Source organism: Suncus etruscus, chromosome 13, assembly GCF_024139225.1.
Source record: "Suncus etruscus isolate mSunEtr1 chromosome 13, mSunEtr1.pri.cur, whole genome shotgun sequence".
NCBI classification, from domain to species: Eukaryota; Metazoa; Chordata; class Mammalia; order Eulipotyphla; family Soricidae; genus Suncus; species Suncus etruscus.
This window is the reverse complement of record NC_064860.1, coordinates 98,988,301-99,057,294: the sequence shown is the minus strand read 5'-3', so window position 1 is coordinate 99,057,294 and position 68,994 is coordinate 98,988,301. Positions and strand designations below refer to the sequence as shown.

At 55.3% G+C, this 68,994-nt stretch overlaps 2 protein-coding genes across 8 annotated transcripts in view; both read right to left on the bottom strand.

The window, feature by feature from the left end:
* COL6A1 (collagen type VI alpha 1 chain) overlaps window positions 1-5,363 on the bottom strand; it is a 10,525-nt gene extending 5,162 nt beyond the window's left edge. The window contains exons 1-20 of the mRNA XM_049785491.1: window positions 5,282-5,363; window positions 4,916-5,045; window positions 4,172-4,372; window positions 3,748-3,907; window positions 3,468-3,596; window positions 3,352-3,372; window positions 3,195-3,215; window positions 2,685-2,729; window positions 2,484-2,537; window positions 2,206-2,250; window positions 2,108-2,134; window positions 1,847-1,873; window positions 1,711-1,755; window positions 1,574-1,627; window positions 1,400-1,462; window positions 973-1,035; window positions 805-858; window positions 692-727; window positions 556-618; window positions 247-309 (exon numbers count right to left, since the gene is read on the bottom strand). Of these exons, the coding sequence (XP_049641448.1) occupies window positions 247-309; window positions 556-618; window positions 692-727; window positions 805-858; window positions 973-1,035; window positions 1,400-1,462; window positions 1,574-1,627; window positions 1,711-1,755; window positions 1,847-1,873; window positions 2,108-2,134; window positions 2,206-2,250; window positions 2,484-2,537; window positions 2,685-2,729; window positions 3,195-3,215; window positions 3,352-3,372; window positions 3,468-3,596; window positions 3,748-3,907; window positions 4,172-4,372; window positions 4,916-5,045; window positions 5,282-5,363 (1,383 nt within the window). The remainder of the gene's footprint in view (window positions 1-246; window positions 310-555; window positions 619-691; window positions 728-804; window positions 859-972; window positions 1,036-1,399; window positions 1,463-1,573; window positions 1,628-1,710; window positions 1,756-1,846; window positions 1,874-2,107; window positions 2,135-2,205; window positions 2,251-2,483; window positions 2,538-2,684; window positions 2,730-3,194; window positions 3,216-3,351; window positions 3,373-3,467; window positions 3,597-3,747; window positions 3,908-4,171; window positions 4,373-4,915; window positions 5,046-5,281) is intronic.
* Window positions 5,364-10,748: 5,385 nt separating this feature from the next.
* PCBP3 (poly(rC) binding protein 3) lies at window positions 10,749-41,162 on the bottom strand. 7 transcript variants are annotated; one of them, XM_049785471.1, is made up of 16 exons: window positions 41,053-41,162; window positions 38,233-38,317; window positions 29,416-29,534; window positions 28,904-29,058; window positions 27,899-27,922; window positions 27,612-27,644; window positions 27,019-27,135; window positions 26,632-26,763; window positions 25,954-26,082; window positions 23,560-23,703; window positions 21,020-21,061; window positions 14,980-15,058; window positions 14,528-14,587; window positions 12,523-12,575; window positions 11,524-11,693; window positions 10,749-11,283 (listed from the first exon to the last, which is right to left on the bottom strand). In XM_049785471.1, exons 1-16 carry the CDS (start codon window positions 41,060-41,062, stop codon window positions 11,247-11,249), a joined length of 1,389 nt encoding a protein of 462 aa, XP_049641428.1. In that variant the 5' UTR covers window positions 41,063-41,162; the 3' UTR covers window positions 10,749-11,246. The 7 variants fall into 7 exon arrangements, with proteins under 7 accessions (XP_049641428.1, XP_049641429.1, XP_049641430.1 ...); XM_049785472.1 differs by having other exon boundaries at window positions 14,980-15,055; XM_049785473.1 differs by having other exon boundaries at window positions 23,629-23,703.
* Between the last annotated feature and the right edge of the window lie 27,832 nt (window positions 41,163-68,994).

Genomic DNA, 68,994 nt, shown 5'->3' with positions numbered 1-68,994 from the left:
CCACACCAGGGCTCACAAGGAATCTGTGGCTGGTCGGGCCCTGGGGAGAGGAGGGTGAAGGAGGCCTGAGGCCTCCTGGGGGCTCCAGAGCAGGATGTGGCCTGTGACCTCTCCCAGCCACCCTGGACCCATCTGTTCTGAGCTGGACTTGACCCCTCCACACAGACACACAGACACACACACACACACACACACACACACACACACACACACACCAGTCCAATCCCCATCATGGCTGGGCCTTACCGGGTCTCCGGGGACACCCACAGGGCCTTCTCTGCCCTGGTCCCCTGGGGGTCCAGCTTCACCCTGAGGAGAGGCAGAAGGGAATTGATTCGGGGGGGGGGGGGGCGGGTTAGTACTCAGGCCCAGGACCTGTGGACACCCAGGTCTACACTCCTGGCCCCCGGCCATGGCGTTCTAGAACAGGGTAAGAAGTCTTCGGAGTCCCAGACACCACCAAGTGCCCAGGCACAGGGAACTCCTCTCTGGGCCTAGCACGGCCCCCATGACCCACCCCAGGTGACCCCGAACCCTGCTGCTGGGGTGACTCACCGGGTCTCCTCTGGGGCCCCGAACGCCAGGAGTGCCCTGGGGGCCTGGTTCCCCAGGGCCACCCTGTGGGGAAAAGAGGGTGAGGCCGACGTCAGGGGATCCCGCCAGCCTGCCCACACCGACTCACACCACTCACCCTGTCTCCAGGGGCTCCATCTGGGCCTGGGTTGCCCTGGGGGAAGGAAGAGATGGGTGAATCTGGGGGAGTCTGTGGTGGAACGGGGCAGGGGTCCACAGGCAGTGGCTTACCTCGTCTCCAGCCTCGCCCTTCTCTCCAGGGGGCCCTGGCTGGCCAGGCTGACCCTGGGAAGAGCAGGATGTGAGTGGCAGGCAGGGCCCCCAAAGGCCCTGACTCCTGCTCACCCTGTCCCCATCCGTGGAGGCACCTTGATGCCCAGACCCTGGTTCCCTACTCACCTCATCCCCAGGGGCACCCATGCTCCCCGGCCTTCCAGGTGCCCCATCGGCTCCAGGTTCACCCTGCAAAGCCCAAAGGACCAGAGATGGGTCGGAGTCAGCGGCAGGAAACCCAGGGTTCTTGGGACCCCAGCTCAGCATGGCCCCACCCATGCTGGGCACCAGCCCCCACCTGGGGTGCAGACCCGCCACCGGGCTGTTAGCAAGGCCCACCCCACCACCCTCGGGGTCGGGCCTGGTCTGGCACCCTCTGGCCCGCAGGGGTGACCTGTGGTCCCCTGTGGCCCACTGTGAAGCAGACCCCAAAGTCACAACCCCATGGTCCTTCATGTCCCCTTGTTTCCCCAATGTTTTCCCTCGCCCCATTTCCCACTGGTCCTGCACCTGCCCACTGTGTCCCACACGGACCTTATGACCTCGCACTGACCTTGTGACCTTTCTGTCCGAAGGCACCGGCATCGCCCTTGGGCCCTTGGGGGCCTTGAAGACCCTAGGAGGAGCAGAGGTCAGTGGGGGTCCACCCTGCTTGGCATGTGCCCGGCAGAGGTTGCTGGGGCCACACCCACTCAGCACCCCCAGGTGGAGGTCAGAGGTAACTTACATCGAATCCGGGGGAGCCTTTGCAGCCAGGCAGGCCAGGGTAGCCCGTCTCTCCCTGCAGGGCAGAAGGGAATCCAGGTCCAGATTTGGGGCCTCTGATCCACCCTTACAGGTGCCCCTGCTATGCCAGGGACTTACCTTCATGCCATCCAAGCCATCCACGCCACGCTTGCCCTTCTCGCCCTGTGGCACATGGCAGGAGGTCAGAGGTTAGAGGTCAGGGTTAGAGGTAGGGGTCACAGGTCAGCCACTCCCAGGCACTCACTACACTCACCTTGTAGCCCTTGGGTCCCCGGGAGCCCTGTGGACAGGCGAAAGGAGAATTACTGGATGCCTGTCATTGCAGCCCCCGAAATCCCACCTGCTCCCAGCACCCTCCAGTCCTGTGACAAGGTCAAGGCCAGGCTCAGCCTCCGGCGATTCCGGTGGTCGGGGTCTGAGGAGCTGGGCTGCCCTGCAGTGGCCGTTGAGCAGTCGTGGGCACACTGGGGCACATTCCCACGGCAGATGCAGATGCTGGTGGTTTCTCGCTCACCTTCTCCCCGCGGGTGCCCTTCTCTCCCTACGGACAGAGGCAGGTGTCAGGTCCAGCTGTGACCCGGGCAGGAAGGACGCAGGGACATGGACACGTACCTTCATCCCCTGGTAGCCGACGGGTCCGAGGTCTCCGGGCCGCCCCTGGAACAGAGCAGGAGTTAGGCTGGTCAATCACGGCCTAGCTGGCTGGGCCTGGGTGGAAGGTGCTAGACGGAGAGGCTCAGGTTAGTGGCCTCCAGGATCTCAATGCTGACAGGGCTTTGTCCTCTGAGGCCAGGTGTGTGACTTCACAAGGGGCAGCGGCACAGCCAGGATCTTTGAAGTTCTCGATTCTCTGGACCCCCTTCCCCAACCCGTCAGGCACCCCTACTCACGGGGTCTCCGGCTTCTCCTTTCTCTCCAGGGAGCCCTGGCTTTCCTCGCTCGCCCTGGAACAGGAGGTGGGGTCAGGGTGGTGAGAGGCCTCGAAGCCCCTGGAGGCAGTGGGCAGGAGCTCAGCTCTAGGCAGCCTCTGCTGCAACTCCAGGCCCTGGGGCTGCCCCTGAAAAAACACCTTCTTGTTGAGTCAAACTCACCTCATAGCCGGGGTCACCCTGTGGCCCGAGGGGTCCTCTGGCAGGCTGCAAGAGAGGGGACAGTCAGTCAGCAGAGGAGTGGGGTGTTAGGTTATACCTTATTTTACCTCAAAGAAAGAGCATCCCTGGTTCCTTTGTGTGTTTGTTTACAACTTGGATTTATCCCAAAACAGAGATGGTCTTCCTTGTAAGCCTGGGTGGGACTGGCTCAGGATAGCCTGAGCTATCTGCCCTGACTCTGTCCTTAATGTCCCATCTGGAAGTGGTCTCTTGCCAATAAAAAATGGCAGTTCTGGCAGGCAGCTTGGTGGAGATACGAGGTAGAAGACTGCCAGACTATATGTGTTTCACCCTCATCTTAGTTTGGATTATTTCATGTACGACCCTGGTTCTTCTGGGAATCATTCACCTGGGGTTGGAGATATGGCATGGGGTTGGGGGGGTGATTTTGCAGTGGGGTTTAGGGGGGCAGTCAGTGGGCAGGGAAGAGTGGCCCGGGTGGGCTCTTACCTGGCACTCGTAGGAGCAACACTGTGGAGGAGAGAGGACAGGCCATGAGCAAAGGCAGCACCCACAGCCCCCCTGAGGGACTTGGGGAGACAAGCTGGGGAAGAGGGTGCAGGGGGAAGGGTGCAGGGAGGCAGGTGCACAGTAGACCAAGTCTCACCACTTGCTCCACGTTGTCTTTCTGGAAAGGAGGAAAAGGGGATTAGCCATGGTGGGGCCGGAGAGCCTGGGGGGTGTCTGGGGGTCTGGGGTGACCCAGGGGCCAAGGGCACTCACAATCATGTCGGTGATGGTGCTGATGGTCTGGCTGATGACCTCCTCGGCATCACGGCTCTGGCTCCAGTCGGCTGCGGTGAAGTTGCGCCGGTAGGTGTGGTCGCTGGCGATGATGCTGAGCCGGGGCTCCTGGGAGGGAGGGAGGGAGGGAGGGAGGGGCCGTGAGCAGGGCAGGTAGTGGGTCTCCCAAGTGGTGGGTGTCCCCAGGATATTGGGTCTCCCAGGTGCTGGGTCCCCCCGGTGTTGGGTCTCCCCAGGCAGTGGGTCTCCCAGGGCCTACCAGGTGATCTGGTGTGATGGCCACGGAGAAGACCTTGACACCCAAGTGCTTGGCCTCATTCACCGCATCCTCCAGGCCCCCACACGGCTCCTTGTAGCCCTCCAGCGGGTGCCCATCCGTCACCACGATCAGGTACTTGTTCTCCTTCAGGTGGGAGCCCCTGGACACACAGCGCTGGGCTTGACCCACAGTGCTCCTGGCCCTGGCCCTTGGCCACAACTCCAGGCTCTGGATGTCTTCACGCCTGTCTCTGTCCCCATGTCTCTACCTCTGTTCTCTGACCCAGTGTCTATGTCTGTCTCTGTGTCTCTGTCCCCATGTCTCTCCATGTCTGTGTCTCTGTGTCTGACATAGGGACTCCACTGCCAACAGGCAGCACCCATCTTCCTGGAGCAAACAGTGAGCCCCAGGGCTCAGTACTCACCCGACCAGCAGCTCCTCCAGCCCCTTCTTGATGGCACAGTCTGTGTAGGTGCCTTTGCCAAAGTACTTGATGGCGTCCACGCTGCTCTTGAGCTGGTCACGGCTGTGCGGCATGGGGCTGAGGGCCTGGACCAACTCCACCTCATCACTGTAGTGCAGGGCCCCCGCATTCCACACCAGATTACGGTCGCACCGGTAGTATCTGCAGCCACAGTGCAAGGGGGTGAGGCCCCCGGCCAGCCCATAGCCCACACCCTGGGGAGGCATCATGTGCACCAAAGGATGGGACACAGGGTGGAGTAGTCCTGTCTCTAGGTACCTGGGGGTACACTGTGGGATCTGATCCAGGGAGTCAGGGCAGAGGGAGGGGAACGGAAGAATGGACAGGGTGAGGGAAGAGGAGGAGAGCTGAAGTACTTCAGCCACTACTGTCCCCCGAGCCCCCTGGCCTGGTCCCCAACATTGCTGCAGTCCGTGGAGTGACAAACATCCCTGGGCTGGAGCTAACTGGACGGGGAAACTGAGGCACAGAGTTTGTGCCAAGGGGCTGCTGGCTGTGGCCACACCCATCCAGGTGAGACCACAAAGGAACTCAGGCCAGCGGGCACATCATCACCTGGGATGCAGGGATGAGGTGTGGACACCCTGCCCTCCCAAGGGCCGTGGGACTGGGGGACCCATGGCCTCAGGCCAGCTCCAGGACCGTGAGGTTTGGGGGACCCTGAGTGCTCCCCACCAGCCCCACCTGTCCCTCAGGTTGTCCACGAAGCGCTTGGTGAAGTCCTTGACCTTGTCCACGAGGGCCCCGTAGGGTTTCAGTCTCAAGGCCACACTCTCGGACGTGTCCAGCACGAAGAACAGGTCCACGGGGCAGTCTGCAGAGGGCCAGTGTCACGGTCCCTTCGAACTCAGATGCAGGGTCCCAGGTGGGGCCCACACAGCCAAACCAGGGGTGTGGCGTGCGAAGGGTCCCAGCACGCAGCATCCCCAAAGTGCTCGCAGGAGAAGCACGAGCAGCAGAGCCAGCACCCTGCGTCCCCCGGCACTCCTCCGCCGAAAACAGAGGAGCTGAGAGACGGCAGGGCAGGGGTCCCCCGGGACCTGTACTTACCCTGGAAGGCCACGGTCTTGGGCCTGTCCTGCGCCGAGGCCCAGCCGGCCAGCAGCAGCAGCAGCGTGTGGACTGGCCCCATGTCGGCTGGCCGAGTCCCGTCTCGTCTGCTCAGAGAAGCTGAGCGGGCCGGCAGCAGGAGGAGGAGCAGCAGGAGAAGGAGGAGCGGGCAGGGGGTGGAGCAGCCTGGACAGGCTCCCCACTCCACCCCACCCCAGGGAGGCTCAGCTGCGTCCTGGGCCTTGGCTTCGGGGGTCTGAGTTCCCAGCAGGGATGGGGCTCCGGTAGACGCACCCCCTTCTCACCAGGCACGTGAGTTCACGTGCAGGGCACTTGTGTGCGCACAGACCTGCATCTGAACATGAGGTCCCCCTCCCTGAGGCCACCCACCCCTGCCCCAGAAGGTTCCAGAAGGTGTGCCAGTCTGTGGTGAGGTGGGTCCCAAAAACATACCATGAACCCCTCTGGAGCCCCACAGGGCCCAGCTCTGACCCCTATTGCCCTTCAGGCTGACCCTTGGAGACAGAAGGGCCTTGTCAGGGCCCAGTTGACACAGCTGGTCGGGGTCCAGGTGGGCATGGCGAGCCTGGGGCCCTTGTCTGTGTCAGAGCCCACCCTGCGCCAGCTCCAGAAGCTGCTTCTATGGCCCCACGGAGCAGCACTGATGGAGCGTCCAGCGGTGGGGCTGGCGAGTTTGGGGGGTGGGGCTGCCAGAAGCCCTGGGTCAGCTCTGCCCACTCTCCTACCCATGACCAGCCCTGCACCCTCTGGACCAGGGGTCTCAAACTCGTGGCCTGCAGGCCACAAACGGCCCTCCGTACAACATTTTGTGGCCTTAGAGGAATCTTTTTTTGTTTTGTTTTAGTTGTTTGGGTCACACCCCCCAATATTCAAGGCTTACTAATGACTTTGCACTCAAGGATCACCCCGACTTTGGCTCCTGCGGCCCCCAGGTCAATTGAGTTTGAAAGTCTGGACCAAGGAGGGTGCTGCAGGGGCCCCGGGCCTGGGAGTTGCTGCCCGTGGGGCCTCGGAGCCTGGGTGGGACCCCCTGGCAGGGAAGGGCCCTGAGCTGACAGCCTGACTCAGGGCAGTGCTGGTTCAGGAGCAGCACATGTGTGTGTGTGAGTCTGTGTGTGTGAGTCTGTCTGTGAGTGTGCATGTGTCGTGTGTCTGTGTGATATGTCTGTGTGTACACATGTGTGATTCTCTCTTGTGTGTCTGTGTGTTTACGGGGAAATGTTTCTGCAGTTATGTCTGTGGATTGTGTCTCTGGGAAATGTGTCTGCTTATAAGAATGTGCCTGGGGAATGGGATTGTTTACAAGCGTATCTTTGTGCCTTGTGCGTCTCCAGGTGTCTGTGTGTGGCGTGTGTGAGCATATGTGGAATGTGTCTGTGATACGTCTGTACGAGTGTGCCTATATGATTTGGGTCTGTGTGCACGTGCCCGTGTGATTGTGCATCTGTGTTTGTATCCGGGTGAGACTGTGCACATGTCCATGGGCCCACATGCTACGTCTGCGTTACTGTGTCTGTATGTGGTTCGCGTGTCTATTTTGTGCCTGTGGTTCGTGTCTTTTTTATTGTGTCTGTGTGTGTAGTTCATGTCTGCGTTGTTGTGTCTGTTATTGTGTCTGTGCATGGTTTCTGTCTATTTGGTGTCTGTGTGGTCCGCGTGTCTATTTTGTGTCTGCGGTTTGTGTGCTATTGTGTCTGTGTTGTGTCTTTGTGTGGTTTGTGTGTCTTACTGTGTCTGTGTGAATCTGCATGACTGTGTGTGATTTGTGTGCTGGTGACGGTGCGTGTGCACAGGAGACCCTGCACCACCCAGAGGGGCTGAGCCCATCGCCCGAGAGGCTGGAGAATGAACGCACAAGGTTCTGTGTGGCGGCCCTGCGAGAAGGTTCTGCAAACACCTTCGTGTGAACCAGCCTTTGGTGGAGCTGCAGCCCCCTTGGCAGACCCTGCCCAGCCCCGCCTTTGGGGCCTTGGGGGTGTGGGTGTGGGGACCCTCCCCTGGACCCAGTCCTGGTGGACAGATGGGGAAACCGAGGCTGCAGGCAGCTCCTGCCCCCACAGCTCAGACTTGGCTCTGAGCTAGGAAACGCTGGCCGAGGAGGGGGAGGCCGTCAGCAGGCGGGCGGGTCCCCTCGCCCAGAGGAAAGTGGGGGTGACTCCATTCCAGAAATTTCCCGCCCAGCTCTCTGAGGCTGAGGGGGCCCGGCTGGTGCAGACTGTGGGGGCTGCGGGGTTTGTGGGTGACTGTGGCGTTTCCGTTCTGGAAAGCAGCCGGCCTGGGCGTGGGGGCTGGAGCGTCTCCATTTGGACACACCAAAGGCCCGGGCCCTCCCCTGTCCAACAAAACCCTTTTTGATTTCTTTTTAATGCCTCCAGGATGGAGGAATTTTCCTCCCAACTTAGAACATGATTCATCAGCAGAAGTTTCCAGGCCGCTCGGGCTTCCCTGGGGCCTGTGGATGGAGTGGAAGCCAGGGAGGGGCGACGGCCCCAAGTCTCCCGGCTCTGACCTGCTGGCCTGGGGTCCTCTCCTCTCCTGCCTGGGTCCACTTGGTCCCTCCAACACATGGGGCTTGGCGGGGAGATGAGACTGGAGGGGCATCCCGGCCGCCCACCTTGGGGACCTGGTGACAGAAGATGGTCCCTGCCTGCATCCTGAACACAGCACATGCTGGCCCAGAGGCCCCACCCAACCCTGCACCTCCAGCGCTGGGAGAGACCCCATGGGCCACCCCGCAACCCAGCTCTGCAGAGATACTGCAGCTCCCACCTGGTCCCTGAGGGGCAGATGGGACTGTGTGTGTGGGAGGGGAACCTCCCCTGCCCCCAGCATCCCAGTCCCCATTATCCCTGGCACAGGAACATGGGGTCAAGGGCATGGAGTACTGGGGTGTGGTGTTCATCAGTGTCCTAGGAGGGAAGTTCCTTCCAGGGTGGTCCCGGGGTCCCACGGAATGAGGCATCTCGGTGCTTATCCTTCGTCCCAGATCCAGAGAATGGCACTGTGCCAGCCGGTCCAGGACAGGCCTGGAGCTGACTCTAGGGGCAAGAGAGCAAGGTGGGGGACTGGGGAGGCCGTGGGGGGAGGCCGTGGGGCGAGGCCGCGGGGGGAGGGGGGAGGCCTGGCTGCAAGACAGAGGCCTAGGCGCAAGGGGCCGTGGATCCACGCAGGCTCCAGAGCAGCCGTGCGGGGTGGCAGGGGTTAAGCGCCTCTGCTCCTTGGAGGAACATCTGGCTAGCAGATGTTGAGTGTGAGTCTGTCCCACAAGGACTGGAGCCAGGGGTGCGGAATGCGGGGGAGGGACCTTCCCCGGTGGCCTGGCCGCTGCCCCCACCACCACCCCCGCAACCCCTCCTGCTCCCCAACATTCCCACAGCCCATGGGGCTCCCCAGGGTCCTGCTGGGGTACCCTGGTGCCTGTTGCAGAGCCATGAGGCCTCCCGAGGAGAGGACAGCCCGCTCCCCAGCTGGTCGGACCCCCAGGGACTCCCCACTTCTGCGTCCCACTAGGGCGGGGGCTCTGAAGGGTCAGACGTGCCCCACAAGAGCCCACACAGGCGCCCAGGGAGGGGTGGGTGCTAGGTTGGCGTGTCCTGTTCTGCTCCCCTGGGGTAGTCAAGCCCAGCCTGCATGTGGGCTCTCACCACCTCCCACACCTCCCACAGGCCTGAGCCTGATGCCCGAACCGTGAGGCCGGGGCGCCCTCTGCTGCCCGCCTCGGACAAGACACTGGTGGGAACAGATCACCCATGTCCTTCGAACTCTGTACCACCCAGTGCCTGCTGCCTCCATAGCACCCATCACCTCCCCACAGCACACCCCGTCGCCTCCCCAGCTCCCACAGCCCCCATCCAGAAGCCGGGTGTGGCTTTGTCAGAGAAGAGGGTGGCCAGGCTGGGCTCGAGGAGCCTCTGTGGCTTCCCCCTGAAATCACCTCCACAGAGGCTGCCGGATCCGCCCTGTAGCAGGAGCAGCCACTCGCCTAGAGGTGACAGGGAGTGAACCGGAGGGAGGCCTGATTCTCAGTAGCCCAAGGCCCAGAGCGGTCCTGAGCTCCGGCCCAGGCTCCTGGGATGGCGCTGTGGGAGACACCGAGGCCCCAGGAGGCCCAGAAGGGCACCCTGAGATGACAGCTGTCTGTGTCACTACATGCGCCCACCGATGCTTCCCTCACGGGGTCTCACGCCTTGGCAGACTTGAGGCTCGCCTGGCTTCCCACCCATCCCGGCTTTGCTCCTGTGTGCTGGTGCCTTCCTGTTCTCCGCCATGCCACGCCATGTCCCACTCGGATGGGGCGAGGCCTGGGCCCTCCTTTCACCGACCCAGACAGCAGGGTGACCTGTCGGCTCTTCCTGTGGTGACGTGAGCACCAGCAAGGACTAGCCAAGATGCCTGGGGCTGGTCGCTGACACCGTCTGCAGTCAGGATGGACAAAGACTACAGAGTGGCGCCGTGCTTGTGACTCTGTCTGCTTGCTGTGCGGGCACATGGGTGACTGCCTGAAGCTCCTCCCCCAGGAGAGCGGCAGGGGAAGGGCCTGGGGACTCTGAATTCATGTCCCTCCATTCTGGATTCAGGCAGGACAACACCCTCACTGGAGACTCCATCTTACTCCTCCTCTCCCAGGGCCTTCCCAGCCTGGCCCCGAGCTGCCGTGCTGGGGTTTCTCCTGCCAAGCCCTCACGACGCACGGGCACCGAGTGGGGTGTGTGGGCACCGAGGCTAGCGGCTCTGCCCCATGGTGGGGGGTATCATTGGCAGGCCTGGCGCGGGCAGAAGGGCACTGGCCTGGCTCAGCCCCACAAGGCTCTGAGCGAAACTGGAAGGACTTGCGCCAGGCACTTAGAGAAGAGTGGGGTCGGCCGTGGGGAGGGTCACCCAGTGCGTGTACGCCGATAGTGTGCCACGCAAGCGTGTGTGCAACTAGAGCACGAGTGAGAGCGTGCCGTCATAATGTGCCTGTGCCTTGGTGAAAGCAAGTGTGTAATGAGCATATGTGTGCGATGACAAGTGTAAACCGTGAATCGTAAACTACAGCGAGCTGCCTTCAGTGAACGTGTGTAGTAAAAATGTAGTGAGAGCAAGTGTACAGTGAATCTGTAAATCGTAAACTGCAGCGAGAGCGTGTGCAAAATATATGCCGTGGGAGCACATGTGCAACGAGAACGCGTGTGCAGCAAAAGCATGTGTGTGAACTGCAAACTTATGCACAGTATGTATATGAAGTGTGAGCTGTGTGGTGTGTGCAGTGAAGATGTGTGAAGTGTCATCTGTGTGGAAAGTGTGACTATAGTGAAAGCATGGGTGTGAAGCGTGACCATATGCAGGGAGCGTGCACAGTGGGTGTGTACTGGAGTGGGATCCCACGGGCAGTGGGAGCACGTGTGTGCAGCGAGTGTAAGAGTCCAGGCTGGCAGGCGCACGGGTGACAAAGCAGCTGGAGTCCGCGGGGGCAACGCACAACATTTATTGAGCTGTATACGGGGCAGGGCAGTCCACCTGGGCTCTCGCCCCGCCCTCCCTGCACCCACGTCCTGTGAGCTGGGACCTCAGCACCCTCCCCGTCCCTAGGTCAGGGGCCCTGTGAGAGGCAGGTGCACCCGCTGGGGAAACCAAGTCGGCAGGAGGGGCAGAGGTGGTACGTGACGGCCCCACTCTGGACGCTGGCGGTGCTGTGGAGCGCCCCCCCTCCTGGAACAGGCACTGAGCCCGGGACAAGTCTACACGCCACACGGGAGGCCCCAAAGCGCAGACGCAAGGACATGCCGATGCAGAGATGAGAGCATGACGGGAGGAGCGGAAGGGAGCCTGGAGCGGACAAACAGATGGACGAGTGGACGGCGGGCCTTGCTGCTGCCCCTGTGGCAGATGTGCCCTGGCGCAGGGAGCCTGCGTTTCTACTGGCGACGAGGGCTCTGTCGGTGGGGCTGGGGCACCAGGCCGGTTAGAGGGCGCCCATCCCAGTGACCTCAGAAGTCAGCCTGGAAGACAAGGTGCCCAGGTGACCATTTGGGCATGGAAGCCCCACAGTGGTGCCCCGGGGAGCCCCTGTGTGCCAGTCCACTCCCTCAGGCCAAGTCTGAGTCCAGCACAGGGTCTCACCCTGTCCCTGCCCCAGCTGAGGCTCTGCAGTGGGGCCCCCTGGAGGAAGGCACGCTCAGCCTGGGCTCCCTGCGGTGGGAGGGGTGAGGAGGGCAGGGTAGGCCAGGGCAGGGGCTGACCTGGCGTTAATGAGGTACTGGGCCAGGCTGATGTTAGCCGGGCTCCCTGTGATGGTGATCTGCCGCTCAGACGAGCCCTCAGTGGCGTTGGCGATCTTTATCTGTGCCCCGGACATCTGCCGGATCTCGTTGATCTTGGTCCCCTGGCGGCCGATGATGCAGCCTATCAGCTGGAAGCAGGACAAGGAGCTGGGGTGCGGCCTTACCAGATCCCTGCTCTTCCGCCGGACCCAGGGCAGAGACAGTGCCGTGGAGCTCCTCTTTCTCGGGCTACCTCAGTGTCATGTCAGCTCAGCTCCCTGGTGCTGCTGCCTCTGGCCCTTTCTGGTCACCAGCCCATGGTGGTGGGCCCATGAAGCCAGCCAGGCCCCTCCCGATGCAGAAACCCCAGGGCACCTCTGGCCAGGCCCAGGTTGCAGGGGCTTCCAGCACAGGGCCAAGGGTCCTCATTCCTACACGTCGGGCATATGGCATGGGGTCAGTCCCGGGTGGCAGGTTTGGGGCGCACCAGGGGGAGGATCCCAATCTCCACGATCTCCTCTTCCTGGTTCTTTGTCCTCACCTGGAGCACCCCCCAGGCAGAGGATTTCCCCTGGACAAAGGCGTCCAGTCTGGACACTGGTCCACAGCTGCCCCATGTCGGGGCTGGGGAACATTCTTTCTTTTTGGGCCACACACGGTGACGCTCAGGGGTTACTCCTGGCTATGCACTCAGAAATCACTCCTGGCTTGGGCGACCACATGGGACGCCAGTGGATGGAACCACAGTCCGTCCTAGGTTAGCAAGGCAAACGTCCTACCGCTGTGCCAATGCTCTGGCCCTGGGAAACATTCTTAGGGCAAAGCAAGACCCCAAGGGATCCCAGACCCACTCGCCCTGGCCACCTGCAGGTCTGTCACAATCCCAGACAGACCAATGTGTCTTGGCCCTGGGGCATATGGACCGGGAACTGGCAGCCCTCTGGCCTCCCCGTCTGTGGCATAGGGGCCCATACTCACGTCATTGGGGATGGTGAGCTCGTGGGTGCTGGCTGGGGGGCTGGCATCCAGACCTGGGCACACAAGAAGTGTGTTAGGTGGATCTCATCTGCTACCAACACACCCCAACAGTATGCATCTCTGGCAAGGAGAGGACACAGGGAAGGAAAGTGCAGACCCGTTCTACCTGGGACCCTGGGGAGTCCAGCTCTGCTCAAGGGCCATCCCCGTCAGCCCGTGTGCCCCACACCCAGTACTGCTCCTCCACTGCCACCGGCTGGCTCCGGTCAGACTCCCCCAACAGCCCACCAGGAGGAGGGGCCCCGCTGGACACAGAGTCCATGCTCCTCTGGACAGGTGACCAGTGTTCCTGCAGAAACTCCAGTTCCTGGGTAGGTCCCAGCTCCTAGCCATGCCCTGTGATCTTGCCAGGCCTGAGGCCCCTGCCAGAAGTCCTAGAGCTGGGCCGAGGCCCCTCTGCACTCCACTTACTTAACCATTTTCGAAAACTTGACCTTCACTCACCCAGCCAGGCTCTTTGCTTGCTGGCCCCAACTCAGGAGAAACATCACCCAGCATCTTATGTCGGGGTTCAGGGTCCCTGCCCAGATCCCCCATCCCAACAGTTTCCCGCTGTGGCCCAACTTGCTCTGGTGTTTGGCTCCATATACCACCTGTCACCCATGAGGAATAGCCCAGGAGGACTGTGAGGCTGTGCAAAGGGTCCGGTGCAGGAGGAAACCTCGAGTTCTGAGTCTTCTCTTCTAAGAGGCTGCATAGCCTCAGAGAATGCCACATCTCTAGGCATGTGGACCCTCCTCTCCTGCCTTCCACCAATCTGGGAGTTCAAACAAGACCTCCTGGCCTGAAGCCTGGGGAGCCCGGGAAGTGATTCCAGGAGACTGGGTGGGAGATGACTCAGGACACTGGGGGGTCTGGGGGAAAGGGAGGCCAGAGGCCCATCTCCCCAACCAGGACAAACAGCCCCAGATGGTCTTGACTTTCATTTCCATTCACACGTGCAATACTGACGTGGGTGCAGGGGCTCCAGGCGTCTGAGCTGGAGGGGGCAGGGGCCCTGGCCATGTGGCTCTAGGGGCAAGCGCAGCCCATGGGGGAGGGCAGGAATTTGCTCACAAAGGTTGGCTCACGAGGGGGCTGTGGCCAACACTACCGCACCCTCTCAACTGTCCCCTGGAGGAGAAGGAAGCCCTGGGAACTGGCTCCTCTGAATGGATCAGATTCCTCTGAAGGAATCAAACTCCTGAGAGGACCAGACACATCCCTCTCGGGAGCCTCCCAGGGACGCCTCCTCTGATGTGGCCATATTCCTCAGTGGGGACCACATTCATTCTTCCAGGACAAGACGACTCCTCTGAGGTGACTGGACTCCTGTGAGGAGACCATATTCCTCCGAGGGAAGCAGAATCCTCCTCCGAAGGGCTGAGACTCCTAAGAGGAGATCCAGATCCCGAGAGGGGACCAGCCTCTTCGAGAGGAGAGAACCAGACTCTTCTGTGGGGAGTGAAGTCATCGGAAGGGAAGCAGAGGCGTGCTCTGAGGGGACCAGCCTCTTCCCGGGTCTGAGACAAGACTCCTCTGGAAGAAAGCTCCTCTGTGGGGGCGAGCGAGGGTCCTTCTAGGGAACAAGACTGCTTTGCGGAAATCAGATTGCATCGAGAGGACCCGAGTCCGTCCATGGGGACCAGGGAAGGTGCTGGACCTGGACCCTCTACCGTGTGGCTTCCTCCAAGCCCACATGCCAGCCATGGCCACTGTCCACCTGCCCCGCAGAGGAGCTCAATACCCCTCAGAGGCTCCCTCAGGCCACTGCTGCTGTCCCAAGAGGAAAGTTCCAAGGAGCTCCTGCTGGGGCGGATGAGGCTCCATTGGCCAGTCACAGGACAGGACATCACAGATGGTCTCACGGTGACAGGCCTACACTCCCAGAAGCTGTTGGCGTGAGTGAGGCCCTGCCAGTCTGCCTCCCCGGCCCTCGGGCCCCGATTTAGCGGGGGTGCTTTACCTGACGACTGGCCCATCAGATTTTGAGCTTCTTCGGAGGAGTGCAAAGACAGCTTTTCTCCTAGAGAGCAAAGGAGACACAGATGTAAGGTTTTGCCCTCAAGGAGAGAAGAAGCAAGCTCATCTCAACTAGGGGTGCTCCAAATCGGACGGGCGCCCAGAAGCTCAAAATCTGCGCGAGCTGGGTCACCTGCCCCACCCCAGATCTGGCCCAGAGGGGGCGACGGCGCCTGGCCGGGGGGTTGTCCTGGGGGACTGCACTCCGTGGACACACGTCAGAGAGGAGCACACAGGCCAGGCTGACGTAGGGCTGGCGAGCAGCGTGGAACGCAGGCCAGCGGGCCGGCCATGGGGGCGCCTCCCTGCACTGCCCCGGCCAGGCCAGGGCCCCCGCATCCACTGTGCACAGAATGTCCCGGGAGGAGGAGAGGAGAAAGGGCGTTGGGTACGTACCGGGGAAAGCGGGGTTGGTCTGTCCGAGGGGAGGAAAGGGGGTTTGCTGCATGGCCAGCTGGTGGAGCTTGGTCAACTGCTGAGGGAGGGAGGGACACGAGAGCTAAGAAGGTCATTGTCATCGAGCACAGTCACACCACAGGCAAACAGGCAGTAACACGACAGGGTGAAAGGCACAGGCCATGCGACCAAGCAGGGAAGTGGAGCAAGGACTTGGCCTGGAGCGTCACTGCAGCGGCTGGCCGGTGGGGGCCCCACCTGCTGAGCCCGACACAGTCCTCCCCCGGTGCACCTAGCTCTGAGGGCCACCCAGGGTGGAAGTCCTCAGACTTCCTTTGGGAGACCACTGTCCAGTACTTTCTGCCCCTGGCCCCCTGGCCCCGTCACAGGGCCCGGGGGAGACAGAACTGTGGGCAAGATGGGGGTAAAAGTGGGAAGACATGGCCACTCTGGGGATGACAGGCCCACCATGAAGTTCTCCCGGAAATTCCCACAAGGCCCTGCGGGTGCACGCCCACGCTGGAGCCACCAGAACCCACATCCACCACGTCTGGAGAATGAGGGGTTCAGGTGACCCTGATGTTCAGGTCTAAGAGCCCAAAGGGTGCTGGGCTAGAGCCCACGAGGGTGGGCTGCCTGGGCTGACAAAGAGGGTACGTTGTCACTGGAGCACACGGGCAGGGACCCCGTCAGAAAGGTGGCCTGGGACACAGGTCATGGGAAGGGTTAGGCCTGCAACTCCCACCCACACACACAGAAAGGCTGTGTGTGGTCAGAGATCAAGAAACCGGCAGGGTCACCTGTCGTGCTAGAGAGGAAAGTACGCAGTGGCACTCCGGGCAGGTCCCCCAGGGAACTGGGACACACCAGGAAATGGTCCCTGTCTGCCCGCCTGCTGCAGCTCCGGGCCAGAGCTCGGGTCCTAGGAACTTTCCTCACCTCAAAGCCCCAGAGCGGAAGGAAACCCTGTGTCTGGAGAGCAGAGGCTGCCCTGTGCCAGACTTGGGGCTCCGACTGGATGTGTGGGTGCCTGAGTCCCTCTTGGGCCCTCCGTGGGGAGGGGGGCACGGAATTCTCGCCAACCTGCTGTTCCTTCAGGCCGGAACAGAACATCTCAAATTAGAGAGCACGTCTTCAGACACAGTCCAGTGAGTCTGGAGGACAGCACTGCTAACACGACAGGGTCCTTGTCCCCGTGGCTTCCCCTGGTCTCGTGCCCCCTCCAATGGGCTAACTGCTGGTGTGGGCATCACGTGGACCCCATTCAGCACATGCGCAGAGGACAGTGTCCCCAACTCGCCTATCTCTAGAAGGTTGCAACAGGCAACCTCCAGTACTCTGTGATTCGTACTGAGGTTGTGTGGCGCCTCTGCCCAGGCTGATGCCTTTTAGATGCTTTGTGAGTATGAGCACTCTCCGTCACAGTGGGCTCTGTGAGCACTCTGGAAGGATCCACTCTTCTGCCAGGACATCCTCTTCCAATGGACCCAACCAGGGTCCCACAACACCCTACCGAGCATCTGCTCATTGTCTCCTAGTGGCCATGCTTCCATGATCTGACACGGCGTCTCCGCTGTCCCAGCGAGACCGTTCCCTGCACGTTTCTCCTCACTTACACCCTCTGCTCACCGCCGTCACCTGATGGCTTCTCACCGGCCACAGTGCAGTTGGCCTCTGTTGGGGACATTGAGGAGTTTCGGCCGCCACAGAGCCGCTTCACTGCCGTGGGTCTTCGGCAACTCCTCGACATTGTTCAGAAAAGTCGTCCTTAAATCGTGATTCTGTGGGCCGGGTGCTCGGATCCTGACCCCCAGGGGACAGCGCATCTTCGCATAAGGCATCCAGTGTGCTGGGGGAGGCCAGACTATGTTCACTACCCAGTTTCTACTTGTGCCGCTGGAAAGAGGCCATGAGGGTTCCCATACAACATCTGTCTGTTCTCCTCATTCTTTTTCAATGGTTTTGTTTTTTTAGTTAGAAGCTGTTTCTGATGCACTGGAGTATTTTCTAAGGAACTGTTACCATAGAATGACTACAAAAACCTCCCTAGCTTCCACCCCAGCAGCACGCGGTCATGGGGCACACAGGGAGCCACCCGGGGCACTGCGTCAGGAGAGGCCTTTGAGCACTGCCAGCAAAACCAACCACTGAAATGAAACCATCTTAAAATTGCCTTGGCCGGAGAGACAGCACAGCGGTAGGGCATTTGCCTTGCATGTGGCTGACCCAGGATGGAACTGGGTTCAATTCCCGGCATCCCGGGTTCCCTGAGCCTGCCAAGAGTGATTTCTGAACGCAGAGCCAGGAGTAACCCCCGAATGCTGCTGGGTGTAGCCCAAAAACCAAATCAATCAATAAGTTCACAAAAACTTCCTAAGACAGGGCCAGAGCAATAGCACAGCAGGTAGAGTGCTAGTCTTGCACACAGCAGACCTGGGCTGTCCCTGGCACCCTGAGGCTGGAGTTCTCTCTCAGTGCAGAACCAGGAGCAACCACTGATCACCACTGAGTGTGGCCCCAAAACAAAACCAAGCAAAAAGGCTGCTGAAGGGGCCGGAGTGATAGCACAGCGGTGTTTGCCTTGCAAGCAGCCGACCCAGGACCTAAGGTGGTTGGTTCGAATCCCGGCGTCCCATATGGTCCCCCGTGCCTGCCAGGAGCTATTTCTGAGCAGATAGCCAGGAGTAACACCTGAGCACCACTGGGTGTGGTCCAAAAACAAAAAAAAGACTGAAGACAAAAACTTGTTACTTTGTCTACTGCTTTAGTTTTTTAAAGAGTCTGACTGCTTTTACGCCTATATGAAATTTTAAATTCACATGCCTTACATATTGTCTTATTTTGTGTCTTAATTGTCTTGATCTTCTAGTTTTTCCCTTCCTGTGTGTTCATTTGTCTCCCTTCATCCACTGCCAGTTGCTTTCATCGTCAGTTGAAATTTCATCTACGACAACTCCCAGCTCTGTGCTTTGGGAACCCTGTGGTGTGTGCCAGATTAGGTGAAGGGCCCTGAGCTGCCCAGGCCTCTGAATCTTGGAAACCATAGTTCCCTGTTCTTGACAGGAAGTTCCACTTTTTTGTAGCATAATGCAACAGCCAGTTATAAACCGCTAGGAGCCACGCAAGGCATCTGACCACCATTTAAGACTAATTTTCCATTCCCCAACCATGAGCTTCCCTGTGTAAACCCTATATAAGCTGGTTACTATCTCACTGGGAGGAGGGAGAGGGTCACCTCCTAGAGGTGACCCTGGATGGTCAGTTTGGAGCTGTTGGTGATGAATAAAGCCTTGCTTTGCTTTGCTTCAGTTGTGGACGTTTGCTTCAGTTGTGTATCTCGTCCTACGACTCCGGACCCTAACATTAAGTCCAGTGACTAAAGCCCTGTACGTACTTTCTCACTGAAGCCAAACCTTACCCACCCACCCCTAAAATATACCCAATCTCTCTCCCCATCTTTTTCTTGAAAGTTCCTTCTACCACAACCTGCTTTCATGTTTTCAACTATGGTCCCTCCACCTCAAACTCTAGTTCTGTCTGGTGAACAGCCCAGGCCTCCCCTGGCCCTTCAATTTAGTTCTCCATTTCCTGTGGAGCTTCCTGGGCACAGCAGCCTCAGCTCCCCAATCCAGACCTTTCTGGAGGTAAGGCAGCACCAGAGACCTGAATACTGGCCAGAAACTGGCCAGGGAGGGCTTCCAGGGTGTGGCACCATGCAACCCAGAAGTGCACCTCCTGGATCTGGGATGGTCCCCAGCACAGGGCTCCGGAGGACAGAGGACCCGAGTCCTGCTGCATCATCTTCTGCTAAGCCATCGGGCAGATCTGGATGAAGGCTGTTTGCTATCCAGGGTCCCCTGGAGTTGACGTCAAACAATGCCTGTGGGCCTGCAGTCGAGAGAGGCAGCCTTGGGGCGAGGTGCAGGCAGCTTCATGCCCCAGCTCAGGGACCACTTGGATATGAGAAGTGTCTCCCATCTCAGGCTCGGGGGAGAGGGAGCAGCTAGGCGACAGCTGGGTTGGAGCCCACAGTCCCTCACACTTCCTGAGCTCCAAGAAACAAGACGTGAAAACCCTGACTGGAGCTCCAGCACAGGTGTCCTTGACGGTGATGGAGGGGATGCCCTGCTGTCTTCGGAAACCCAGCGCTGGTGCCGGGCACCCTCAGAGGTATTTCAAGGCTCTCCTTCTGGGTTGGCCCACAAGCCAGAACCGAAGAGACTGTAGGAATCACTGTCAGGAGACAGAGGTCCCGGTGGACAGTCCAGCCATGGCCACCCTCCCTAGGTCTGCACTCAGATTTCTCTGACCAGGGGCTCTGTGGGGCCTGAACCCTGGTGTGGCCTCGGGGTCCTTCCTGTGCCTTGACCAGGAGGGTGCAGTGTGTGAGGCGGGAAGGCCCTTAGCCCACTGCCCTGAGTGGGCCCATGTGCCATGAGCCTGGTTTGTCCAGGGTGATCCTGCCAGGCTCCAGGAGGGCTGGAAACCTGCTAAAAGTCACTGCTCCTCTCTAGGGACTGCAGGTTCCCATCTGCACCAACACCCAGAGGCGACCATCAGGGCAGCTACAGGACAGGGGGCAACACAAGCCCTGGCAGCCCCCCGAGGTAGGTTACGGGGCTCCAGCTCGCTCTGGCAACCCCAATAGGTAGAAGCACAGGCTGTGGTCGTGGACCCCACAGGGAACACGTGGGCATCGCACGGCAGGGCATACATGGGTTCCTAGACGCACACTACTGCCATGGGTAAGGTAAGCGTCTGGGTCATCCCCGTGAACAAAATGGCCTTCCTTGGCCACACGCGGCCTCTGTCCACAGTCCCTGGCTCCCCACTCCGCAGAGAAGGCGGCAAAGTGTGCCCCACAAGCACCCACAACGGGGCTTCGGAGAGTTGCAGGGTGAACACAGCCGGAGGAGACGGGGAAGCCAGGCCCACCTGGAGGACAGGGCTTTCCTGCCAGGTGGTGGGGACGCTGGTGCAGGCGGGAACCTGGGCTGGGCCATGGTGGCTCGGGAGCAGGCGGTGGACGGTCCAGGGGCCGGGGAGCGAGTCCGTTTCAGGCTCCCAGAGGCCTGCTGTGTGCAGTGGGTCCAGGCCAGGCACGGAGGTGGCAGCTCTTTCCTGCTGGGGGCCATGGCCAGGCCGCAAGGCTGTGGGAGCAGCTCAGTGGAGCCCCCTCCACAGGACCCCATGTCAGAAATGCCACAGCCCGCCAGGAGCCTATGCTTCCCCCGCCTCAGCTTCTCCACACCGACAGGGCTGGGGGAGAGCCCAGGGCCAACACTCCCCCCACACCTCAGGATTTCAGGAAGAACCCCAGGCCTGCTGGCCTGGTTCGGTAAGAGACAAACTGGGCATCGCTGCGCAAGTGCACAGCTGTACAGGGACACGGTGCAAAGATGCACAGACACACAGGCACACGGGGGCAAGGGTGAATGGACGCTCAAGTACACAGCTGCTCAGGCACACAGAAGCACAGACACAGGTGCACAGATGCATGGGCACACGGACACTCGGGTGGCAGAGGCAGACACACAGATGCACGGACACACAGGCTCAGGAATGCACAGGTGCATGGATACATGGGACCACGAACACACACACACAGATACACAGGTCCATGGACACAAACACACAGACGCACAGGTATGCGGGTACACAGGCCTACGGGGGTACAGGCACACAGATGCACAGGTGCCCACGAGGGCAGGCATTCGCAGGCACAGGGCACCAGTGCCCTCGACCCTGAGAAGCCCGGGTCACGCACAGATGCCCATGATCCCTGGCATGGAGGCCTCCGGGCAGACAAAGCAGGCCCTTCAGAGGAACCCATACCACAGACAGTTTAACAAACCAATAGCAGGCCAAGTCCTCCCCGGGGTATAGATTAGCTGGAGAGGGTAGAGGTTACTCGAGGTCACAGGGCAACAGCCCAAGTGAGAAACACCGAGGAAGTATTAATATTATTGTGTAATATTAATAGTAGAGCCAGTATCAGCGGCATGCAGGGGAGGCACTGGGGGGACGTGTGGGCACTCACATCTGGGTGGGGGATGGCGTACTGTCCCTGGATCGTGTAGGCCTGGAGAGAGAGAGTGCAGTCAGGCAGGAAGCAGCAGGCTTCTCAGTGTGGCTTCCCCTTCCAGGCCCGACACCAGCTCCCTCCAGACGGGGAGGACAGACTTGAGGCCCGAGCTACAAGCAAACAAGCGGGGAGCTGCACCCAGCTGCTTCTGAGGGCCCCATGAAGGTTGACCAGGAAGCATGAGGGAGGAGAGAACTCACACCCCTGGCCCCAAGGCCTTGGGGACTCCCGGCGATGCTTCGGCCAGCAGGATATACCCACTGGGGCTGGGGACTGAGCTTGCCAGGCCTCTGTGCTCTCCTCTCCATCACCTCCCCCAACTTCCTAGACACATGCAAAAAGAACACCTAACCCATCAAGTCACTGATTATTGACCTTTGCAAATGCAATCAATACTCCAAGGCTTTTTAAAATTATGGGCCCTGGGGCCCGGAGATAGCACAGCGGTGTTTGCCTTGCAAGCAGCCGATCCAGGACCAAAGGTGGTTGGTTCGGATCCCGGTGTCCCATATGGTCCCCCGTGCCTGCCAGGAGCTATTTCTGAGCAGACAGCCAGGAGTAACCCCTGAGCACCTCTGGGTGTGGCCCCAAAACAAAACAAAAAATGTGCCCTAAAGAAAGTGAAAGTAGGGTTTGGAGAGATTGCACAGCTGCCTTTGCCTTGCAAGCAGCCTATCCAGGACCAAAGGTGGTTGGTTCGAATCCCGGTGTCCCATAAGGTCCCCCGTGCCTGCCAGGAGCTATTTCTGAGCAGACAGCCAGGAGTAACCCTGAGCAACACAGGGTGTGGCCCAAAAACAAGAAGAAGGAGGAGGAGGAGGAGGAGAAGAAGAAGAAGAAGAAGAAGAAGAAGAAGAAGAAGAAGAAGAAGAAGAAGAAGAAGAAGAAGAAGAAGAAGAAGAAGAAGAAGAAGAAGAAGAAGAAGAAAGTGAAAGCAGCAGAGAAAAGATGAGAAGTAAAAGTAGAGAAGATGATAGAAGAAAAATAAGAGACTTGTGAAGAGATGAGAAGAAAAGAAAAGATGTAAAGGAAGAGAAGAGAGGAGGGCAGGGGAGGAGAGGAGAGGAAAAAGAGAGGAGAGAGGAGAGCACAGCAGACAGAGCAAGAGCTTCCTGAGTGGCCCCCAGCCCCTGGGAGTGTAAAGAGGTGTTGGGGGGCAGGCCATGTTCAGTGTGGCCTGGGTCAAGCATGCTGGGTGCAGCTCTCAGAGGTCAGCCCTGCTGGGTCTCAGTGGGGACCGGGGTGCTATGGCCATGGTGACTGTGGACCCTGCAGCCTAGCGCAGGCCCTCCAGCTAAGATGTTTCCAGAACCTCAGGCCCCAACCACACAAACCACACAGAGTGAAGGAGAGTCAAGGCTGAGACATGCACCTGGAGCTCAGTGCTGTGGGCCTGCAGGTGTCCCCCCCCCCCAGGGACACTGCTTTGGCACCCCCAGACTCGGTCCCCTGCAGCCAGGAGACCTCAGGCCAGGTCCTGCACCACATCCACAGCCGCCAGGCAGAGGGAAGCATTCAGGGTTGACCTGAGGGGCACGGTGAGGGACAGCCCCTCAGGGGTTTCCAGGCCCCCTATGGCAGAGCTGGGGGCTAGGGGAGGCCTGTGAGGAGGCAGCGGGAATTTTCCAGACAGGGCTAACGTCTAAGAGAGATATGGGGTATAGCAGCCTGGAGTGAAATGACCACCGATGCCCAGATGGCAGGGACCAGACGTCCTGGGCACAGGGCTGAGACCAAGTGAGGAAGACCAAGCCATGCTGCATGGTGGGCCGAGGGGCAACACTCAGCTGCTCTGGGCTCTGCCCCCACATTTCCTGCCACGAGCATAGGCCCTATGAGCTGTGGCCCTAGGGGTGGGATCCCCAACTCTGTCACTTCCTGTAGCCATGGCAGGAAGTGCAGAACACAAGACCCTGGGCAAGGGGCAGGCCTTGGAGTCCTAAGGCTCTGGCTGGGGAAGGGCGACCATGCACAGCGACTGTCTACAGGGGCCAGAGAAGCAGGTCCCTCAGGTGGGCAGATGGTGCTCGTTGAGGGTGCTGGGACTGTTCCCAGAACCTCTGCCTGTGCCTGCAGGCCACTCCCTCGGCCTGGTAGTCTCGGCCTTAACTCTCCTTGGACAGACACGGGTGCCGCCGACTGGACGCAGAGCCCCTGCATGCCTGGGCTGAGGCCACAAAACCCGCTCACTGTGTCTCACCATGGAAGTAGGACGGGCACGGGTGGGTCAAACCTGGGCATAGCAAATGGGTATTTTGGGGGAATGGACACCTGGGCCTGGGTGCTGTTGTGATTGAGGCTGGAAGTCTCTGGAATGCCCCCGAATCTGCTCAAGAGCATGGCAGAAACCAACTGCTCTGAGCATGCTGGGAGGACCAGGCCACCCGTGACCCTTCCCACCTGTGGACACCAGGCCCAGGCAGCTGAGCGGCTCTGCGTCCACGCGTATGAGGGGCCCGCGCAGTGAGGAGGCAAGAAAACCTGAGAGCACTAACGGGCAGCGGCGGGGGCTGCAGTAAAAGGCTGAGGTTGGCAGTGGAGGCCGCGAGCGGGTCGGCTCTTACCTGACCACCTGCAAAAATGACAGGGGTGGAGGCGGGCTTTGGGCGGTAGGGAATGGTGGCACCTTTCGGTGGGGACTAGGAAAAGGGACAGGAGAGGGAGAGAGAGCGTTAGTGCCACCCCACGGCGAGCGAGCGCTCCTGACCTCAGGGCCTTCTCCCGGGTCCACCCGCTCGACCCTCCAGGCACCCCAGGTGCTGTGCTGTGTGGACCAGGGCGGGGCCCCAAGGGCTGATAACTGGATGGGGCCCATTCGCACGTGACAACAGCGCCGTCACCACTGCAAACGGCCTCCTTCTGTGCACTGCCCACGGGCCAGCCTTCCCCCTTCCTGCCCCACCTCGCGTCAGGGACACCCCACAGGAGGGCCACCCGTTTCTGGGTGCCCCTCAAAAACACACAAGTTCAGCCCAGAGGCAGAGCCTGCCCCTCCCCTGATGCCCACGTCTAAATGCAGGACCCCCTCTGGGTGCCGCTGCCTCTGAGCACGGCTCCCTTCCCAGTGCTCCGTGCTCTCCACCCCAGCCTGGGTCCTGCAGGGCTGTACCCGGGCTTTGTCTGGCTCAGTCCCACAAAGTCCCCAGTGTCCCTACCAGCGAACAACCAGCCAAAGAGCGAATGAAGAGGCACATCTATCCCTGCACCCAGGCAGCACTGCGACCTTGACACACTGCGACCCCAAGCATGTATGACCTTCAGTGCGCTAGGACTCATCCGCATTGTGACTGTGAGCACGTTGTGTTCCTGAGCGTGTTGCGATCTTGAGCATGCTCTGACCTTGACCGTGCCACACTCTTGACCACTTCGTGATGCTGAGCACTCAATAATCTTCACCACACCGTGACCCTGAACACACCTTGCGTTTCTGCTACGTGTCTTTCAGGCAGGAAGGGCCCAGGTTAGTGTCTGTGGTGAGCATGAGTTCCCGGGAAGGCGCAGGCTCAGTATTTCCAAGGTCCTGACTAAACTCGTCCAGAAACGTCGGAGAACAGAGGTCCTTGTGGTCTCGGCAGGAATCAAGGCAGCTAGCTGTTGCTCTCTGCCCTCCTGTTGGGGCTCATACCCCAGGAATTCTGCCCTCCTGTCAGTGCTCCTCGGCCTTCCCATTGATGCTCTGCCTCCCAAGGCCAGCTGACTGTGAATCCCCACTTCAACGCACACCTATATCCTCAGAGAGGTCCTCCGAGCACACCCCAAAGTTCTCCATGGACGTGAGTCCCACCTAGATGGTCCATGCCGTGGGATGGTCTCTCTGCGGGCACTTGGGGTGTCTGGCTCACCTCTCAGTCCGTTTAACAGTCCCCCCCTTTACAGGTGGACGCCCCTGGTAGTGACAGTGCTTGCCTGACTTGGGCCGTCGTGAGAGGGAAGAGGTGTGGGTTCAGCTCAGCAGGAAGGCTCCAGGCGGCCACACGCAACCCAGTTCCGGGCTCAGATGACCCTCCCTTGGGCAAGTGGCCCGGCAGGCCTCAGCTCTGCCCTCTGATGGCTGCAGACCACCCAGATGGCCACTAGAGGGCAGAGCTGAGGTCTGTGGGGTGCAGGCCAGGGCCTCACTAGCTGACCCTGGGAACCTTCCACATCTACTCTACAGTGTTTCTTCTCCTGAAGCAGGGAGCACCCCATGGACCAGCGTAGATCGGTGCTGTGTGCAGCATGGACAGGGATGAAAACAGTCAGAGGAGTGTTGACACTGCAGTCAGACTTCAGAGAAGTTCCCATGGAAACGCGGGACACGTTTTGCACAGCAATCTTGGGCCCCACAGTCTTAAAGGCACGCCCAGCTTCTGTGAGGACCTTGGAACACTGTGCCGAGGAGCACCAGTAGGTGGGTGGTAGGCCGTGGTCACGGCAAGTCCCTTTGCTGAGCCCGGCAGTGACAGGCCTCTCCAGGACAGCTGAGCAGTTGGGCTCTCAGTGTTCCTCCCAGGCACTCCCGTGGCTGTCCTCACTCAGCAGTACTGGCCATGTGTCTCCGGGCTCTCTGGCCTCTGTCTCCATCCTGGACACTTTCAGGCTCTTTTTGAGGCCTGGCTCAGCTCTGACCTCAGTTCCGGTGGCCTGAATTTGCTCACTGGCTCTGCAGGCTGCGTCTTGAGCTGATACACATCACCGCCCGAGCCTTCAGTCTCTGGCATGCCACGTGGGCGAGTCTCTGCCCCTTCAGAATTGAGAACTCAGCACTTCTCATCCTGCCAGACCCTGCCCCTGGCTTGACCCTCCCACCCTCGTGCACCTGCACCCTGCACCACCCATCCTTGCCACCTGGCCTCAGGCCAAGATGCCCCGGCTCCAGGCTCCATGGGCCTAGTATGCGGCGACTGTACCTCCAGCATGACCACACAGATCTGCTTCACACACTGGATGATGGCATCAGGGGTCCCCGAGATCGTCACCGCCCGCTCCGTGGAGTTGGGCAGCATGTCCCCGGCCACCTGGACCTGAGCGCCTGTTGACTGGAGAGACAGGTGGGGAGGGCCGAAATGAGGGCAGTGAACCTCAACTTCTCTGCAGAAGGCCCAGTCCTCTGCGTGACTCTTTGGGAACCCAGGGCAAGGGAACCACACTGTCTAGGGCCTTTGCTGCACGGCACATGTGGGAGATAGGCATCTTTCGAGTAGCCTGTTTCAGGCACAGTCTCCGATGGGAAAGGTTCCTGGAAGGGCTGGTGGGGGAACCCTCCATTCTGGGAGAGGAAGGGCTCACCCCAAAGAGCAGAGCACAGTGGGAAAGCACTATCGCCCACCTCCCATGAACTCCAGCACAGGGGAAGGGGGCAGCACAGGAGATGTCTCAGCAGTGCTGGCACTGTGACTGGGACCCAGGGTTCGAAAGGTCACCCGTGGGTGCTGTGCAGGGCTCATCCCCAGTGCCCATGTGTGCTTCTGTCTCAGGGTCCAAGCTCAGGCAGGCACACACACACACACACACACACCACACACCCCACACACCCCCACGCCACACCGTACCGCACACCCCACACCCCAAGCAGCAGTGCCTGTTACCTCCCTGATCTCCTTGATTTTGGAGCCGCCTTTGCCGATCAGGGATCCACACTGGCTGGCCGGGACCACCAGCCTCAACGTCACTGGGGGTTTGCTGGTGGCTGGGCTGTTGCTCATGGAGTTGATAATGTCCTGGAGGAGCAGGACATGTGTCAGCAGTGTGGTGCTGAGGGAAGCAGGAAGCACCGGGCTCGCAGTGTAGGTTGAGCGGGCTCAGTGACCCAGGGTGAGAGCAGGAACATATCGAGACCGCACAGACACACTGATATACAAGGACTGGACACGGCCATGCAGGGCACAAGGACAGACAGAAGGGCCCATGTCTCACGAGAACACACAGGATGGGGATACCCTCCCCAGGATGGGCCCAGGTGCTTGGAATATCACCTCTTCAAACTTGTAGGCGATCATGGCGAAGGCCTTGAAGATGGCATCTGTGGGACCCGTGATCGTCACGATCCGCTCAGGGCAGTTTCCTTCCGAGATGTTGATCCTTGCACCACTCTGGGAAAGAGAGGAAGGGGAAATGTAAAAGGAGAGAGGGAGGGAGAGAGCAAGGAGGGAGGGAGGGAGGGAGAGAGAGAGAGCGAGAGAGAGAGAAAAGGAGAGAGAGAGTGGTCATACACAGCTGACCACTGACCTGGATGCGTTCCTGGAACCACATATGGTCCCTGAGCCCCTCCAGGCGTGAGTTTTGAGCACAATCTCTGAATACAGAGCCTACAGTGAGCCCTGACCACAAAGCACAGATCTGGGAGTGGTCCCTGAGCATAACTGGGAGAGTCCCAAGCACAGAACTGGGACTGAGCCTCAAGCACTGATACACGTAGCCCCAACTGTCAATCCCCCAAAGAGGAGTAAAATAAGGCAGTGACGGCAGAACTAGAGACCTGTGAGGGTTCCTGGCCACCCAGATGGAGTGGGAGCCCCGTGGAAAAGGGGCACCTTTGCCCACCTGCACCCACGACAACCACACTCACCTCCTCTCGCATCTTCTTCACGGTCTCTCCTTTCTGGAATAGAGTCGGACAAGAACTAGTTCACCAGGGCTTCCGGCTCAAGCAGACCAGGGGCCCAGTGTGACACCCCCACCCCTCCCATGTGTGATTCTGAACACCACTGGGATTGGAACGTGGCTCACTGAAGGACCCCAGAGCTGGCCAGACTGGGCAGGAGGGCTGCCTGTGTGCAGAGGTCCTCCAGGGTATGCACAGGCCACCCCCACCTAGAGCCGTGGGAACCCTTGAGGAAGAGGATGGCTCCTTACCTTCCCGATGATGCTGCCCACCTCCTGCGGAAGCAACAGGAAAGACAGTCACGGGGGTGGGCAGTCATGAGTGGAAGGGCTGCGGCGGCCTTGGGGAGCTCCTCAGGGTGGGGAGGCTGAGCAGCCCCATGCGACGGGACTCCCTGGAGCATGTTGGCTAGGATGGGCGCACCAGTGCAGCCTGGCACTCTCAGGCACCTCCCAGGCGGAGGCGGGGCTTGGTGGCAAAGCAAGGCGGCCACCCCAGCCTAGCTGCTCAGCCCCTCCCCAAGCCCCCAAGAGAACCGGTGAGTGAGGCAGCAGGGCCTGACCCATCCGTCCTCTTGCCCCTGTGGAAGATGAGGGTGTCATCTCGCACCCCGGGGATGCAGAGCATCTACCATGGCCCAGCACTGCCTGCATCCAGGTCTCTGGTTGTGGCTGGGGCCAGACCTGCTGCCCAGCACCTGCACTGCAAGGTGAGAGGATGTGAACCTCCCGGCATGAATCATGAAGGGTCCCTCAGAAGGAACAGGATGACTATGGACATACGCACATGCTGTGAGTGACACGTATTCCAGCCTGAGAGCCATGACCACTGCGTACCATCTGGCCACTCGGGTCAGGCCGCAGTGGAAGCGCCTCTCCCGGAAAAGTTGGTTCTAGCCGGCCAGCGTGAGCTGGGACAGGGGGTTCCAGAAGAGAGGTGAGTCACAAAGGCGAAGGCCAAGAGCCACAGGGCTGAGGAGAACTGGTGGGACTCTCCCATATGGGCCCTAGACATGTAAGTCACCACCAAGAGGGACACTCCCACGTGGGCCCTCAACACCAGGCCCTGGACACTGGAGACAGTGGAACTGGCTCCCACATGGTCCCTGTAAGCTGTGCTCTTGGGCCTTAGAGGGGACTGGCTCCAGGTCAAAAGCTTGGTTCCTGCTGGGCTGGGCCGGGCCTCGTGTTTGGGCCCCCCAACCAGGTGGCAGCAAGGACGGGTGCAGCTCTCAGCACTGCTGCAGACAGCCCTACCTTGCCGTGCATCAGCAGGCGGATGGTCAAGGTGACGTTCAGGCCGCCCTCTGACACCTTGGACTCCATCTTCCTCCCGAGATGTGGCTGAGGGTGCGAGCTCCAGGCGCTGAGCGGGGCGTGAGGAAGGACAGATGGGGCCCACAGGGGGTCACCTGTAGAGAACACAGCTTGGTGAGTGGCTCCCACGGTGGGATGAAGGACACAGATGGGGCAATAGGCCGCTTCTGGGAGGCCTGAGAAATGGGCGGGGCTCAGGCCCCGCCCGGACTCCCTGGGCGCAGGACGTGAGTGCCTTTCTGTGAGTGATCTGGTCTGGACCTGCACTGGGAGTGCCAGGTTGAGAGCAGAGCATGGCGGAGGAGATACAGGTACTTGGGGTGTGAGGGGCAGGAGGGGAGGGTGGGTATTGGGGGGGGAAGGGAAAGGGGTGCAGGGGACACAGCCACAGGCTCTGAATGAAGGGGCCTCCAGGGACTGGGGGGGGTCCCCACCCATACCCAGTGGCGCACCTGCGGGCAGCAACTGCGGATGCGAATGGAGCAGGGGAGCCACAGGGTGAGGCAGCAGGAGGTGCGTGAAAGGGCCTGGGACCCCTGCACCCCCTGGCTCTGGACTCGTCTGGCCTAACCTGGAAGGCGAGACCACACGTCAGAAAGCAAAATGCGATACTTCTACCCAAAAGGGGCTTTTGAGAGAAAATAAATCAAAATATTTCTGCTGAAAAACATGCTCAGGTGAACAAAGCATGAAATATGGAAGCAGAGCAAGAAAAAAGCTTAGGAGCCAAGATGGGCAGACACTTCTGTTAGGGAACCACAACAGCAGACACAGCCAAGGGTTGGTCAGTCCACGACGCCCCAGGGCCAAGAGCAGGTAACATGGGAAGTTGCCAGGATCCCAGAGTCCTGGGCAAGGAGCTGCGGATAGTGCGTGGGGCCATGTGGGGTGCCCAGGTGGAGGCCCCAGGGGGTACAGGTGTGGCCCTTCCCCTGACAGGGACAGATGGGCTGTGGGGAAAGTGGGTCGGCCCTACTGTGGGCTGTAGCAGTCACGGGCCAGCAGCCAGGGGTGGGTCCTCGGGAAGAAGAGTTTTGCACCCACAAGCAGGGTGTCCTTCTCTCAGGGAGAGCGTCACTGCCCCCACCCCTCAGCACCAGCTTTGCCCTTGCTGTGGCCCCCCTCATGTCTTAGATCAACACTACATGCTCTTGGTCTAAGAACTCGGGGGTAAAAAAAACAAGCAGATCTGAGCAAACGGGAGAAAAGAAAGAAATCACTGTATTTAGGAACAGAAAACCTAAAGAAAAACCAAAACAGAGTTTGGAAAGAAAAGAACATGGACCCACTTCTGGTGGGCTGGACGCAGGAAAAGGGAAAAGGGAAGTGGGGGTCCCCTGAAGGTGTATGTCGGGCAGCTCTGCAGGTGCCCAGGAGCATGACTGAGGGTGTAGGCTGCATCAGTAATGGTCCAGAAATCTCTACCCTCAAGAGTCACAGGAAAATTCAGCCCATTTTCATTCAGAACACAGAAGAAAGCAGAAACAAGTCCTAGTGGACCAACCTGGCATTACCCTGATGCAGAACCAAAGCGAGGCAGAGGCACAAGCCAAGCCTGCTACCAAGACTGTGTTAGGCAACAACCTAACACAGAACTACTCAGCCCTTTCCCAGCTGGGTCCAAGAACACTTACGGTCTCAGAATGGCCACACACTAGAGCCAAAGCATAACTCCGGCAGAATTCAACCTGCCACCTTGGGAGAACAGAATGGGGCTGGAAAGACGGGGCCTTTCCGGGCAGCCAGAATCTCAGGACGCTCCTAGGTCACCCTGTAGCTAGCCGCTACTTCCTGTCCCTGGAGCAGCTCAGCTAGTATTGAGCATGGGGTGCGGGACTGGAAGGCCCCTGGACAGAAGGGGACACTGGAGCTCTGCAGACCGTGTCAACAGGCACTGGGCTTTGTGGGCAGAATAAACACCTGTGGAAGCACATGGGAGAGCCAAGGGCAGAGATGTGCGGAGGCCATGGAGCAATGATGGTCCGTTACAGAAAAGATGCGACCTGTCCTTCTGCCTTAGTGCTCGGAGCCTCTCCACCCTGATTCCAGCCTGACTTTGTGCAGATGAGATCACTGTGACTGATACGGAGAGACAAGGACCCCAATAATGCAGTCACCTGACAAGGAAAAGGAAGCGCAACGAAGCATCTCTCCATCCTCAAGGCTTGTGAGTCAGGGTGGGCCAGGCTGGCCAGAGGACGGAGAGGGTGCAGACAGGGACACAAAGACCCACAAGGACCCGCCGTCAGGACCCTGACAGAGAGCCAAGTGGCAGCACTGGCACGGAGGTTGGGGGTGTTGGGGCAGCCATGAGGCCTGCCAGCTTGCCCTAGGCTTAGAGCCATCAGTCCCCAGGAGAAGCCGAGGGTCCTTCAGGAGGAGCTGATTCAGGGCAGAGAGAGCCAGTGGCAAGGGTCCCATGACAACCAAGAACTCGCATTTCCCCTCTGTGGCTGCAGCAGCCAGAAAGGCTGTGCGTGTCTGGGATTTTCCTCACTTCTGTCTTCTCCTTTGTCTCTTAGCATGGAAACTGTCCTTGGGAACCTAATATTTTGCTCGCTTCTCCGCACCTGACACTCTGCTCTGGACACCTCTTCTGGGGCCCCGAGGCTGTGACCATCCTTTTCGGCAGGCACCTGGCTGAAAAGAAAATCTGTGCTTTTCACTTCCAAGGTCTTGGGCATTTCTTTCAGTTAGTGACTCCAAGTTTATCCACTCTTCGACTGATCTTTCAGAAGGGCCTAGCCTGGCCAGGGCAGGGGCTAGGTGCCACCTGCCTGTTAGGCCCCTGCCCAACCCGGCTCCTGCCTCTTCCTCACTCCTCATCATTGGCAGGTTCTGAGACACAGCCTTCCAGATTGCCATAGCTAGATTGTGCTTTCTCTCTCACTCCCAGTGGATGCCTACACAATTTTCTTTTCACATCTTGAGCAGAGCTTGAGAGCAAGACGATCCCACGGTAGCACAATCTCCTGGCTGGGCACAGGCCTTTGTAGTTTCTCCAGCACCTTTCAGCCCGCACACCAGGCACTTCTAATCTGCCATGGCATCCTGACTTGTTGCTCCATTACTTGTGTCACTGGCCATCGTGCAGACTGGGTTTTGTTCTGTGCTGTGTCCCCGCCTGTGGGTTTATTCACCCTGTGAGGACACGGGGGCTCATCCTAGTTCCTGCAATCCCAGGAATAAGGGCACATGCAGTGGGGTGAGCCTCTTCCCTGCAGAACTTCTGAGTGGAGATCTTTTTTTTTTTTTCACTCAGAAATCGATCCTGGCTTGGGGGACCATATGGGACACCAGGGGATTGAACTGCAGTCCGTCCTGGGTCAGCCGTGTGCAAGGCAAATGCCCTACTGCTGCGCAGTCACTCTGGCCCCAATACGTGGAATTCTTGAAGTGTGTTTCACTCTGAGCACCCCTAAGCCGCTGGCTGTGGTCCTCCCCCTGCATCTTAGACATGTCCTGTCCAGCCTCGAGGTAGCCTCTCGCCCTTGGGCCCTTTGCGGTGGCGGTCCAAGTGCTCCGGGACATTGCTCTGTCCTTTCACATCTCAGTGGGGCCCTCACAATGACACAGGCTGTCCCTACCTGTGGCAAAAGGCATGTTCGCAACTTCTTTTGTGATGTGCCTGACTCCTTGGCATTTTCTCTAAATAGTTTATTTACAGCTTTATGTTTAGTTTTCCATTGAGTTAATTTTTGTAGGTCAAGGTTATTGGGTTTTGGCCATTGTTTTGCTTTCTGCAGATAGATCTCTGGGGGCGCAGCTGTGGGGGAGGGGGGGGAGCGGCAGAGCTGGTGCCTTGCATGCAACAAACCCTGCAGAGGCACGAGACCATAGCCTTGATATTGCCCCAAATTCCTTTATTCCTGCCAGGCTCTGGTTCCAAGTGTTCACGGATGTCTGGAACCTGCTCTGCTGTTTGGTTGTGCTCCTGTCAGTGACTCCACACTGCCCACCCCACACTTATGCCGTACCACTTCGCCTGACTATGGATGTCAGCACTGAGACTTGCGTGGTTCTTTCATCACTCCAAGTTCCTAAGCTTTGGCTAGAGCGGCCGAGCAGTGCACCGTTAGGAAGTCTGGATCTCAGGTTCCACTGTCCAGTTACGACACAGACACATGGCCGAGTGCAGCCTCTTGGGAGCCGATCGCGCATTCTTAAGCAGGTGCACTCACGGGTCTAGGCTTCAGAGGTCAAGACTCCACATTTCTTCCATTCAGATGTGCTCTGTGGGCCTGGCATTTCCTTCCTTCCCCACAGGCCTGGCTGGAAGTGTGTCCTGCTGAGGGCATGCGAGAGGGCGTCCTATGGACAGCAGCCGAGGCAGTAGGGCATGCTTGTTTCTGCATGCTCCATTCCTGTCAGCGCCCAAACTGTATTTTTGGGGTTCCTCGTGACACTTGCAAAACCTGTTTATGTGGTGGGTTTAGTGAGATTCTGGAAATACACATAGCTAGCCCATCTAGGTTTGATCCCCTGCAACCTGTATGATCCCCCAAGCACAGTTAGGAGCGATTCCTAAGAGTGCTGCCAGGAGTAACCCCCAAGCATCACTGGGGGTGGCCCAAAACCCAAAACCAAACAATAAAGCTGTTCAGTGGACCATGTGCTTGAAAATCCAGTTGGCTCAAAGCAGCACACTGGGAGGGGGCTCTGCTGCAGACCTAGACCCCCCCCCAACAACCCTGTTACCACATCAGCCCAGAGCTGCAGCCCCCGTATCAGACAGAGAAACGACCTTCCTGCTACATGAGATGGAGTTGCCGTGGTGCTAAAGGAGAATCCTAATGCCGCGCTCAGGTATGGTGTCTGACGGCCATGCTTGGGCCTTCTTTGTGGGGAAGGGGACACGGACGCGGAGAGAAGGAAGGAGCCCCTGCCAGATCTGCGGGGCTGCCAGGGGTGGTTCTCTCCCCGCTAGATTCAGTGCCAAATTAAAAGAGGCACATCAGCATCCAGCACCCGGGCAGGGGAAGTCAGCACAGCCCGAGGGGTCCCGCGCGAGCTGCTCTGAGTGCACGCGCCCAGGCCTCAGCTGTCTGTTTCTGCCATGAAGGTCACTGCGGACGCCCTTGGGATGGAGCACACTTGACTGGGTGCATTTTCCAGCTCAGTGCGCAGCAGCTGCCCAAGGCCAGGAAGGCCAGGATGGCAAGAAGTGCCAGGGCACATTAGTGCTCGCTGCCTGCTGCTCTGGGAGAGGCTCTGCAGGCTGAGGGGCCTGACTGCCTCAGGGAGGATGCAACTCCGGGAGGGTCAGCAGTGGGCGCAGGGCAGAGGGAGGAAGGAAAGGAACAATCTGTGCTCCAGGCCAGAGAGGCAGGCGTGGAATGCAGCGCTGAAAAGGATAGAAGGGAGGAAAAGAGGACAGGAGAGAGGGAGAGAGGGAGAGAGGAAGGGAGGGAGGGAGGCAGAACCTGAGAAGAGGGTACAGGTGAGCAAGGAGGGTTGGGGAGGATGGTGGGATGGAGGAGCTCAGTGTTGCTTGCCAGCTGAGGTGGGGGACAAAGTAGAGATGTGGGAAGATAAACTAAAATCAAAGTGCTGCTGGGTAGAGCAGACGGGCTGCAACCGGCATACCTGCAGCTCAGAGCGTGGCTCAACCCCCCAAGGAGGCTTGGGGCTCCCTTCCCCTCACTTCGGGAGAAGCCCAGCACCCGCATCGGGGACAGTGGTGTGACTAAAAAGCACACGATGCTCGTGGCATAGTGCTCCCTCTGTGCGCTACTTCTGGGTGCAGAAGCCGTGACTTATCAGTGGCTCCCAATGGGACAGGACAGGTTCTGAGAGGGAGGCGTCCGTGATGGCCATTCATTCATTTACTGCATCCTGTTCCTGCCTCCTTTCTGTGATCAATCACTGGGTGACAGGACTGTACTTTCCCATCGATGGCGGCTGGTGGTAAGTGTCATGCTGTAGGGGCTAAAACCAGGCAGTCTTATCCTGAAGGAGAAGGGTCAGTCATGACTGAAGATACCATGTAAGGGTTAGAGCTGGGTTTTTCCAGATCACACCGATGAGGACCGAGCATGGCGAGATCCCAACTTATCTGTTTTCAGGCTCAATAAAACCCACAGACACTCAGCAATCCTTTCCCAAACCCTATACTCTTTCCCACCAGATGCAGCCAGATCATCCCACTGCAGGTCGTCAGGCCTTGCCTGGAATCACAACCTCTATATAAAGACCTCACTGGTCAAATCTGTCTCTGCCCCTGCCTCTCGCCTCTCACCAAGAAAGGCAGCATGAAGGATTCAGATCAACGCGATGGTGGTGACATGTGGGAAGCCAGCTGTAAGTAGATGGGCACAGGCTCGGCGCCTCCTGTCTAGATGGGCGCACCAGGGGAATGTGTGGCTACGTGGGGCCCCCCGCAGCCCCCAGGAGACAAGAAGTGAAAATAACCCTGGCAGGCCAGGTGTGTGCTGCTTAGGCAGCTGTGAGGCTGCAGGGAAGGGCAGAAAGGCCCCAGACAGACATGGCAGGAGGGGCCCCACCAGGACTACCCACAGGGTTGAAGGTATAAGTGTGAGGGCTTAGAGGGGATGTGGGGTATCACAGCATGTCCTGGGCTGGGATTACCTTCTCACGGTCCACCCGGGAAAGCAGCCAAGAGACCAGGAAGGAGTTGAAAAAGCGGGATGAAGTGCCAACCAGGGGTGGGTCCTGGTTCTGGGGTGGGGACTCTTAGCTATTCCAGGCCCCAGATGTTGCTCCCAGACACCTGACAACAACAGCGGGATGCCCAAGGCCCTGGGAAAAGCCAAGGGTGAAGTGTCCAGGGGCTGGGAGTTCCTTTGGCCAGGATGTGAGGAAGAGAAACGACCCAGAGGCCTCTTCAGATACGCAAAGGCACCTGCACCTTCTCTCCGAGGGCAGCACAGGGGCAGTGGCCACAGCGGTGACCGTCAGGTTCAGGGACAGGACGTTTTAGGCCTAAAGCCGACTCTGGCACTGTCCCACTGCTCTGCTCATCTGTGCCCTTTTCTTCTCTCAAATATGCTATGTCTGGCCCTGATCTGCCTGTTAGGGTGTGTGGGACTTCAAACCCGGCCGCCTGTGGGCCTCTTCGAGAACAGGCTAACAAGTTGGGCTCAAGGCCTGCAGGGCTCCCCCCAACCCCTCCCACCACTTGGCATGCTGCTCTGTGCTCTGCTCCTTGCTTCTACCGTCCCACGTCTGCAGAGGCTCACGCTGTGCCCGCCTGCCATGCCTCCAGATGCCAAGGATGGTGGGAAACCCAGACAGACATTTCCCAGTCCTGTGCTGAAGCTCACTGGTCCATGGAGGGCAGGTCTGCAGACACATGAAGATGTCACCCAAGACCCAAGCTGGACATTGATGTTTCAGCTGTGGCTCAATGGAGGAGCCTGCGGGTCTGATTGAAGCCTGGGTTGGTCCTGGCTCCTCAGAACAAAGCCAGTGCTCGACACTCGAGCATGTAGGACGTACCTGCTGGGCCAGTGCTGTCTGGTCAGTCCTGCTGATCCAGACATACCTGATCCCAAGGACCCTGTGCCCAGAGCACTGTCTCTCAGGAATACCCTCCCTGCCTGGCCCCACTACAGAGCAGATTCAGGGGTGAGTCTGGGCTTAAGAAGGGAGGGGGCAACACTGCCTCTACTCTCTGGGTTCCCAGAGCCCACCTGACTGGGTCCCCACTTCTACTCTGGTGCTGGTCCCGCTCTTGCACTCACAGCTTTGTGACTGAACTGGAGACTCTACCTGTCCAGGAAAGTCAGCTGGCAGCGAGTTTCCAGGCTGGGAGAAGTGTCAGGAGACACCAGGACTCTCAGGACACCCCACCCCATGAGGTGTGTCTCCCAGAAGCTATAGCTGCAGGTAGCAGAGAAGCCATGTGTGTCTGGCCAGGGGCTGGAGGAACCCACCCACTTCCTAAAGACCAGACCCAGAGTGAGGACGGGCACAGACCCTGCTGTGGCATGGATGCTTCTAGCCACAGGGACTCTCCTGGCTTCTAAGACAAGGGTCCAAGGCACCATGCAACAGGGCTTGGGGGCACACCAGGTGGTACTGTGAGCTGCTCAAAGTACACCCAGCAATGTCCTGGGACCCTTCGGTACTGACGTGGCATCAGGCATCAGGGGGTACGCTTAATTTGTGGGGCTCCCCCAGCCCCTATATTTGATGTCATGTATAGAATGAACACCTGTGTTCTTACAACCTCAGACCATTTAGAAGACCCCATTAGGCAGGAAAGTGCCCTCAGCCCACAGGCTTCCCTTAGCAGGAAAGCGGCACTTAAAATGAGAGCAGGAAAGTGAATTCTTCCTGTGCTCTTAGGGAAAGAACAGAAACACTCCCTTTCCTCCAGCCTGAGACACAAGAACGCTGAATGCTGAAAGCTGCCCCATGTGCCTTGAGGGAGCTGGAACCCTCAAGCCTTGCAATTCCACAGGCAAACCGTGGAGCAAGTTTTCACCAGGAATGTCTCTCCTGAGGAAAACTGCTTCAAATATGAAGATCAAAACATCTTGTCTCAGAAAGGCAAGAAAAATTTCTCTGCTAGGACACACTGAAATCAAATCCCTGTTTGACCTCGATGTGGGCAAATTTTCTGGAAACGTGTTTTCTAGAAATCTAAACAGAAGCTGAATCTTGTCAGTGGAGAGTCACAGAGCTCAGCCTGCAGCCGCCCGCACACCTTCCTAGCACCCTCACAGCACACAAGAGACGCTCACAAACACTGCGGCACTAGGAAAGCAGGAGGGAAAAAAACTGGGTGCTTGGAAACAGCAAGGCTCAGTGTTTCAGAACCCCACAAAGTCATTCGCCCTTCATGAAAGAATTGGGCTCCAAAGGGCTGCATCTGCAGCCTTGTCAGGGCAGGAACACTTGTCAGGGACAGGAAGGCCATCCCAGATGTGCCCGCACATTCCCACACAGGTCCCGGGAGTGCGGAGTGTGTGTGGCTCGGAGCCACGCTAGCTCACGTTCAGGATGGGAACCCTAGCCTTAGCCCTGCCCAACCACATATCACTCCTGTGGTGCAGTTACACAGCACCCTAGTGTCCCTTGCTAAGCCGGAAGGCTCGAAAGTGTCCTGTGAACGTCTCGGCCACTTCTGACCACATTTACAGTTTTTCCGTCTCCTCTGCAGGGAGATACCCGAATGTGGCCACGTTTACGCTCCACACCTGCCCTGCAGCCTTTTGTGCCCACTTCGGTGTCCAGCCTGTGTCGACGCGACTACTCCCTGGTCATCGGTGGGACTGTGCCTGCCCCAGCCCCACACCCCTTACCTCGGAACAGAGCAGCTCTGGGAGGTCAGAGTGGGCTGGATGTAGTTAGACAGATGGCCAATCTCCTCCTTTAGAGATGAAAATGCTGGAGGAGAAAAACCAGTGATGTTTTGTTCTAACCCAAAGGAGGCTACAAATCCCATTGGCCTCAGATGGGAAACCTCGTGACATGGGACCAGGCACATGTGACCTACTTTTCATACGACTCCCCTTATTCTGTCGGGGGGTGTACCCGGCACGGATGTGCTGTCACTTCGATGACTCCTTCCCCGGGCAGAGGCCCCGGGCTCCACAGACCCAGGGTGGCACTGCCCGCAGGACAGCATTGGCAGCTGGGCCAGGAGGGTGGGACTGATCTCAGAAACAGTGCAGAACAGTGGCCCGCAGGTCTGTGTGGGCCTCGTGTGGACCTTGAATAGAGCCGCAAGGCAGTCCGAGCACCTTCCCCACTGTTCACCTCTCCGTCCTGTCCTGAGACTGGAGCCCGCAGGCTGTGGAACCCACTGCCACAGGCCTCCCCGTGCAAGTGACTAGCACACACACTCATCAACTCAGGTGCTGGCCACTGAGAAACACCCCAGGTGGGCAGGAAGGAGCCTGCGGGACACGCCCCACCATGTGCTTCTGACTGAGATCCCAAGAAAAGGCATGCGCTGGGGGCAGACACCTCGGGACCTTGCAGAGCTCTGCTCCTCCCAGCAGGAGTGGGCCCCAAACCAGCACAGCCAGGGCTGTGCCTGTCCACCCCGCTGTCCACCCTGAGTTCTAGTCTTGGAGGCAGCTCTCTCCTCTGTGGCAGCGACCAGTCCCCCTCACACCATCTCCTGTGGAAGTGCAACATCTGCCGCCTCTACACTGGGACACACCCACACGCAGCCCGCCGGCCCGAGTGTGCGCCCAGCCTGCACAGTCCCACACTCACGTCGGTCATCGTCTCCGCAGTCTCTCCTGCCTCGCCATGCCCTTGAAAGCGGCTCTACGGAGATGAGGAGGCCGGGGCACGGGGCAGAGCTCCCCACCAGGCCATGCTCAGGAGTTCTCCCCAAACCCACCAGTGCTCCCTACTGACTTCTCACCATTTCCCCACCAATCCTCCTCTTAGCCTCCCCACTGACCCTCCACCTAACAATACTCCCCACTGATCCCTTCCAGTCTCCCCTACTAACCTCTACTCACCAGTGCTCCCCACCATTCCTGTACCATCAGTGATCTGCACTGACCTGTCTGGAAGCCAGGTTACCATGTCAGGGCAGAGGTAGTGGAGAGAAGAGAGCGGGGCTGACACTCCCCAGCCGCATGCCCACTGTCCTGAGTTCATAGGGTGGGGTGGTGTCAGGGAGAAGTGGGTACAAGGGCAGTGTCCTGGGGACAGAGTGGGACAGGCAGCAGGTGGAGTGTGCTGGTGGACGGGGGTGGGAGGCAAACACCCATCTCTGAGGAGAGGCACAGGAGGAACCAGAGAGCCAGAGTGTGGGGCCCTAAGAGCAGGTGCAGAGGCACGGCCAGGAGCCCTGGGAGATAGCGGGAAGGGCAGAGACAGGAGAGCCCAGCTCTGCTTACATAACGTCGCGCCCTTGGACACAGCTGGCCGCTTGCTGCCAAGCCCGGGCAGACTGCCAGCACACGGTGGCCTCACTGACATGTGGCCGAGCAGCCACGGAGGCTGAGAGGGTTTAACCTTCCTCAGAGGAAGAGGAACAAAGCAGAGCTCAGACCCACACAGGAGGCAGCTTACAGAATTGGGTCAAGCACAGCGGGATTAAAATGCTGAGCTGCAATGAAAATCCATGCTGGACAGACGACATTTGGTCAGGGCGGAGTGAAGCTGGAAGCGAGAACCATGGAAGGCTCCGCACAGGGGAGGTCCTGTGGTCCTGGTCAGTGCCTCTGACTTTCAAAGCACTGGCCTGCGCATCTGACAACCACAGGGGAGGCGCTCGGATTCTGCCCGGTCAGGAGCCAGAGCTAAAGCTGCTCATGATCAAGTCATCGTGGAGAATCAGGTTCGCCTCTGTGACCACCTTTGCCTGGTGGACAAAGCCCAAGAAGACATTTCCCCGGTTGTGGTGGGCAGGGTGAGGCTGTCGTATAGGACACATGGAAGAATGTGCTGGAACTGGGCAGGCTGGGTCAGTGGGCAGCGCCGCCGCCACCACCACGCTATGTGGAAGTTGGGGCTGGGTGCCTGGCCAGGGGATGCGTCCATGGGGTACACCTGCCCCCCAAAGTCACAATGCTCCTGTGTGCACTCCTGTCCATGACCTCACACACCTGACCACCCCACATGTCCACCACCTGCACACTTACTCCTACACACATTCCCACCTGTACTGCTCCTGCACATACGTACGACACACATGGTCAAAGACTGCATGCTCAGACTCCTGAACACACGCCCCATGGAGGCTTCCACACATTCCTCTGATGCTCCTGCTCCCCACACATGCTCCCACAAGCAGACCCCTACACATGCACACAGACCCCATGTTTACATGTCTCTTGCACACATGCTCTCATCCACACACATACCATGCAAGTGTGAATCCATTCCCTTACATCTGCACACACGAGCCCCACTCAGTCCTGCGCACACACGTGCAGACATGCTTCCATCCTCACTCTTCCACATTCACGGACACTCCACAGTGGGACACCTGCCACCATGTTCTTTGTGCACGTGAGGCCGGCTGACGCTGTGTCCCGGGGGATACTGAGAGCAGGGCTCAGGCCCAGCCGCTGCTCCAGAACATGTGTGACGTGGCTGACGTGAGGATCATCAGCACGGAAGGGCCACACACCCGTGGCACTCAGGGCACTCACCTTCCCCCATAAGCAGAGCTCGGAGTCACAGCAGCTCCATGAGCAGTGCTCCGAGAGCACCGGAAGCAGGATGGGCGACGTGCAGGCCTGGCTCTCGAAGGGGAGCCGACTACCTAGAAAACAAAACATAGGCCATGAGCTGCCAAGTCCCAACCCGTGCAGGAAGGCGCGGAGACAGTGGGCAGGGTGAAAGCAGCTTCTGTGGAAGTTCACAAGCCTCCGAGAGATGTGCTCGTCCACCTCGAGGAACTGCGTGTAGCATCTGGACGGTTTTCATGTTTCTGTAGCAATAAAGCCCCAGCTCACAGTCCTGCAAGCATGCTGCCAGTTTTCTTTCACAGCTAGCATGAGAATTTTCAGCAGGGCTAGAGGACTGGACAGGGTCCTCACTTTCGGACCCTCGCTTTCTATGTGCCCCACAGGGTCGTACCCCAGAGCATGGTTGAAGGTGGCATTGAAGGACCTGAAACACTACTGGGGTGGACCGGGTAACCCCTGGACCCCCAAGACCAGAGCAGACCACAGCATGGAGAAGTGCTGGGCAGGCTCTCCGTGCCTCCTGAGATCTTACCTGAACCCTCCCATCCCACAAGCTTTTTTGTCCACAAAGTTCTGCCACCACCCTGAGGGCCTCAGGTTCATCCGCTTGAATGTTTTGGACTTGGTAGGACCTACGTCTGGTTCCAAACTAGAAATTCCATTCTTAGTCAAGCCCCCATTTTCATGGCACTAGGCCTTTCCCGTGTTAGAGGTTTAGCTCTTAGCAAATATTTGTAAGCCCCAGACACACAGCCCTGACCTTTGAAATGCTCGATTCCAACAGGGCCCACACCAGGTGGAATTGTGAAGTGACCAGGCTGTGTTTTCTCCGGGAATCCCAAGTCACCACTTAAGGCAACAAGCAACATGCAACAGGCTAGGGTTTGTTTGTCTTCAGATAAAATGTCTTGCCCACAGAGCACTGGGGTTCAGATGACATGAGTGAGGAATCAGTAAGGGTACAACACCCAGGAAAGCACTCGAGCACCCCTCCCCATCACAGGTGCAAGCGCAATATGCAGCATCACCCATGCTCACTCCCAGGTCAGTGAGCCCTGCTCTGCAGAGGGAGGCCGGAAGGCCACAGTGGGAATCGACCAGAAGCTGCCAAAGTTTTCAGTGGGGGCGTCTGTGAAAACACAGTCAGAAAACACAGTCAGATAGGGGATGGAGCATCTTCGCAGCAGATGGTGCTGGGGAGAGGGACGTGCACGGGCAAGAGCACGAATGAGAATCTGCCAAAGGCCATCCTAAAAAGGAGCTCTGAGTGGACTCAGGACCCACTGGGAAAAGTCTTCATGACACTAGGTTTGGCAATCAATTCATAGATTTAAGACACACCACACAAAAATAGACAAACGAACTGGATTTCATAAAAAATGGAAACTTTTGTGCCTCAAAGGGCACTCAGTCGCACCTAAGTGAAAATACGACCTACAGAGCAATAGAAAAGACTGCACGTGAGATATCTGAGAAGGACCTAACAGGCCAGACTAAATAGAGAATACCTGCAACTCGGCATCTTTAAAACAATGGAAATATGCAGAGAATTCGACCATATCCTTCAATAAGGGGGAGAGAGGGGAGGGAGGAAGGGAGGGAGGGAGGGAGGGAGGAAGGGAGGGAGGGAGGGAGGGAGGGAGAGAGGGAGGAAGGGAAAGAGGGAGAGAGGGAGGAAGGGAAGGAGGAAAGGAGGGAGGGAGGGAGGACGCTCCAAAATGTACATCAGAATCACAGCAAGAGGGCCAGAGAGTAAGGCATTGCCTTGCAGGCAGCTGGCCCCAGCTGGATCCCTGACCATCCCTAAACACCGCAAGGAGTGACCCCTCAGCACATCACTAGGAATAAGGCCTCAGCATAACTGGGTGTGGCCCCCAGAACAGTTCAATCAGTTTTGTAATGAATTAATAATCGTGTTCGTAAAAGAACTATACAAGATATTCCTTTTATCCTTTCTGGGGTAGGGGTCGGTGGTTACAGTAGTACAAGAGTAATGAATAAAAATAATTGTAGCAATCATAATGTGATAGAATTATCATTGGTAGTAATGGCAGCAGTAGCGGCATTCATAGTATATTACAGTTGCCATTGGGGACAGGTAACAGAAGTACTACCGTACATCCCCTCACACATCAGCAAGTTCTGGGGCAGAAAGGAGATGGGAGCAGGGCAAAGGGTGTGGCCAGCAGGGGACACAGGGTTTGTGGTGAGAGCTCAGACCCCATGGTCACTGGGAATGGCTTGTGCTATAAAAATTCTAGAAACTTCCAGGGTGTGTGCATCTCAAAAGTGGACTCCGTGTGTCAGCCTCAGGGATGAGCAGCCAGGAGCCTGCCACTGCTTGTTGTCTCTGCTTTCTTCTGTCCTCATACAGCACCAGCTGACGAGAGATGAGCACCAGGACCCGCAGGGACTAACAGAAGCCGGAGCCCCAGCCACCCTGGACTCTGGAACTGGCTAAAGTGGTCACTCAGGAAGCAAAGTGGAGCTGTGTGGAGCCATGGCATCGTGTCTCACCTGCTCAGAGCACAGCGGGCCAGAGTGGCAGGACGAAGAGAGATGGACCAACCCAAACTTGCCATTCAAGCTGCGGCAGGGAGGGCCAGGCCCCATGTCCAGGCCGTGGCGCCACGCAGGCAGGGAGACTCCTGCTGCCATCTTGGGTCCTGTGTAAAGCGCATGTGGCAAAAGCACCCTAAGCACGTGGCTAGTTCACGTGACCATCTCCAAGGTGTGCCAGCAGAGCCCATCCCCGTGGAGCGCGCATCATGCCCTGAAGATGGCAAGCATCCTGGTCACTCAGTTCTCATTTCCAGGAACAGTACTCGTCTCCTCTCACACTTGCCAGCTCAGATGGCCAGAAGTGGGTTCAGGTGGACTCTTAGTGGTCCTCAGGCTTCCCTCTCCCTCCGTACTCCAGGGGGGAGGTGCATGGGGAGGAGGGCAGGCAGACATCTGGCTTCCGGTTTCCTCTTTGATTCTGGAGAACAGTCTTGACAGGTATGGGGTTTGGGGAGGCCCCATACCGGAGCCCTTCTCCCTGGCCTGGGGAGTGCCGGGAGGCTTGGCAGGCCCCCAGCCGTCCTTGTCTTTTTCCCCTGACTCCAGGCCTTCCCTGGGTGCCAGCTCAGATGGCCAGAAGTGGGTTCAGGTGGACTCTTAGTGGTCCTCAGGCTTCCCCCCTACCTCTCCCTACACTAATGGAAATGCGCTTTGGGAGGAGGACGGGCCGTTTTAGTAGTGGTTTATGTTGGGACAGTCACTGGAATTCTTTTCTCCTTGTTTTCCTATTGATAGTACTGTATGCAGATATTTTATATATCCATAACATCCATCTTGTATTGTGACCTTGATACTGCCCTACAAAAATAATTTCTTTTATTTATTTTTTTTTTTTTTACAAAAATCATTTCTAATATTTTACTGCCTTAGTCCCCCCATCTTATTTCCCCCCATCTTCCCATGTAGGTGCGGCTCATGACATGAAGCTCACCACATAGAGTGATAAGTGCAGTTAGAGAAATTACTACACTGAAAACTATCATAACAATGTGAATGAATGAGGGAAAAAGAAAGCCTGTCTCGAGTACAGGTGTGGGTGGGGTGGGGAGGAGGGAGATCTGGGAACTTGGTGGTGGGAATGTTGCACCGGTGAAGGGGGGTGTTCTTTACATGACTGTAATCATACAACTACAATTATATTTGTAATCATGGTGTTAAATAAAGATAATTTATAAAAATAAAAAAAACAGAATTTACTGACAAGGCATATAAAGGTCCCATCAGCAAAACGGTGCTGGAACATTGTATGTCTGAAGTTCTATTAATAACAGCATCATAAATCAAAGTGCCAAGAAATTTACGGGGGAAAGGTTCACGGGCATTCTGAACACACTTAAAGCAAAGCTCTGAAAGCTTTAAAGACCCAAACCTACCAATCACAACACCACAGGCCATTTCTATGTCCTAGTCACCTAAGAAAGAAAATGTACAAGATGAGATTCCAGACAAGCTCACAAAAAAACCAGAACACTTGCCACTTCTTTGTGTGAGGTTACCATTACCCTGATTCCAAAACTGGAAAGAAAGATCAAAATACACGCAAAACAATTAACAGAATGAATTCAGCAACATATACGAGAACTCTAAGCCCTGGCCACGCAGGACTTATGCAGTCTGAAGGCTGGCTTTATCCCAAAGAATCGATCGGTGCAACCCAGCAGACCAGCAAGCTGAAGCCTAGAAGCCAACGGCCACGGCGCAGACGCATGAGAAACCACCGCCCATGGAGCCGAGAGGAAAGGCCAGGCCTGTTGCTCAGCGTATGCGTGCCCAGAAGTCCTCCAGGGCTCAGTCTCCACCACAGGCCCAGGACATGCAGGGAGCCTTTCTCTCCACCCACCATCAGGCTCAAGCTCACAAGGACAGACTGCAAGGAAAGGAAGGGAACTTGCACGAGCTCCAGGCCAGAGTTTTCTACTCAGAAATCTCTGGACAAAAGGAATGAAGGACAAAACAAGGAAAAGAAACTAGAGCTAAAAGTGAGTTCAACAAGGTGGAAAAAACAACACTACCCAACTGCATTTGTGTACACCGACAGTGGGAAAGGCCTGTGTTTGAAATAAGAGCACCGAGTTTCCTACAGTCAACTCAGAAAGGAGTCAGCAAAGTGGGGCCAGCGCAATGGCCTTGTACACGGTCAACCCAAGTTCGATCTCCTGCATCTCATTCGGTTCCCTGAGCACTGACTGCCAGGAATGATTCTTGAGCAAAGAGCCAGGGGTAACCCCTGAGCACCTCCAGGTATGGCCCCCCAAAAACTAAAGGAGTCAGGAAAGTGCAGAATGTGAATGAAATGCTCCTAAGAAGCTTTAAAATGGGACCTGCATTTACTAGGTGAACTGGGAGGAAGGCAGCAAGGATGTTTAGATCACAGACATTTCAACAGCGGACCCAGAACCATCTCGGGAAGACAAAATAATATTCACTTCAAGGCAGAGAGTTGCATGGATTTACCCATCCCCTAAATGTGAGTCAGCGGACCCAGAACCATCTCGGGAAGACAAAATAATATTCACTTCAAGGCAGAGAGTTGCATGGAAATACCCATCCCCTAAATGTGAGTCTAACCAATGGGAATGGGGCTGCCCTACCCTGCTCAGTCCCAGGGAAGTGGGGTGAGGGTGGGAGTTGAGTGGGTGGGAGACTTCCACAGGGAACAAACACCGTGCTGCCCAGAGGAGCAGGCACTGCTGTGCAGGGGGTAGGGAGCGCTCATGGATGAAGAGGACAGAGCAGAACGGAGCAGCCTATGCTGAGACCAGAAACTATGGACCCAAAGGTGACAAAGAGCCCACTGTGCTGAGATGAGCTGAGACTAGGAAATGGCCTCCATGTTGGAAAGACACAGAACAGAAGTGTCCAAAGAGGAACTGTAAGAAAATGATGATATGAAAAGAAAACTGAACTGGAAGTGAACAGCAGCACGAGTCGAGGGGGCAGAGAACAAAGGAATCATTGGCAGAGGAAGCGCAGGCGGCCAGGGTAGCAGCAGAGGGAGGCAACCGGGGTCCTGCTGAGCCCCAAAGATGCTCCTGGGAGACACAAGAGCCAGGGCCATCACAGTGCTCATGTCCAGGGGTGTGGTCACTGAGGGGAAGCTCCACTTCTGAGAGAAAGGGGAGGGATCCCTAGGGACACGACAGAGCGAGATCCCAGCACTGCCATGCCAGGTGTGGCCTCTCAAAAAAAGCCACTAAAACAAAAAAGCCAAACGGCAGGAATTTTGTGCCGGTGACATATAAAAAATACACGAAGCTGCAAAGACGAGAGCGGTGTCTTGAGAAGCTTCCGGAAGAAGCTGTGAATGGCTCGGCTGGTCTCCAAGTGAGGCAGTGGCTCTGGCTTGAGGCGATGTGTCAGGCTGAGTCCCGGCAGGAGCAGCGCTTTGACAGGGGAGGCAACAGAATTGAACCAAATGTTAGATGTGGCGGAAACAGAGCTTTTAGACAGCCAGAGATGTGGGAGGAGAGGAGAGAGAAAAGCTTCTTCTCGAGAGCCCCCAGCTACAGAGGGGGTGGGTGACTGGCAGAGATATAGGCCACAGATAGGAAAGTCCACATTCCTCCCGATCCCACGTCAAGGGCAGAAGGGCAAAGATCGTCCAAACAGAGGCACAGAGCGAGTCACATACGGGCAGTGGGCCACGGGGAGATTCCACGCATGCTGGCGGCTCTGGACAAGGAGATCAGGAGAGCGGGGCCAGGTGGGCCTGGGGAAGAGCCAACAGTCCACACGGAATGCGGAGCCATTTGGAGCCTATGAGCCAGCCTAAGTGTGTGTGGGGGGTGTGGGCGAGGAGGGTGTATGAGGCGTGCTGTGGGGTGTGTGTGTGGGGTGTGTGTGGGGGGTGTTTGGTGAAGAGGGTTGGCGGGGGATGGGGTGCTGATCTTCTCCCAGCTCTGGGCAGATAGCAGACCCGTGTGCGAGACCGTCTGCAGCCTGCACCAGCTGTCCCCTCACGGTCCTACAACTGCCAGTTTCCGCCTCTCCCTGGGCCCCTCAAAGCAGAGCGAAAGAACCGGCCCTTTCCCAAGGCACCATCCTGGGGAAGCTGGGACACAGATTCCTCCAGTGCTCGCAGCCTAGCAGCCCACAAGCAGGAGACCAACCCTGCCACCCCCCACTGCCGACCCTGGCCCTGGGCTCCACTAAAAGTATGCAGAGCGTTGGGCCCAGCCCACCAATGAGCCTGGCACCACCTCTCCGTGGAGACCCACCAGCATATGCCAGGCCATGAGGCAGAGATAATGACCCCTCCAGGAGGTCTCCAGCACCTTCCCCCTTATACCCGCAGAGGTGGGGTGTGGAAATCTGCAAAGTGCTCCCAGAGAAAGGCCATCACAGGCAGCCCTGATCCACTGCGCCCTGTACAATGCCTGTGGGTGCACATCTCTATCTGTGTATGCATGCACGTGGGTGCACACCTCCACCTCTGCACACATGCCCATGGGTGCACGCCTCTACCCTGTACACCCACCTGTGGTTGCACACCTCTGCCCCTGCACACATGCCCATGGGTGCAAACTTCCATCCTGTACACACACTCATGGGGACACACAGGCAGCAACCACCTCGTTAGGACTGAGAGAGAAGAAACTAAGTATTTTTTATTCTTCCTGGTGTCTGAAGCCTGCCACCTCTGCCCTGGGAGTTTCAGAGAGAGCGAGAGACAGTTAGATGTAAATTCACTGGCCAGAGGTGGCTAGGGGAGGCCCTGGTACAAAAAGGAAAGAAAGGGGAATAGCGATAGAGCAGGCAGCATTTCTGCAATGTTTTATCTCTGGTCTCTATTCCAAGTTTTTCTTTTTATACCAGGGTGTGTGTCCACTTCGACTGTTATTACAGTGGGGCATCCAAGGGGCGTGTCCAAGTCCAACTGCCATACACACACCTCCCCCCTGCACACACACACCCACGGGCACACACCCTATCCCTGCACGCACACCGTGGGTGCACACCTCCTCCCCTGTACACCTGCAGATAGTCACTCGACTGGTAAGCTGGCCATTGCCGAGCAGGAGGAGACGGGCACTCGGCCCCTCCTGGAGCACGTCCCACCCAGAGCAATCCAAAGTCTGTAGAGAAGTCAGAGATGAAGGGCCCTGCAGTGCGGCCCTCTCCCACGAGGTGGCGGCCGAGCTCCGTGTGTCCGTGGCTCTAGGCTCCAGCTCCTGCAGCTCCGGCGTGTGTCTGTCCCAGGGGCTGTGCCAGCTCAGGGCTTTCCATGGATGTGCATTTTGGGACTGGTCCTACGGGGGCCAAGCTGACCAGATGCTTGACTGGATAGCCCACAGATGCAAAAGACCTCTTCAGTGACCTGTCTTGCAATGTCTTTCTTTCTCCATATGTAAGATTCCCCACTTTAACGTGCCTATGCAAAAAGGAGCAATGCCATATGATACTACCGGTGCATATGGGGTTTTGTAAAACTAACAAGCTAAACAATCCCTGTAACCTGTATCTAACATGAACTCAGAACCCAAGAGAAACTTAGCTACTAGAATTTCCTACTAAACAGCTTCCATAACAAGGAATGAAGAGAACTACCTCTACATAAGCAGACAGACAATAAGAATTATACCTATTAAGGCAATACATACAAAGAGATATACAAAAGGCTCCCAGCAGTCACATATCAGGAAATGTCCTCGAGCTGGGGTTTCTCAAACACTGAATCTGGTAGCAAGCAACATTCCACAGCGATGGGAAGTAGGAGAAAAGGGGCCACTGAGAGCAAGTCAGCAGCAGTCGTGGTAGCAGCTTCTTCCGGGCTGAGGCAAGGCAGGCTGGGAAGCTGTCTTTTCGTTTTGGGAGCTGGTTGGTTCTCTATTGAAATTTCTTTTTTTTTTTTTTTGTTTTTCGGGCCACACTCGTTTGATGTTCAGGGGTTACTCCTGGCTAAGCGCTCAGAAATTGTCCGTGGCTTGGGGGGACCATATGGGACGCCGGGGGATCGAACCCCAGTCCTCCCTTGGCTAGTGCTTGCAAGGCAGACACCTTACCTCTAGCGCCACCTCGCCGGCTCCTCTATTGCAATTTCTTAATTGTTGAGGCAGCACAGTTAAGCTGTGCCAGGTCTCATGGTCTCAAAGCCATTACTGTAGACACCTCACCTCTACCAAAGTGCCCAAGATTCTCCGGGCGCCTAGACCTGTTCTTCCTTGCTCCACCTCCTGGAGCCCTGTTCTGTAAGCCAAGGCCAAGGGTAAGTCATCAGTCAGACTGTCTAGTCATTGTCCACGTTCTGTCTCTCTAGGCTGCAGATGCGTGAGATCAGCAGGTATCTGTCCTGCCCTCTGACCTTTCCGCCTCACAGTAAGTCATCCAGGCCCATCCATGCTGCAGCTGCCTGCATGGTCCCCCTTCACTGATGCTCCATGGTGCACAGACCACAGATCCCGTATTCACCCAGCTATCGCAGGCCTAGTCCCTAGTTTCATCTGGGTCATGACCCATGTGGGAGTGAATGTGGGGGTCATAAAATAGTAAAGATGTTTTTAAATGCATTCCGTGGGTCAGAGAAATACTACAGCAGGTCAGAAATTGTCCTTGCTTGCAACTAACCTGGGTTCAACCCCCAATACCCCATGTGGTCCAAGCACAACCAGGAGTGATTCCTGACTACAGAGCCAGGAGTAGGCCCTGAGCACCCCAGGTGTTGCCCAAAAGCCGGGGAAAGCAGTTCTATGTGGCTTATTATCAATAAATGGTTCTTATACTATTTTGTTTTTGTTTTTGTTTTTTGAGCCACACCCATTGACGCTCAGGAATTACTCTGGCTAAGCGCTCAGAAATCGCTCCTGGCTTGGGGGGACCACGTGGGACACCAGGGAATTGAACCGTGGTCCGTCCTAGGCTAGTGCTTGCAGGGCAGAAGCCTTACCTCTAGTGCCACCACTCCAGCCCCTCGTATACTATTTTATGTACCTATTTACCAAGGGTCTTGTCAAACTTTCTGGCCCAAAGAGTCACACATGCAAGAATTTGAAACCCTATTCTGGCCCACAGTCCACAGGCCGCCCCCAACCCAGCTGGCTCCAGTGCCCATCCCACTCATGTCACTCAGTGCACAGGGCCAGACACCTGGGGACCACAAGAGCCTCAAGAAGAGTCTGCTGGGGAGGGCCGGGGCTAGGTCAAACACCTCCTCCAGCCCAAATATCACTGCTCCTAGCACCAGCACCAGCAGCCTGAAGCTGCCTCTGAGGAAACCCAGGGCAGCCTGGGCTTGGGGAGCAAAGAGGGCACAGGCACACACTCACACCCACACACAGCAGGGTGGTCTTGGCTTTGAACCCATTAGCCCTGGCCCTCCAGTGCCCAGATGAGCAGCAGCCAGCATCCTCCTCATTGCCCACCATGTGCCCCTGAGAAACTCTGCAATAGGACACTCATTCCCAGGCACACAATGACAGGTGTCCCTGAAGCCCATCACCAGAGATTATCACACACCCACAGAGCCATCACACAGAGCCATCACCCCTACAACTGACTGGTCGGAGACGGTCACAGGCACTGACACCTCAGAGATGAGCACATCTTGGCCATCTGAGAACAAGCACTGGGTTCCTCCTTGGCAGTTCCTCCTGCTCTGCAGGGGGGCGCGCCCGCCCAGTGTCCCTCCCTCTGCTTCTGTGTGTGGCCAGCACGGGGGCCTCTGCTGGGAGCTGGCAGCAGGGAAGGCCTGTCCAGGGTCCAGGGCTGAAGAAGCAGTAAGTGAAAAGTGAAAAGTAAGTGAAAGTGAAAAGTGCCAATCCACAGAGCCCAGAAATGTCCCAAGGGTGCCAGAGCCTTCCTTCCTAGAGGCCTGCCACCCCACCCTCGGGGAGCAGACCTGACACTGCACCTCAGCTTCATGTCCCCCAACTGTCCTGCTGGGGCAAGGGGTCTCCTGGGGCTCCACAGGGAGCACCTGCCAGCTTGGCCTCCGTGAGAAACCTGAGCAAGCCTGTGCCTGGGTTCTGGGCCAGGGCACTGCTGATCCATGTCTCTGCTTAGGCCAGGGCTAGGGACTGGCCCAGCCGGCCACAGAGCCAGGAGACCCACGCTGAATGAAGAACAGGGCGTCCCAGACCCTCGGGGAGAGCACACACAGACTTCTCACGGCTGTGAGGGAAACTGTGACTGTCAGAGCAGCCCTCCGACCCCAAGGCAAAGCCAGCATCACTGCTGTCCGCCCCTCCTTCCCAGGTGTGCTCCTCCTACCCCATAAGGTATCCTCAGATTCTACACTCACGCTGACCCCACTCAGCCAGCCTGCTCCCCATTTCTGACTCCCTCGTTCCCAGCACAGGGCGACTGGGTCAGGGCTCCCACGATCCCCCACAAAAGGTCAGCCAACAGGAGCCCTTGTGGCATCTGCTGCCCATCTGACAAGTAACCACTCTCCGAAGAGCACCTTGCACATGTGCTCGGGGTCGCCTGGCGCGTGGGGACCTTGAGACGCGCCTGGGATCTACTCACCCCCAGCCGCCTCCCACAGGTGAAGCCGAGCAGGAGCCATCCAGCTCCCTGGGTGGGTGCCCAGCCTGTGAACCTGGCTGGGAGGGCTTGTCAGGAGTAGGGGGCCGCTCCACTGCCAGAGCTGAGTCCCATGACTCAGCTCCTCATTCCAAATCGGGCAGAGAAAATACCGACCTTTCAAGCAGTGAGCAGTACTCTGCAATTTGCAAAGGACCACACAAATGAGGAATTTCAAGCCTTATTTTCCCAGGATAATTCTAGAGCACGAGTAGGAGATGAGAGAAAGGAAAAATGGGAGGGAGGCATTTACTAGATTGTTCGGAAAGTGTCCAGATCCAAACAGCGGCAGGGCATCATCATGGGGCGGGGAAGGGTGTGGGGTGTACTGGGGAGGGGGAAGAGTACCTGGGCACATAGCCCAGGAGAACCTGCAGGCACGAGACAAAGGACCTATGCTTTAGCCCAGGAGGACTCAACTCTGCCTGCTCTTCTCAGCTCCCATTATCTTCTCTCCTCACTTCCCATCACTGGGGCCGGGGTCTGCTCCAGAGCAATCCCAGGGCCACGCAAGCCCCCAGGAACTCGGAGCCTCTGGGCCCTGCAGAGAGTGGACCCGGGTTCCCTCATTCTCCAGCAGCCCCTACAGGGTTTGGTCTCAGAGCCCCCGATCCTATACCCACACAATCTGGCAGCCTGTCTGCAGGAGAAGCACTGAACCCCCACCTCAACCCCATCATGACCCATTCCTACTGACCAGTGTGGACCAGTGTAGGCTGGACACATGCAGCCAGGGCATGTGTACGCACCAGTGTCGGACATCGGTCACAGCTCTCCTGGGACTCTCTCTGTATCACTGAGGTCAGGCTCTTACATTTTTCTGGATGTGCCATGGCATCTAGATTTTCCCATTTCTTCACACAGTTCCTTCAAGTTTAGTAGAGACATACCTGCAACTGCACCAACCTCTTGTAAGTCAACTTTTATTGTGTTTGTTCTGAGGCCGTGCCTGGCAGTGCTCAGGGATTATTCCTTGCTCTGCGCTCAGGGGTCACTCCTGGTGGGCTTGGGGAACCATGCGGGGTGTCAGTGCCAGACATGGACCAGTTTGACCAGAGCCTGGGAACCATATGGAGTGCCAGAGATCAAACACAGGAAGGGCAACTACTCCACCCTCAGTACTATCGCTCAAGCCCAAGTGAGTCGTGTTTTAGTCAACTGCCTTGCCCCCAACATGATCAAAGTCAAAATAGTTTATGGTATTTTCACAGAATTCATTTCACCAAACAACAAGTTGCCATGCTCTACTATTTTTATCTCTACTTTTATCTTCATTAATTTTCTTTGCCTGGAACTGCTTTGCGATTCTTCCTGTAACCATAGAGCTACTGTGAGTTAAAATATTTCTGGTTTTCCAACATTTTCTCCTGAGAATTGTTTTTGGCAGCATCCTTCGTGTTTTGACACCCAGTGTCGTCTAATTTTCATTAAACAGTAGATGCTTTAACAGCATTCCAAAATCCCACAGTACATAATATTTCTGGGTTATTTCTGGAAATCATTTTGTGGTTGTTTTCCATTCTTTGAACGTCATGACTTCTGCTATTGAAAATGAAATTTTCTTTTAAAGCAAGTACATGATAAATACATTGGTGAACAGTCCTGGTGAGGAAGGAAGGAAGAAGGAAAAGAAGAAAGGAAATTAATTGTATTCTCTGCTGGGAACAGAGTTTGCTAACTCAAATAATGCTATTCAAATCCTTCATAACCATGATATTTCTGGCCTCCTGATTTTTCTATTAAAGTTTCCTTATAAAGACACTAGCTTTGTTCATTTTCTATTCTTAGTTCTTCCATCATAAATTTTACATCTCTGTAATTACATACATAAATGTTCATGAATATCCGCTCTTCTTAGAGAATTTAATTTATCAAAATGAAGTTCTTTGGCCCATTTATATCTTTTTCTTAAAAATACCATCGCTGGGCCTGTTTTTCAGTCATTGGCACTTGTTTAGACCCTCACAGCCTTACGTTTCACTTTTAAGACAACCAGAGCTTTACATTCTTGTTGTTATTTTTGGTTTGGGGCCCATACCTGGCTCCATTCAGGAGTTGCTCCTGGCTTTAAAGTCAAGAATCCTTCCTAGTGGTGCTCAGAGGGCCATATGGAACACCAGGAATTGAACCTGAGTCTGCAAGTGCCTCACACACTACGCTATCTCCCTGGCCCCCAGAGCTTTCTTTTTCAACAAATATTTCCACTCTGCCTATATGATTTGTTGCCTTGACATTGTCTGTAGTTTCCAGTCCAACCTTTGGTGACCTGATTTGTTTTCTTTGTCCAGAGTTTCCCCCAAGATGCGGGAATTTGTACGCTCTGCCTGCCCTGTGGCAGGTGCTCCTTGTAAACTGCAAACACACTAATCACAATTGTGCAAATACTACATGATCGAATAGTACCTACGTCAACACCCTGAAAGTAACCTGAAGTTTAAACTTCAGTCTTCTCAATGCTAGACTTACATACACCGGGGTTGTTCAACAATGACCTGGCCTCGCATTGGAGCTAGTGATGTCCGCGGCTGCTATCAGCTAGCTCTGGGTGAGCAGATGACTTCCTTCCTGTACCTCTAGGGGGAGCAAACACCATTCTCCTTTCTGGAAATCGGAAGTTTGTATTTCCTCCGAGTCGAGTCCTTGCCCTTCAGAGAACATGATTCCTTTGCCTTCTATTAGAATTCCACTTTGGTTGTGCCTAAAATCCCAGGTTTGCTATCATTTTTGGCCAAGTTCTTTGAAGATATCACTGTAATTAGCTCCAGACTATGAATGTGTCCTTGAGAAATCCACTGCCAGCACAACAAACTCGTTTCTCTTGCCAAGCCTTCGCCAGGGGCCCCCGACACTCTTCAGCATGGGGGCAGCATCAGCATCGACCATGCTGTAAGGGGCACCCAGCATCTCATTCAGACTCCTCCACAGCACACACAGTCCACAGGCGCATGCTGGTCTCCCCTCCTCTCACATCCCAATGCCTTGTTCCCGAGTTCCAAAGAGTCCTTGCTTGATTTACTTGTCTGGTCCCTAGTTCTACTGCTTTCAGTCATTCTGATGATTCTGTTTTAACCTTGACTCTCCTTGGTTGTTTCTCTCGAAGGAGCAACATTCTCTCTGATGCTTGTTAACTTCCCTGCAGCCTTTTCCTGCATTTGGCGCTTTTCTGCTTCTCTCAGTTCTCAACTGGATGTAGCTCCCAGTTCTGTCCAGGGTATTGCCTGTGTGTGTGTGTGTGTGGGGGGGGTAACCCCTTCTCATGCGCTCTGGTCTCCTGTGCACTCCCTATGAGGAGTCGTGTGGGGCTCGTGTGCCTGTCCCCTGTAGCTGACAGCTGCCTGCCTCAACCCCCTATAGAAAGAATCCACTAAAGCTGCTGCTCTAGATCCTGAGCACAGGTGACAGACAGCTCTCCATCTTCATTACAAAAAACCCCCAGATGTCTTCTTTTTTTAATTAAAAATTCGTTTTGTTTTGGAGCCACACCCAGCTGTGCCCAACTTACTCCTGGCTCTGCGCTCAGGATTCACTTTGACAGTATTGGGAAGACCATATGGGCTACTGGAGATCAAGCCCGGGTCAGCTACTTACAAGGTAAGCACGCTACCTGCTGTACTGCTCCGGTGGCTTCTGTGTGACTTCAATTTCATGAGCACTACCTGTTTCTGTTTCAATAAATCATCAAAATGCCTAATGCTACAGCCCGAGTTGTACATCCAAGTTTCTGTGGTGCTGTTTCCAAACGTCTCTGATGCTCAAGTTCCATCTGAAGAAGACTGCTTGCTGCTGTTTTCCAAACACAGGAGATTCTCTTAGCTCTCTTTTCAATGCTCCAGGACCATGGTTCAGAACCATCCCTTAAAAGTTCTGCTGCTCCAAAGACTCTCTGGAGCTTGAGTTGGCCGTGACCTCACCTACGAGGAGCGTTGGAGGCGCAGAGTAGGAGCAGTGCTGCTAGCAGCAGGGTGTGTGGGGCTCCAGGCTGGCAAGAGGGCCCCGCCCCGTGGGGGCTTTGTGTTCCCGAAATCTCACCCTGCAATTTCCCTGTTGGCTGTGATTACCCTGTGTCACTACACAACATTCATCCTGGGAAGGGCTGGCAGTCTCCGTGGAAACTAGGCTGCGCTGAGACTTGCGGGAGGGAGCTCGAAAAGATTTCTTGACAAGATTTCTCGCTCCTACTTGGGCAAAGAGGAACTCATGCAGCAATCTACGGACACTTGCCCACTGCCCACCTTGGAAATGGCTGCCCCTTCGCCCTCAGCCCTCTCAAGCTCCTGGCTCCCCTGATCCTCCCTCGCATGCCCTCCTTGCCTCCTCCTAGGCTGAGTCTCTGGAACGTCTGGGCCCTGAGTTCAGGCCCAGCTGGTGTAGCCTGGGGCCTGGCTTTCCTAGTAGAAACCACACAGGGCAGCTTGGCAAACAAAGTGTCCCTAAACGCCCAAAGTCAACCATAATCTGCGTCCTGAAGGGGCACCCCAAAGGGGTCGCTGGCAAGCCTCTCCCTCAGGAATCCACAATGGTGAATCTGTCCACCCAGAACCTGACACCCCCCACCCCACTCCCAGCCCACAACCCCCCCCCACTCCCTAGTGACTCCACTTCTATTCCCAAACCAGAGCAAGAAGTCCCCTGCACTCGGCGCTCCGGGTACCAGTGGGGACACTGCCCTGGCCACAGTGTCCCTGCTAGGTATGGACCACCCTCATGTCCGCAGGGCATCAAGAACCCGCAGATCCTTCCTGGGTCCCTCTCTCACTCTTGCTTGTCCCTCTCCTCTCCACCCCCAGAGTCTCTCCGCTGAGTTCCAAAAGCCACAGTCCTGTCCCATGGCACCTGCCTGCATGTTCCTGGTGGTCCTTGGTGGGGCTCAGGGTCTCTGCGGCCAGAGAGCAGCAGCCACCCACCTACCCCGTCCCCAGTTTCGGACTTAGCTGGCAGGACTGCTTTGGGGCCAAGGTACAATTCAGGAAAGCAAGAGGAACAACCAAGTGAGGACAAGGTCCAAGGGCTGGCAGGGAGGGCACCAGCAGACACTGAGGTGGGCATAGGCAGGCATAGTGGGCAAAGCGGGCCAGGAGAGGCGGGGACACAGGTGTGGGCCACAGGCAGGTGACTGGCAGGGGAAGACGAGAGTACCTGGGAGGGAGCCGCTCCTTCTCCCGGCCTGGGGCCGCCTGGCCTACCTGGTCCCCGGGAGAGGCCACTGTCCATCTACCAAAAGCAAGGGAGAAGCGTCATGTCACCAGTGCACTCACCACGCTGCCTCTGGCCCCCATGAAGCCCTCTGATCCCACACACTGGGCTTCACACAGAGGACATCCCGCACACCTGAAATGTACTCCAGGACCATCAGTAAGGGCCCCACACACCCCATGCTGGTGGCTCCCAGCGGCTCCAGGCCCTGCCTCATCAGCTCGGCCACTCAAACATCCCTCCAGGCTCAGACCCTTGCAGGTAGCATGCAAGGAAGAGGCTAAGATGCTAGGTGTGCTGGAGAGCCCATCTCGTGGGTAATCTCACCTGCCAGGGAGACCCTATTCTAGGCCCACCCGCTCTCACCTACTGGGCAGCTGCTGAAAAATCCAGGTGGCAGAAAAACACCGAAACAACAGAAGAAACCTCAAGAGCCTGTCATTACCCTGATTTCCAAAGAACCTTCCAGAAACAGCATCCAAAAACGCAAAGGCAATGCTCTGAGGGGAGAAGCGGTGTCTGCCGTACAGGTCAGGTTCACTCTCCTGCCCAGCAGAGTGGTTCCGGAAACAGGTTTACCTGGACCTCCTCCCCAAGAGGGCAAAAGCCTGTGAAGGCAAGGCCTCAGGCCCACACAAGCCCCGGGGACTTCATCCTGAACCCATCCCCGAAATCCATCCCAGAAACCCAGCTTGGGCGCCCATCCAAGGAACCCACTCCAAAGTCTTCACCTGAATTCAGGCCCAGGAATCCATTCCAGAAATTCTTCTCCTGGAACCCCCAGAATCCATCCCAGGATTGCTGGATTTCTGGGGCCCATGTGTTCTTAAAGAGGGAGCAGGAGGTATAATTCCTTCTGAGACTGGTAAATTTAGGACACAATGCTATTTACAGCATTTTAATGACTATTATTCTGTGTCCCTTTTATGGAGGAGCAGTAAAGATGCCAGAACATTCTCTGCTCCGCCGTGCTCTCCAACGTGGTGGGTGAATGACTTCACTTCGTGATTCAGGTTCCTCAATTACCAAACGGTATTAATTTAGCATGAGTTTAGAACAAAACTGGCTATACATGCATTCTTATAAACAGTAACTGTTCAGACTGTTCTCAGCCACACAAAGTTTCCCTGACTCTTCTCTAAAGAGAAAATGGGGTGAAAAGGAGCTACCGGTTACCGTTACCTGCCCAGCTGAGAGTCCAAAGTCTTGGTTCCTGGGCAGAAGTGCTCACATTTGGTCTACAGTTAGCAGGAGATTCTTTCTTTTCTTTTTCTTCCTTCCTTCCTTCCTTCCTTCCTTCCTTCCTTCCTTTGCTGCTTCCTTCCTTCCTTCCTTCCTTCCTTTGCTGCTTCCTTCCTTCCTTCCTTCCTTCCTTTGCTGCTTCCTTCCTTCCTTCCTTCCTTTGCTGCTTCCTTCCTTCCTTCCTTTTCTCCTTCCTTCCTTCCTTCCTTCCATCCTTCCTTCCTTTCTTCCCTCCCCCCTCCCTCCCTCTCTCCTTCTTTCTTTCTTTTTTTTGGTATTTGGGCCACACCTGGTGACTCTCAGGGGTTACTTCTGGCTATATGCTCATAAATCACTCCTGGCTTGAGCCAGGTCCATCCTGGATCAGCCATGTGCAAAGCAAATGCCCTACCGCTGTGCTTTTGCTCTGGCCCCCAGTTAGCAAGGGATTCTTAACCATCGGTTCACAGGAGAACTACAAGACTCAAGACATTCAGCAAGGGAGCCAAAGAGATAGTACAGTAGGTAGTACACGCAGCTGACCCAGGCTCGATTCCAGGCATCCCAGATGGTCTTCCAAAGGAACTGATTCCTGAGGGCAGAGCCAGGGTATGGCCCAAACATAAAAACAAGACATTTCGAGGCCCCTTGCCTAGACAGGAAAAACTCGCTTCTGTTGAGAGCACCTAAACACAAGTTCTTACAGCCATTCCCTGTAGGCAGCGTGACATTCTGTCAGCCCTGCCTAAGTGTTGACTGCTGCGACTCTCACATTCTTTCCAGTATCTCATCTCTGAGAACAGGAGGCAGACGCTGCCTGCTGCGTTTGAGAAAGGCTGCTCTCCCACATTTTCAGAGCTGAGGGCTGGGGCAGGGTGTCTGACTTTGCACTCCGCTGCTGGCCTTTGAGTGTGACAAAAACGAAGAGCAGAGTGACCAGACATCTTCGCTCAGTTCTAGGGCAAGTGTTTGCTGATCCTGGGACTCGGTCACTAGTGCTCTCTGAATGACGTCATGGTGGTGCTGACATTTTACCTCACACACACATCTGGGCTGACATATACTGCTTCTGTGATGCCACCATCCTGCTGCCCGAGACTGCTGCAGGAAGGAGGGCTGGCCTGACTGTCCGAGTGCACCCTCCAGGGTCGCTGATTCTCATCCTCACCCCTCATCCGAGTTGTGACTGGGTGGAGCTCCTGCCTCAGTGGCTCCTGAGAATCATTCATTCGTTAAGTCTTGAAGCGTTAAGTATCTTGAAATGTTTTACCCTGCATTCCTTCTTTCCTGAAGACTCTGAAGACTTTGTTACTCTTGTGACTATGGAAATTGCTATGGAAACATTTTGGGTGGCAGATGACACGGAGATGACACGATTAGAGGACATAAATAGAAAACACACAGAAACCCTAAATAGAAAATAGACAACACACATGAACCAAAGTATCTTACAGAAGAAGAGTTCAAAGGTCAACCTGGCCAACAGACACCCAGAAAGATGCTCATTCTATTCACAATCCACGACATGTGAATTTAAACCCAAAATAGATGTCAATACACACCCACTAGGATGTCAAAAATAGAACCGTCTGGCAATACCTAGCCAAGTGTTGGCGAGGACCAGAGTGATTAAACACCTTCCAGTCACATCAGCTGTTATTTTGCTCCGAACACCTACTACACACGAAAAGATTTTACCCACTATTTGTAATAGGAAATTACGACGTATCTGATCCCCCGTGAAAGCAACCAAGTAATTTTCACAGGCAGAAAAATCGGTCAGCTGAAGGATGAAACAAGCACACAAAAGTGGCAGCGAATGTGAAGTCAGTCAGCCCAGTGTGCCTTTGTCCCCAGGAGCCTTGCCAGGCACAGGGCTGCCCTCCGAGAAGAAGCTGACCTTGCTGCCTTACTGTCTCTGAGGCGCCAGGTTAGGGCCACGCTGGGGGCAGTTACAACCAGTTACGGCACGGTACGGCAACACACCAGGAGGGCAACAGGCTGGCGAGAGGAAGGTCTAGCACACAGCCCAGGCTCCCCAAAACAAAGTGGCGTGACATTCCATCAGCCCTGCCCAAGTGTTGACTGCTGCCACTCTCACGATCTCTCCATCGTGACACTGTGCTGCATGTTTTCGTGTCTCTGTGTGAAGGGAAACAGACACTGCGGCACGGTGCCCCTAGAGAAGAAGGGCTAAGAAGGAAAATAAAAGGGAGATGTTCTCTAAAATGCTGGCAATAGGAGAGATGAGGAGCACAGAGAACTACCTAACTCAAGGCTGTGTTTACTGGAGGGAGTCCCCAAAGGTAAAACGCCCCAAGTGCAGCAGCTCAGGGAGGCGCATGAAGGGATCCTCTCTGGGCTGTGCGCAGAAGGGGGCACGGCACGGCATGGCACAACCTGAGCGCAGAGCATGAGGCACAGAACACAACATGGGCACAGCATGGGCAAAGGGGGCCAAGCTTGGGTATGGGGCATGCCAGAAGCAGGCTGTGCCTCTAAATCTGGCAGAGGTGAAGATTTCCGCTCTTATAACCAACCACCAAGGTGCTGAAGTTCAAGGATTCCTTCCTCTTCGTTCCTTCATTGGGGAGGACTCATGAGCGCCAGAGAAACCCACAGCCCTGCTCTGTCCTGCTCTCCCTCCGCATCTGACCACTTACTGTGCACCTGTGACTGACCAAGTCTGCAAGGCCCATCGCACCACCTCACTCACTTGGCTCTGGGGCTCCGACAGGGAAACCCTCTTTCTGAGGTGTTCTTTTCTATCCCGCCTTTCAGTTCTACAATGCTCATTAGGTTTTGATTTTGAGTTTTTATAAATGACTATTTCACTTGAAGTTCTCTAAATTTTTCATATGTTTTTAGATCTCTTCCTCTATTTCTTAAAACTTATTCATTTTAGGGGCCGGAGAGATAGCATGGAGGTAAGGTGTTTGCCTTTCATGCAGGAGGTCATCGGTTCGAATCTCAGCATCCCATATGGTCCCCTGTGCCTGCCAGGAGCAATTTCTGAGCCTGGAGCCAGGAATAACCCCTGAGCACTGCCGGGTGTGACCCAAAAACCACAAAAAAAAAAAAAAAAAAAAAAAAAAACCTTATTCATTTTGTTCTCCTAAAGTTCTCTGGGTCTATTTCTCACCTGTCTCACCCCTGGGGTTTTTCCCATTCATCCTGTTTTTAGCACAGGGAAAAAGTTAACACAGGAAGCCTGAGGCTTTAGCTCAAAAGAATGTAGCAGAGGAGTCCTGAGTTGCATCCACAGCAACACATGGCTTTGCGAGCACTGTTTGTAGGGGCCTGGTGGTAAGGCCAGGAGTGAGCCCTAGATTTTCTAAGCACTATTTTGGAGGCTCCCTACAGTTTCTTTTACTAAAAATACTGTGCATTGTGGTTAAAAATAGTTTAGGCTCTGCATACCATCTTATTTCCGAGAGTAAAGCTTCCTTTCTGGCAAAATAACAGTAACAATAATAACCCACTCAGGTATATCTGACACGTATAGTAAATATACAAATTTTGAATAGGCAAAATGAAGTTTTTTTAATCAAATGTATGCATCCAAAATCATTTATAATCCTGAAATGGAAAGACTCCAGTTGCTTCCTATAATCATTTGCGATTTTTCTCTGCACCATCCCATTGCCCCCCAAAACCACTAACTTCTACTGTCACTATAGAAAGCTCTGCTTCTTTAACAGCTTACATAAACAAAATATACCGTATATATACATTTTGATCTGGCTACTTGTATTCAGTGTAATTTTGCTGAGATTCCACATCACTGCGTGTGTTATGGGCGGCTACTGTGAGTCTGTTCACAGTGTGGAGACCTGGGTTCCCGCCCACAAACCACTGCGAACTTCCCTCTTAGGGTTTGTCTGGGTGCCGCCTTCTCTGTCCTTGGGTGAGCAGCCAGTGATGGAATGGCTAGGACTACGTTACCAGCTCTTAGTTTAACGAGCTTGGTAAACACTGGACTTCACCACAAGCCATAGGAGATGTCCCGCCAGTGCTTGACCTGAGGGTTCAAACCAAGTCAAATCTCACTGAGGATGACGTAATGTGCATTTATCTAATGAGTAAAGATATCAAATATCTTCTAATGTACTTATTGGCCATGAATGCCTTTTTTGGGTGAATGTTCAAACCTTCTGGGTTATTTTTTTGTTTCTTGGGAGGGGCACACCCAGCAATGTTCAGGGGTTACTCCTGGCTCTGCACTCAGGGATTATTCCTGATGGACTCAAGGGACCATATGGGAGGCTGGGGCTGGAACCTGGGTCAGGCACATGCAAGGCAAGCTCCCTACCCCCTGTACTATCTTTCCACCACCACCACCCCTCTTTGATGTTTCTGGGGTTTGTTTTTGTTTTTCTTTCTTTTATCTTTTCGTTTGGTTTTTGGGGCACACTAGGCAGTGTTCCTGAATCACTCTTGGCAGACTCAAGAGGCCAAATGGATGCCAGGGATTGAACCCAGGTCGACCACATGCAAAGCAAACACCCAACCCACTGTGTTATCACTCTGGCCCCTTTATCAGTTTGGTTGGTTGGTTGGTTTTTGGGCCACACCCAGTGGTGCTCAGGGGTTACTCCTGGCTGTCTGCTCAGAAATAGCTCCTGGCAGGCACGGGGGACCATATGGGATGCCAGGATTCGAACCAACCACCTTTGGTCCTGGATCGGCTGCTTGCAAGGCAAACGCCGCTGTGCTATCTCTCTGGGCCCTTATCAGTTATTTTTAATTAATGTCCTCTGTTTCTTATGAGTTCCTTACACATTCAGATACCTAAAATGCCCAACTGCTTGCTCTCAGTCTGTGGCTTCTCTTTCCTTTTGCTTACCAATGTCAGTCAGAAAACCATCAAAATAATTTTAAACTTTTATGAATAAAATGTTTAATGTTAAAACTAAGAATATTGGCTAATATGTGGTCACAAAGAATATCTCTTGTGCTTTCAGTGTTTTAAATTTTAGATTTCAAATTCATGTTCATTTTATATATTATGAGATATAAATCCAAGGGATTCTTAATTCTTATTTAATCAGATGTACATTTGTCCCAGTTTCCTTCTTTGATAATACTATTCCTCTTCCCACTAAATTGCCTTGAAACTGCTGCTGGAAATTAATGACTATATGTAAGTAAACTTCCCTAGCCTCAATATGGGCTTGTCAAGATGGGCAATATATATCATTATATATCATTAAATCGAGTCATGTTAATTGTCAAATCTCTACCCAAAAAAAGTGATGAAAGTCCATACTGGAAATCTAATTGAAATTCCACAGATCTGGAAATAATTACCATTTTAGCTAATACAAAGTCTTCTAAACCATGAACACAGTATATCTTCTATTTATATCTTCAATTAGCCTTTCAGCAATGTTTTGCTATTGAAAGTTTTTTTTTTTTTTTTTGGCTTTTGGTATTTGGATCACACCTGGCCGCGCTCAGGGTTACTCCTGGCTCTATGCTCAGAAATCACTCCTGGCAGGCTCGGGAGGACCCTATGGAATGCCAGGATTTGAACCACCCTATGGGATGCCAGGATTCGAACCACCGACCTTCTGCATGCCAGGCAAACGCCTTACCCCCATGCTATCTCTCCGGCCCCTATTGAAAGTATTTTTTAATTTCTAAGTGTTGTCAATATAGGGCAAAATTGTTCATTTTTATCTCTAGATCTTATATATAGAAACCTTGCTAATAACTCATGTTAGCAGGCCTTTTTTGTTTTTTAAATTCTGTAAGATACTCTATAAGGAGCAAGATTGTAGCTTGAAAATAAAGCTAAATTTACTTATTCTTTTCCAATTTCAAAATCTGACTTATTACTGAAGAGTCTAAGCTAGAATCTTCTGGAAAATACGTGACAGAAGGGAGAGTATGTCTCTTTGCCTTGTTCTTGATTAGAGAGGCCAAACATCTTTCACCATTGATATAAAGTTGTTATAGATGATGCTCATCTCGGAATTCCTTTTATTAAAATTTTCTGAAAAGCCTTGATGAAATGAACCCCTCCAGTTGCTTCAGGCTGCTCTGGGTGATTTACCAACATCTTTCAAGACTAACTGAATGTGGCCTATGCATTAAAAATTCTCCCATGCATGGGGCCGAAGCAGTTCGAAAGTAAGTGGCAGGGCGTTTGCCTTTCACGCGCTAACCTAGGATGGACAGTGGTTCGATCCCCCAGCATCCCATAGGGTCCCCCCGAGCCAGGAGCGATTTCTGAGCACACAGCCAGAAGTAACCCCTGAGTGTCACTGGGTGTGGCCCAAAGAGAAAAAATAAATCTCCCATGCACGTGTCCCAAGAAGGGAAGAGTGTTTTTACAGTAGTGAAGAGTCCTTACTCAAAAGGCCAAGTACTTGAAGGCTAAATCCTCAGGCTGGTACTGGTGAAATTGCATTAATGATGTCTGACAAGTGTATGCAGGATACAGTAATGAAGAGTCTTTACTCAAAAGACTTTCCCAAGGCCAGGACTGGACCTGGCAGGATAAGCAAAATCGCATTAAAGATGTCTGACAAATGTGTACAGGATACAAGCGTAAAGAATTCTCAAGAGAGTCTCCTAGGGTCTAGAGAGGACTCAGCAAAGAAAGCGATGCAGAGACGGATAAGTAGGCACTGGCTATCCAAGTCTTAGGTTTTGTTAAATAGTTCAGTGTTCAAAATGGCTATAGATTCATTAACAGAAGTGACACTAATCAGGATATCTTTTCTCACTAGGCAACTATTAAGACAACCCTAGGAAGAAGAAGTCTCTGTGCAGCAATGCTGATGGGGAGATGATGAATTCCATAGCCTGGAAGGATAGAAAGGTCTAGAAACTTCTAACCTTTTCCTGTGACTCTGATTTCTTGTGCAAAACGGAGATCCCCACAATTCCAGGGGCTGAATCTGAAGTGACACAAATGCAAGGCAAGTGTTTACTGCAAATCTATCTCTTTGGCCAAAGATGACATACTGCTTTCTATTTTAGTTGTTATTAAGATAAGTAACAGTCAGTATTGGAATGTAAAAGATACTTTGTATTCCATGAATAACCCCCAATTATCCTTTTTCCTATACTTTGAATATCACTTGCTATTTTTGTGTTTCTTCCTGGGAAATATTTGCCCACTGTTTTCTTCCTGTCTTTCTGTCTGATATTGCCAATTGGGTAATACTGGACTCAAAGGATGAATGATGTAGGATGCACTCTCTCTGTTAATTTTCCTACAGAGTCTGCATGGCATTTACAACCATAAATAACTGGTGAAATCACTAGCACAGCCAGTTTGGCCTGGAGGTTGTTCTAGGAGAGAGGAGTCGGACTCACTAAAAACAGTCTTTGACACAGCCTTCTAACTTGCTCCCTCTGTGATGGGACCCTGTCTGAGAGGACATTATGAGTCAGCTTTGCCCTGTACAAGCCCAGATGTCACCATCGACACACCTCCAGGCTCTATGGAAGGGCAGTGCAGGGCTCCAGTTCTCCATTCCCTGTCATGTGGCGCCCTCGGGGCTTAGAGAAGAACTAGTCTCCACTTGCGCTGACCTGGGGACTTCCAGATTTGGAGATTTCTACAGGGAGCTGCAATTATCTTTATTTTTTTCCAATTCTGATTTTCTAAAATTATGGCAATAAACATTATTTACTAGTTTTCTGCCAGAATGTCTAGCAATCACTTTATAGGCCTTACATTTATTAAGTTCCAAGTACCATTTCACTAGCATAGGATCTTTTTCTTTTTCCTTTTTGCAAGTCTGTGGAGCAGTTCTGTTTTTTCCACACACATATATGTGACTTTCTCACAGAAGCACAGCTAGCTTTCACTGGTTTACTCAGTTGACTGTAGTCTACACCTCATTGGTTTCTGTTTGATCCTTACTATTCTCTGATTCTACTTATTTCAGTTAAGATTTCTTTCTGATGAAGGTGAAAGCGAAGTTAACTAAACTGAGACTTTACAAACAAGGTGTTTAGTGCTAGGAGTTTGCCTTTAGCTATAATCCAAGTATTTGAGCATGTTCATTTGTTTTTCATTCATTACAGAAAAGTTTTCATTTCTTGCTTTGGTGTCTTCTTGGCCCATGGGTTACTTAGTATAATGCCATTTACCTTGCAAGTATTGAGATTTTTCAGGTGTCTTTCCACTACTGATTTCTTTTCTTTTTTTTTTTTTTTTTTTCTTTTTGGTTTTTCTGGCCACACCCGTTTGATGCTCAGAGGTCACTCCTGGCTAAGCGCTCAGAAATTGCCCCTGGCTTGGGGGGACCATATGGGACGCCGGGGGATCGAACTGCGGTCCTTCCTTGGCTGGCGCTTACCTCTAGCGCCACCTCGCCGGCCCCTCCACTACTGATTTCTAATTTAACTTCCATGTGATGAGAGACAAATAGGTCTCTCGTAGTCCTGGACAGGTTCACTCGCAACACATGATCTATGTGCACTTGAAGCAGGGTCCTGCTCACAATGAGCCCCCGTCAAGTGTCTCCCGCACAGAGTGTTCTCTGGACAGGAAGTGTGGAGAGTGTTGGGCAGTGAGAAGCTGCTATAAGCACAGGGGTAAGGAGAGCAGCAGGTCCAAGTGGGCAGTCATTGCACTTGTCTAAAGCAGCAGTTCCCGAACAAAAGAGGAGAATGGACTTGAAGGTTTCCAGTGTGGGCGGGGCAGCTGGACAGACGCAGACATTCACAGGGAAATGACATATCCTGACTGTGCAGGAAGGACTTGCCAGGTAATTAAAAAATCAGGGCAGCTTAGTCTAAGAGGATTTTTGTTTACTGCAATGTTAAGCTTTGCATCTTCTTGATTTAGTTACTATTTCAAAACTAAAGCTGACCTTACAAGAAAAACTACCACTCCGTCTATTCTGTGTCAAGTAAAAGGGAAGGGGTGGGACCTGACACTTTACCTCATTTTGAGTTACTTCAAGAGAAACATGCCGAATTGTCTCCCAATGAAAACTATCATGCTAATTTTCCTAGAAATATAAACTAAATTCAATACATTTTATGAGAAGACATAGCTAGAGTGAGTTTTAAATGAATTTCATCTAAAAATACTTCCTATAACCCCCATGACTCAAGAACTAACCTGAAGCTGGGGCTGAGCGGATAGAGCGTAGCTTAGTCCGTGTGACCAAGCACCATCCAGGACAGCAGAAAGAGGGAAAAAAGGAAGAGAAAGAGAACTGACCAGGCCCTTAAAGCCATCTCAGTTCATCCCACCACCCTATCACTTCTGACCTTCCAAAACACGAGGGCCTCAGCTGACACAGCTTACTCATGCCTCACATTCAGCCTTTAGCCCCCTTGGAGTTTTTCCAAGTGTGACTCTCTCCAGCTCCCTCAAGGTTCCAGATGCACGCATTTGGCTCAGAGAAGCATGGAGCCAGCAATCACCCCTCTGTCTTTCAACTTTCAGGCTCCTCAGCAGTTGGGCCCACGCTAAACTGGACTATGTTCTGCAGAAGCCAGTGTGCCTGGCCTTTCTGTTCTTGCTGCTCTCCTCAGAGTCACATGGGGGTGGGTACTGTGCTAATAGTGCTCACCATCAGGGCACACGTTGTTTCAGTGACGCTGGTCCCTGTACTTGGGACAATCTGTTGCTCTAAAAGTGTCCAGAAATACACCTTGGCTTCTAACTTAATTATCAGTCATCGAAATCATTGTGTCTTTATGAACATCCTCATGAGCCTCAAATTTGATCATGTCCTCTGAGCTCATAGGGACCCTGTGTATTATATGAATCAGCCCATCTTCCTGTCCTCTGAGAAAAACTTCACGTTACTAAATCCAAAGACTGGTTCAATTCAACCAGAATGGCAATACCTGCAAGGAAAGAAAGCCGAAGGACGAACAAGTGCTTTGCACTGGACTGAGACTGAGGCTATAGTAAAGGAAGCCCTCTGGCCAAACGCCGGTGTGTCACACTCCATCTCCATGCTTCACCGAGAGCACAGTGAGAAAGGGAAGAATCAATCCATGGCCACAGACCAGGGCAGGGGCAGCAGGGGTGGCAAGGTGGCTTGAGTCCTTCCAGAAAGGCAAGCTGAGCAAAGACGGGTGGGACAGGGACACTCTGGCAGGCACAATTAGCTGGAAGAGAAGGTCGGCGCCAGGCTGGTGGGCACCACACACGAACCATGAGTCTCCTCTCAACCCCCTCCCAGAGGCTGCTGATGCCTACAGCAAACTCCGAAAGAAACTCCAGTGAGCAGGGAAGCCAGGCAGAGGTATCACCCCAACTGAAGCAACAGGCTCCTAGGACAGTGCTCATTTCACGTGGGTTTGGGCTGACAGGGGCAGCATCTGGGACTCATGATGGAGGGGTAGTAGTGAAGGCAGCAGAGTCGCAGGCCAGGCTGTCCAGTGAGCGTCCTTCTGCCTGCTTTTCTCCTTGGCAGGGCT

What these genes read in the sequence shown, in the direction of transcription:
- PCBP3 (XM_049785471.1), bottom strand. An exon ending in TGAAGAAGATGCGAGAGGAG is followed by an intron (nt 27,136 to 27,611) that starts GTGAGTGTGGTT and finishes TCTCTTTCCCAG; the next exon opens with AGTGGTGCAAGGATCAACAT. An exon ending in ACGCCATCCCCCACCCAGAT is followed by an intron (nt 15,059 to 21,019) that starts GTGAGTGCCCAC and finishes TCCCTCCCTCAG; the next exon opens with CAGTTGACCAAGCTCCACCA.